We start from the raw sequence: 72,089 nt of genomic DNA, 5'->3' as shown, positions 1-72,089 counted from the left end.
AACCATTTTCAAACAATTTAGAATTGCTCCAGGATAAAAAGTATCGATACTTTTTGTCTACGTATCGATATTTTACAAGATATCGATACTCCTCTGATAATCGATACCAAATTGACATTCTATTTCTTTCAAACCCTGGTAGGTGTCGATCTGGTACCGATACTTTTCTTAAGGTATCAATATATTTCCTAAGGTTTCAATATTCATGCTCCAACGGTCACTGAAATCTACATTAATTACAAAAAATATCGATACCTTTTTAGTAGGTATCGATACTCGTTGCTGCAGGTGCAGTTAATGACCTGGTATTTCATCCCCAACAGCTACATTCACTTCTACAATAACCCCAATGGTTGAAAATCAATTAGAGGTTATTAATATCATCTTCCAAAGGTTTAGCAATAAGAAGAGCAATGTGTAAAGCTTAAAGATAAATCAAAACATCCTAGAGCTTAATTCTTTCATACCTTTTCTTGTAGACACTTGTGAGCTTTCATTATATTCATTTAGCTCAAGTGTTCTTCTTTGTTTTTGTGCTTAATTGGCAAACATCATGATCTTGTGGGGATTTTTTTCTTTGCTTGGTTATCTGTATCTCTTTTGAGAAAATGGTTTATTCTTAAGGTTTAGGTAGAAACCTTAAAAGAGTTGTATCTTAAGATTTTAGGGTATAAGCCTTAAGAGAAATTGTATGGTTAAATCTTGTCCTCAAAGGTTGCCAAATTAGTGAATTTGGGAAAATCCTTAGTTGTGGAAAGTTAAGGTAGTAAAGTAGGGAATTGGGGACGAACCACTATAAATCCTTGTGTTCTTTTTTGCACAATTTTTGTTGCTTCCACCACAACTTCTCAAAGGCTGATCCACCCTCCCTATCATTGATTTCAAGTTGATCCTTTCGAGCTAACACTTATATTAGCACCAGTTTAGTGGGTTCGAGTAGTTTCACGGTGGAGAAGTCTAAATTTGAGATAAATGTATTAAGTCCTCTAAGTCAACCCGTAATCGTGAATTAGGTGTGTTGTTGTTTCCCACTTGAAATCCATGGTAGAATTGTTTTGGCTAATCTTTTAATTATGTTGTTTAATAAATTTAATGTGATTCTAGGAATGGAATGGTTTTTAGAGCACGGTGTGATTTTGGATTACCGACAAAATAAATTTGAGATTCAGTGCCAAGAAGGTGATAAATTGTTGGTTTAAGGCATAAAATCGAGTAATGCTACTCATATTATCCCCGCGGTGCAAGCTAGCAAACTTTTAAATCGAGGTTGCAAGGCATTCCTAGCTTATGTTATTAACTTAACCTCTGAGAATCTGAAGTAGAATGAAATTCGAGTCATATGGGAATTTCTAGATGTGTTCCGAAAAAAGTTACCTGGGTTACCTCCTGATCGTGAGGTAGAGTTTGCAATTGAAGTTTACCCTAGTACAACTTTGGTATCTATTGCTCATCACCGCATGACACTGATTAAGTTACAAGAGCTGAAAGTGCAACTATAAGACTTGTTAAATTAAGGCTTTATACTGCCAAGTATATTGCTTTAGGGAGCATTGATTTTGTTTGTCAAAAATAAAGATGGCACAATATGACTTTGTAATTATTACCGGTAGTTGAATAAATTGACAATAAAAAAACAAGTATTTATTACCTCAAATTGATGACTTGTTTGATCAATTAAAAAAAATTTCAGTGTTCTCAAAGATTAATTTGAGATTTAGGTATTATCAATTGAAGGTTAAAGAGCGTGATGTGTCAAAAACAACTTTCCAAACGAGATACAGGCATTACGAGTTTTTGGTGATATCATCTAGGCTGACGAATGATCCTGCATTATTCATAGATTTCATGAACAATATTTTTCAAATGTGTTTAGAAATAGTTATATGAGAAGCTAAATAAATGCGAGTTTTAGACTTGTGATATCAGCTAAAGGAATTTGGGTAGATTCCAAAAAAAATTAAAGCTATTTTACAGTAGAAATGCCGAAGAATGTTACGAAGGTTCAGAGCTTTTTGAGTCTAATTGGCTATTATCAATGATTCGTTCAGGGATTTGAAATAGCTCTACTAATGACTCGATTATTACAAAAAAAATAGAATGTTTGAGTGGAGTGATAGATGTCAGAACAATTTTGAGAAGCTAAAACAGATGTTGATAGAGGCTCTAATGTTAACGTTACTGGAATTAGAAAAATACTTTTTAATTTTCAATGATGCTTTGTTGAGTGGTTTGGGTTGTGTGTTGCTGCAAGGCAAAAAGGTAATTGAGTACGCTTCGAGATAGTTGAAGATGCATTAGCGTAATTACCCGACGCATGACTTAGCGTTGGTTATTGTTGTATTTGCATTCAAAATCTGACAGCATTTTTTGTATGGTAAGAAGTGCCACATCTATATCGATCATAAAAGTGTTAAATATCTCTTCACCCAAAAGAAGTTGATTTTGAGACAGCTTAGATGAATTAAATTAATAAAAGAGTGACATACTCTGCTTGGCTAAGGGTAAAACAATCCAACTCTTTTGATTGTTTCCATGCAATTGACAGATCTCATGTGATAGTGGGTAAGTTGAAATATTATGCTTGGTAAGTGAGAGTTGGGAGACGATAAGTAACTATTCTTTGATGGAGAGGGTAAGTGTGAAAGCTACAGTCTTTCTTTTAAGCTTTGAACTATTGACTTAACCATACGTTTGTGTTTTGAAGATTTAAAGGAATTAGATTGTGTCCGGTCCCATAAATATGCCAGTCTAATTAGAATTAGATTTACTCTTGCCTCTGACTGGAGAACTCAAATTAGTTCTAAATTCTATTATTCTGACTCTATTAATTGATGGCAAATTAGCCAACTTGGGAGGAGGGCTGGGTGTTGCAGTAGAACCTGGATATGGTGGGTGCCTTAAATGGCTGATTACCAGCAAACCAAGAAGTTATTGGCAAAATAATCATGTATCCCTGAAAATTAGAAACAGCAACAAAAATAAAGAATGTTCACAAAATATGACCACTTTATTGCTGTCAAACCCTACATGATTTTCTATCCAAGCATATGATTTTTGCAGCATCACTTTCTGATCCTTCATTGTTTGTCTTTCTCTATGACTTTATCCTAGTAATCTTGTTCTGTACATTTTTTGCATGAAAGGAGGTTCAACCATCGACTATAATGACATGCATCTTCCTTTTTCCACCTCCATGAAATTAGTATTGGACATATTACTTGTATAATTTCCTTTTGTTAAGTTTATATACTTCATCCTGCAAATCAATCTAGTTATTTGGTACTCCAACTGTTACTGTTGTTTAGCAATGCCTCAACTTTGTTACTTTTATCCTTTCATTAAACTTTGTTTTTGGTACGAGATAGAAAATACAGTCTTTGGATTTTAGGTAAATATACTTTTTAGTATTTGAATTTGATTTTAATTTCAAATTAGTACTTATGTTTTTTGTTTTTTTTTCATATTGGCACTTGAATTTGACTTCCATTACAAATCAAAACTTATGGATTTTATTCCTCATTGTTGTTTTCTACTTTCCTTTTGTTGCATTTTGGTCTCAATAGTGTCAAAGACACAGTTGATAAGTTAAGAAGTTATGCCAGGCAAGAGTCTAAGACAAAATTACATATAGAGGATAGTAAGGTTCTCTGTAGAGGTAATTTATCTGTTGCATTTATTATCTATTTTCCTTTTCTTTTTCTCCTTTGTAACTCTTGCATGTTCTTTACATGTGTCGTTCATTAAGGGGCTTTTTTGATATTTTAAATTTATAGAAACGTTATTTAATTTTATGATCTAGAGAAGAAAAAGAAAGAGAGATCCAAAAGTTCATCATCAATATCAGAAGTTATGAATATAGATGAAGATGCTGTAAGTGCCCCATTTATACATTTTCTTCCATTCTCTTTCTAATATAAGAAATCTTGAAAGACCATTTCTTAATATCTTCATTCCAACGAAATATTACCATATTTTCTAAAATATTGGTTGCACTGTTCACTGTACACAACATTTATTGTCAAATAAAAGATTGGGTTTTGTTTGGGATTGTTTTAGGTTGCAAGAAGAACAAGGAGTAGGAAAGTATAAAGTGGAATCGGAAGGTGTAGTTATTGAGGAAAGAGCAAATGAAATGGAAATCGAAGACTTGAAAGGTAAGCTACAAGTGATGAAACATCTTGGACAATATGGTGCAGCTGTATAGAAGAAGATAGAAGAGATGAATAATGAGTTGCAAGAGAAGATTGATGATTTGCAAGATCTGGGGTCAACAAACAAAACTCTTATATACAAAGAACGTCAAAGTAATGATGAGCTACATGAAGCAAGGAAAGTGCTAATTCAGGTATTGCCTACTTTATCTTGGCCTAAGACTGAATTACGTTTGCCTAAGCCTTGGATTACTATGCAGAATCAAGCAACTGGTCATAAAATCAATGTTCTTTTCTTTTATGCGGGTTTGCCGTAATTGTTCGAATCGCACTAATATTGGATTAAAGAGAATGGGAGAGCTTGATCCAAAGACTTTTCATGACACTTGTAAGTCGCGATTTCCTCGATGAAGCGTAAATTGTGCCACTACTCTATGCTCATCATGGCGGAGAATTTGAAGAATCCAGATTGGCATCCAATTTTCAGAAGAAACTAACAAATCTAAATCTGGAATGGGGTGAAGAGATTTATAATGCAGTGGTAACAGCTTTGAAAGAACTCTTTTGTGGCAACTTATTGTAGTATGCTTGTAGTTGAAGTTTCTTATAGTAAACATCATGTCGTTTATTCGGCAGAAGTTTCAAAGATTTTAGTTCTAGAAGAAAGTCAAAGATTTTAGTTTTAGAAGAAAGTATGTACTGTAGTTGTTAGATTGGGTTTTCAAATATGATTATGTTAACATTTTGATCAAACATTATGAACAGTTCTCTTGTTAATGTTTTTGAACTCAAAAATAATTTAAAATGTGTCCATTGTTAGGTCATTTAAATTTTGTACAATCATTTAAGGTAAGAATGTAAATGAGATGATTAAAAAAGAAGGTGAATTTGATATGGTCTTTAGCAGTGTTTTTGGGGAAAGCGTCGCTAAAGGTTGTTCTTTAGCGGCATTTGTGGGGAAAGCACCACTAAAGGTAATGTCTATAGCGGCGTTATCTATAGAGGCATTTTTAGTGGCACTTATAGGCCCAAAAAAATACCGCTAAAAACTTGTTTTGTTGTAGTGTAACACTCTATACCCAACACAATTTATCAAACTCGAATATAAGATGTCATAATACTTACATACTTAACAAAATTTTACAATCTGGGAAAACCATATTGAATTTACCTCTTATTTACTTAAAATCCTTTCTAAGACAATGGTTGAACAAAACATTTATCATTCGTCCTAGACTTTCAAAGATAGTAAAAAACCTTACAACATAAATGTTTGATTAAATAGACATTTTCATAGCGTGTATTACTACTTTTATTTGATAACATGTTTCTGAAAGCGCCCCTCTATATGCATAACATTACCCTCGATCTGCCACTATGGCATATCCCTGGCTTGGTCCTCTTAGGTGAACTGGTGCAAACCTATTAACCTGCATGGAAAATAAACACCCATAAGTTCAATGGAACCTAATGAATCTCAACCAGTATTACCTTTTTAACATTACTACTGAAATCCTTGACTTTAATATTCTGGACTTCCTTTCAAATCTTGGCAAATACTTTTTTACTTCCTAGTTGGCGGATAACCAAATGCCAAATTCTACTTTTAACCATCTTTTACACATTTTACTCAATTGGCAGATCACAGACTACACACCATATCTCAAATCTCATTACACAATTTCTTTGCAAATAGTAGTTGGATACACTTCTCAGAATGATACTCAATGGATGCTACTTTTAATGTATTCTTTTACAGGATTTAGCAATTATCAAGACACCAGTTACATCGTATTTTCAAATCAGTCCAGACAACTAAACTTGCTTTGAAGAATATAACATTTTAATTCAAGCGATAGAATCTCAGATGACTTCAATACTGAATCTAATAAATTTCAAGTTTGGTGGACACTTGCACCACCAATATTCCAAATTACCCAAATTCCCTGTCATGGAGGAATCATTAAACGTGTTCACTATCGAGAACTCTTTCATATAATGCATCATAAGCATGCTCAGGTATTACCACAAGGGTGGAATTAACTCACCGTTTAGGCATTGCAAAATTCACAATACAAACCTTCCAGAAAACTTGCTACAAGTATTCCCTAGATTACTCCACCACTGAAGCTTTCTAAATAGTACGCCACGAAGGTTTTACAGTGAATGTACCACAAGGGTTTTCTAGAGAATTCGCCACAAAGGCTTTCTACATAATTCGTGTTTACTGTCCTGACGGACCATCTTTGTGGATGCCACGGGGCTTCCCCCACATAGTCTTATACCTTCACGCCCTCTTGGCATATTATCATATGATGCCATGGCCATGGACTTTTTACAACTTTATTCAGCAATCTTCCAATCCAATTAGTATTATAGTTGCCCTATTAAAGACTACACAATAAATCACCATTTTCATAGTGATCTACCTATCCGATCAACAATATATCTGCCCTACCAGAGGCTACACAAACGAATCTTTTTCTCACCTTTTTACATAACTCAGATTTTTCAGGTTTATATAGTAAGAAATTATTAGGCAACAAACACACACACGCCACCAACAACAACTTATATCACACAGCATCATATCTTGTCGCACATTGTTCACATCATTTACATATTTGTATATACCCCTCAGAAAACACACATAAAAATAATTACATGACATACAAGAGTCAAGTTTAAAGACTTGTTAGAGACCTACCTTTACTTAGACTTGGAGTTTCTATTTTGACTATCTTTCCCAATTCAATAGTAGCTACTGCTTAAAAGATCATAAGATTTCTATTAGAATCCTTTTTACAGATATTTTACTAACATTTCAACTACATGTGACCCCCATACAAGGCCTTTCTGAACACTCTTCCTTTCTATAATCGTAACGTGTAATGCTGTAAGACTTACCAGAAGGCAAAATCATCTGCTCATTAAACAATATCTTAGTCTGATCTTAACGAAAAAGAAGAAGAAAATGTTGAGGTTAGAAAGAAGAACCTGAACATTAAGTAGATAGAAAAACCATCTGAAATGTCCCCTTCCCATAAATATACTCTTGGTCACCCTAATTTCCGACCAAATCCAGGGTAGATAAAAGAAAATCCGACAAAGGTTTACCTTACTATTGACCAGTCATGGGGAGGGTCAAATCAATCTAATTGACTCTTATTGAGGAGTGGTGAACCATGTTGTTGTGATGTTTTGTTTAGTTGTCTTGTTTCAGTGTACAAGCAATCTTTCAAACATCTTTCTACTCTGTTTTTTACTGTAATCTCTACTTTTGTTGTTGCAGAATTCTAACAACTCTCAACTAAGCCCGATACAAGATCTACTTGAATAGTATTCATGCAAATCGAGTGTACTATGTATTGGCAGTGTTTCACGTTCGGCGTGGTCTTAAATATAATTAAGTTTTTTACAACTTCCTCAAACACTTGGCAGACTCTTAGTGGTCAAACAAAACTCTAGGCGTACTCTCCTTAGGTGTGCACTTTCTTGGGCGTTATCTTTCTTCACTTGGAAACATCCTGTAATTAATTCCTTAGATACCGCCAACGTGAAAATACTTTAAAGCTAGTATGCGCCAATAATCTATCTCACTAACCAACCAGCCGAGTAGCGGATCATGCTATCATAGTCTGCCAAAACAAAATTAGCATGCATATCTTACTTATATTTTCAAATTCGTCGAATTTAAGGTTGTGACAAATGTCATTTGGGTTATCATGGATCGTTGACAAAGTCAGCGTATTTTCTAGCTATGAGGAATGATTGGTCACTTCAAACACTAGTTGAGGTATACATTTACGAAATAGTTAGCTTGCACGGTGTTCTAGTGTCAATCATATCAGATAGAGATCCTCGTTTCACGTCGAGAATTTAGAAACAAGGGTACAAGATTACATTTTAGTACGGCCTTTTATCCACAATTGGATGACCAATCTAAATGTGTTATACAAGTTCCTGAAGATATGTTGCGAGCATGTATAATTGAGTTTAAAGGTTGTTGGGAGCACTACCTACCGTTGGCTGAGTTTGTATATAATAATAGCTTTTAAGCAAGCATCCAAATGGCCCCATATGAAACTCTATATGGTCGGAGGTTCCAAACGCCATTATGTTGGACCACATTGAGCGAGAAAAATATAGTTGAACCAAATCTGATTCAATAAGCTAAAAATAAGGTTCAATAATCCGAGGCAAATTGAGAGCGACGTTAAATTAAAAAAAATCGTATGCAGATTTGAAATGAAAAGATACTGAGTATTCAGTTAGGGATATGGTGTTTCTGAAAGTGTCGCCATGGAAAAAGGTTTTGTGCTTTGGTCGCAAAGAGAAGTTAAGCCTGAGGTATATCAGACTATATAAAATTGTCGAACGAGTCGGTTCGGTATCTTATTGTTAGGCATTACCTTTAAAACTAGAAAAATTCATGTGTTTCAAGTTTCTATGCTTTGGAGGTATTGGTCGAACCCATTGCATGTAATTTCAATCGAGTCTATTGAGATTCAACTCGATTTATTCTTCAAATAAAAGCTCGTGAGATCATAGCCCAAGAGATAAAGGAATTACGAAATAAGCATGTATTGCTAGTAAAGGTTCTATAGGGAAGCTATAGTGTTGAAAAAGCCACATGGGAACCCAAAGAAATGATGCAGTTATAATATCCCCACCTCTTCTCAAGTAAATTTCGAGGACAAAATTTCTTAATGTAGGGTGGAATTGTAACGACCCAAGTTTCAACGGTGTCGTAAAATTTGATTTCAAACTGAATTAACTAAGTCAAGTTAGTATATAATTATAATACAATAATTATGTGCCAAGTACAGATTAGAGAGATCAAATAACTAGGTGTTATAGAATTAAATCGGTTAATAAAAATAGTACAGAGACTAAATTGATTAGGGATTAAATGAAGAGAAATTGAGTTTTAAATTGACAAGTGCCTTAAATGGCAATGAAACTAAGGTTCTATTATCAATAAAACCATTTTTATAAAGTTATGTTAATGCTTTAATGAACCACTTATCATCATTTTCACTAACTTATATTAAGGTTAGTTAATAACTAGATTAATTAATATTAATTTGATTACTTTTTTTAACTAAGTTAATTATTTGCTAATTATTTTTATATATATGTACATAAGATAGTGAGTGAGAGAAAAAAAGTGGAGTTAAAAGCAACATATTTCCTTCATCCTCATCACTGGTTGTCTAAGGAAATAAAAGAAGAAAATTTTTCCTTTCATTTCCTCCATAGTCGAACATAGCTCAAGGAAAATTTGGTAAGTTCTCATCAAATTCTTATTGAATTTTGGTTAAATTATGATAGATGTTAAGAACCCATTAAGTGAATTACAACATGTTTGGTTGGAGGGAGTATGAATGGATTACAACCCAATTCGGTATGCCTACCACCAAACTAATATTTGGTTAACTGTAACAACCTATTACGGCCCGTGGTGAATATGGCCTTATTCTAGGAAGAGGCAACATAGGCATTCCCTTCCTTCACCACTGAACAGTGATTCAGCTTGGGTGGAATAAGATTATTTTTCCCATTTTTAGTTTTTTCCCCTCAACTTTCTGAAACCTTCCTCCCTCAACTTGACAATCGCTCTCACCCAGCCTCCCTTGCTTGCTTCGCCTTCGGCCACTTTCATTCCTCCACTCTTTCACGACATTCAATTCAAGCTATAAGTTCCTTCGCTCTTTCTTCTTTTTCTTTTCCCTTTCATTATTGAATCACGTCAATCGATATTACCTTGAAACCATCAATTCCTCCTAGATTTGAAACAAAGGTTAATTTTTTATCCAAGTTCTCATGGGATTTGTTATTTACATTTTTTTATTTTTGTTTTGTGTTTAATCTGAGATTAAAATGTAAATATTGTATTGCTATGTTTTTATAAACCCAAAAATTAGGGATTCAAATTGCATTATTCTCCCATTAAGTTGTTTTGTTTTTAAAAATTTCCCCTTAAGCTGAATTGGTTACTTAGCACCTTTATCTGTATGTAATCGTTGGTGCTTTGAATTCCAACTTAAAGCAAAGGCAAGGTCAACTTATTTTTTTTCTATTTTCAAAAATTGATAATTTTTCTACTTGGTTTGTGTTTAGATTTGTTTTATGTTCCAGGCATATATGACGTTTCATCTTATTTGACTATGTAATGTAATTGTTAATTATACTGCAATACATTTATGACAGGTTCTTACCCATAATCATGTTAGATATGTTATGGTTGTTTAAATCATGATCAATGAAAATGAGACGAATAATTGATGCCTTTCTTGATGTTCAAGTGAAGCAGTATAACTAGCATGATGTGGAGTCGGGGAAACTGATAGCTGTATTTAGTGCTCCAGACTACCCACAGTTCCAAGTTTCTTTATGATGTTCAATATTTTAATTGTTTTCCTTTAACATTTAAATGTCTTGTTTCTGTTTAATCTCGACAAAAAATGACAAATTATGTACATGTTTTGTCTTAAGTTTCATCCACAACATCATTTTGAAAATTTTATATCTATACCTGGACTTTATATTGTTGTTACACTTTTTATGGTTATGTAGATGTCTTTTGATATCATTGAAGTGTTTTAGGAGGTTTGAATGCCTATTAATGTATCTTTTGGCTTCTATATTGGAAGTAAAAATTTGTTTTATTTCTTGGACATGGTTAGAATGAAGTTATGTGATGTTATTAAAATGCATAAAACTCAGAAGGGTATACATATGTAACAGCCTACCCGACAAAGTCTCTGTATTTGGTTACTGTTTGGCGTAAATATGGTAAATTAAGGATGGATTTGAGAAAGTATTTGTTCTGACTAAGTATAGAATTATGTGTAATACGCCAATTGGCGAAATCCTAGTTTGGCGAGCTCTAAGGTTTGGCGGACTCTTTTGTTAAGTATCCGCCAAACCCAGATGATTTGGGTGAATTCGTTAAGTTCACGGTTGTTTAGATTTATATATTCTTTTAGTACAGTGATTTAGTTAGTCAAGTTGAGGTCTAGTTAGAATAGAACTAGACTACTATAGATGATAAAAACTAAATTTTGTTAAGTGCACTTAATCACTTGAATCAAGAGAGTTAGTGGAATTATCCGATTTTTCCACTAGTCCTTGCCTCCGTACTTAAGTATATAAGGATAACGATGGTCTTTCTAAACACATTTACATCTTCTTCTTCTTCGTTCTTGATTTCCTCTGAAAGTCTTTAAAAAATTTAAGTTTAGAGAACATTTTCAAAGTGAAGGTTCACAGTATCTAGTTAACATATACGTTAGTACCAGCTCACTGGTAATTACTGATGAACCCTTAAGTTAACATTAAAGTAATTTACGTGCTTTTCGTACTACATGCATAGATGTTAGAATGGAGTGTGAGGAAGGAAACTTCTTGATTCTAGATTAAATGTTGTTGATTCTTGCATGTATGTTCAGATTTGATAGATTGATGATCTAATATGTATAAATATCTATCTTTTAGCTCAAGAAGCTAACAAAGGTCCAAGTAATTAAGGCAAATGACCTGCTTTGTAGATTGTGCTAGAATTTCTGGTGAGTTCCTTCTTACTTCCATGTATTGTAAATTTATTGTTTATATAATTCGTGTAAGGTAAGTAATCCTCCTCTGTAATGGATAAAAAGTGTATATGTGGATAATGGTTATCCAAAGTCATCAGTATGAGTTCAGTTTGTCTGTGACATGAAGTAAACGCCATTCTTCATGCTCTACCACTACAATCTGCTTCTAATATGTATGATATGATCTTACTTATGGTGATGAAGAAGAGGAGATATGTTTATGTAGCCTTCGGTAGGGCAACTATATTGCAAACCAGATTGGTAGTAGGGGTGTAAATGAACAGAACGTTCGATGAACTTTTCGTGAACCATTCGTATAACGTTTGTTTATGTTCGTTTATTAAGCTAAATAAACGAGTATGAACAAAAATTTTATGTTCGTTTAATAAAAGAACAAACACGAACAAAGCTGTGTTCAGTTCGTTTGTGTTCACGAACAAGCTCGTTTATTTATTAATGATATTTTTTTATAAAAATTCCATTAGTATATATTAATAAAATTATCTTGGTTTGTATTTTTTTACTTTATAATATAATTATTAATATTTATATTTGACTATTTTATATCTAAACAATATATGTGTGTATATATTTAATTGTTTGTTTGTTTATTATTTATTAACATGGTTCGTGAACATGTTCAATTATATGTCCATGAACATGTTCATTTAATGTTCGTGAACATGTTCAATTAAGTTAAATGAACATGTTCATGAACACTAAACAAATTAATATGAACACACATAATTTTAAATAAACGAACATAAACAAAAATTTAATTTTTTTAACGAACACAAACTGAACACGAACAAACTTAAAAAATAAACAAACAAACATGAACAAAGGTTTGTTCATTCAAGATCAATTCATTTACAGCCCTAATTGGTAGGTCACGATAAAACATGTTATTCTGAATGAAAATGATATGAGGTGTTAAGGGGGTGAATGTATGAAAATGAGAATGTATGATATGCTTCTGATTTTGAACTCTGTGTATGTTGCTGGCATGAAAATGGGTGGTCTAAGCTATGTTAAGTTGGTGTATAGTATACGCCCATGTGTTAAGTAAGTTGGCATACTTACTCTGTCTGTGTTTTATATACGCCATTGGGTGTACTATGTTCATCGTGTGTAAGTGTCCCTAAGGTTGTGTTGTAAGTAATGATATGTATGGTTTCTTCTTGGAACTTACTAAGTTCATATGAACTTACTCCGTTACCTTTTCCTCCTCAGGGTTGCTGACTGAAGGAAGACTTTATTAGAAAGACTACGCTAGAGTGCTGCTGCTATTCTGAGCTGAATGTTTTGTTCTTTATCATGCACGACTCTTGGGGTGGCATTTAAATGTATTTTGGAAATGAATTGTATAAAGAACTCATATTTTGACAAAGCTCTGTTTTTACAAGAAATCTATTAAGTATCAATGTCTAGATTTGAATTATTGCATTCTATTTAATGAAGTTATTATATTTGAACTTAAACGCCAAATGGCTTGAACGTTATTTCAAATTGTTAATGATTTCATTCAAACTTTAGTAAACCACTATCATATCTTTATATGTATAACTTTATAATAAGTTTATAAAGCTTCCACCAAGTTGTTTTGCTACAAGCTAGTTCGATTTTAAGTAGTAACATATCAAACTCGGATCCAATAATAGGTTCGGGTTTGACGTGTTACAACATATCTTAAATTTACATATTTTTTATGTGTCAAGGTTGATTTGTGTTTCTTATACATGCAAGGGAGGTAATTGAATGTGATGGTATTAATACATGTTCAAGATCCGCGTCTAGCATATAACTATATCTATCGATTTTATGTTGGTGCCATATATAAAGAAACAATATATTTCCTATGGGGTGTCATTGTAACAGCCCGTTTTCAGTGAAATCGGAACAGTGGTTTTGGGATCACAAATTCGAGTTCAAAAGAAAATTTATTTTAATATTATTTTATGGTCTACCGTATGACAGGAATATCGTATAAAAATTTAGTTAACAAAATTTTACCGATTACATGTTTAATTGATGAAAGGATCAGACTACATAAAATGCAAAAGTTGAGTTCTAGTAGCTATAAGTATCACATGGCTATCAAATTCAAAGTTTGAGGTCCTTATAGGATAAACAAACCATTAAGAGGAGTTAGTAGATAAGTATGATGATTCATCCACGGAAAATTAAATAAAGAAAATGATGAAATTGGAAAGATAAAATAAATAAATATGATAAATGGATTAAATAATAAAAACATCATCATTTATCATCATCTTTCCCAAATAAAGACATGGAAACCCTAGCTAAGAGAATTGAGCTCAAGCAAGCTTATTTTTCCTAATTAGGTGACTATTCAAGTCATGTTTTTAATGATTTTTATGTTTTTGAGATCATAATAGCTTAATTTAGCTATCTCGTGGATTAATTTGTAAAGTTATCAAAGTATTAGGGTTTTTCCCATGGATAAATATACATGAATTATGAAGTTTTATGGTAGAAAATGAAAGGTTGTTGATAGATACGCAACTTTTATAAAGTGAATTTTTATGAATTTGTGATTTATGGACTAAATTGTAAATATGTAAAAATTCATGGAAAAATTCTGATTTTATGAAACACATGGGTGTTGATGTTATATGTAAAAATAGGCTAGGCTTGGAATAAGGATTAAATTGTATGAATTTTATTTTCGAGCCTAGGGATGAAATCATAATTAATTAAAAGTATAGGGAAAATAGTAATTTTTCCAAATATGTGAATTGAATTGAATTGAATTGAATATGAATTGATGTTATATTCATTCATATAGATCTAGATAGACCAAATACGGAATTGGATCGAGGAAAAGAAAAAGTGTCGGATTAGTATATTACAAATACATGAACACTTGTCGAGGTAAGTTCGTGTAACTAAATTGACAATTCATATATTTTAATTGAATTGTATGTATGTGATTGTAATGTTGCTATGTATTTGAAAATGATCTTATATCCGATAATACCTTACAAACATTAAGTCCCAATTAAATAAATGAAATTTGATGGATATAGAATTCCAGTATTGGTTGTGGTCCTGCATATGTTGCGGACACACCACAGCTCAAAAGAGCGTCTCGTTATTAGCCCTATCAAGCTTCCTATTATATGGTTCCTACGAGCTTCCTGTTAATAGCTCTTCGAAGCATCCTGATCGATTGTTATCCTGCATGTGTTGTGGACACACCGCAACTCTTATGAGCGTCTCGATATATGGCTCTTTGGAGCTTCCCGATTAAAGGCTCTTTGTGAGCTTCTTGATTAATGCTCTCCGGAGCTTCCTGATATGGCTCGCTTGAACTTCCCGATATATGGCTATCCAAAGCTTCCTGATTATTGGCTCTTCGGAGCTACCTGTTATTGGCTTGCATAAGCTTCCTAAATATGGCTCTTATGAGCTTCCCTTTATATAGCCCGGACAAGCTTCCCGATATACAGCTCACATGAGTTCTTGTTATATGGCTCAAGAGAGAGCTTCCCGTTTATGTGCTCGTATGGGCATTCCCGAATATGAATTGACGGATTATAGTTTTGTACACTTCAAGTGTACTACCTGTGTATTCATTGATATTTCAAATAAATTCAACAGGAAAAGTTCCGACATGGGATAATCTGAACTTAAGATGAATTATTATGGAAATGTATATGTTATATGAATATATGATGTGGAAAACATATGTATATGAAAATTGCTACATGATGAGCTCATCCTTGTTTCTTGATATTCACATGAAGTACATGACTAACATGTTTCTTGAGGTTATATGTGTTTAGGCAAATTTCCAAATTTCTTTGAATGAATTTTGCATGCTTACTTTAAATGTAAATGAGTGCTAAGTTAATTCCCCGTTATACGAACTTACTAAGCATAAAATGCTTACTTTGTTTTATTTTCCTCTGTTCTATAGTAATTCGAAAGCTCGTTGGGTTGGAAGCTTGGCGGAGATATGATCACACTATCCATCGGCTCATCTCGGTATATTTTTAGTAAATCAACTTTGGTTATAATGGCATGTATAGGTTAACTTGGCCAATGTTGGCATATAAATGTTTTGGTTGTAACTAGCCATTGGAATGGCTTATGATGGACATGTTTAGATGTGAATATAAGAGGCTATATCTTGTTTGATATGTGTTTGAAATGGTTGATTAATAGAATCTTATTGGTATATTAATAATTAAATTGAGTTAGCATATTTGGTACAATATGCATATATGTGAATTTGGTAAGTTAGGTAAGTTTGTATACTTGGTTATAAGGGGTCTTATATCATGTATAAGACTTTATTTTGAATGGATTTGAATGTCTTGTATTGGTTTGAGAATATGTTTAAGTGTTTATGTAGGTGGAAGGCAAATTTGGGTGAGAAATATGGCTTAGAAATGGTCTTATTTCGTCCACACGAGCAGAGACACGGGAGTGTGTCTCAGCCGTGTGTTTTGGCCGTATGTCCCCTGCATCATTAAAATTTAAAACAGAATGCTCAATATTTTTCACATGGCCTAGTACACGGGCGTGTGGCTTGGTCGTGTGACCCCTGCACCTACATACGGCCTAGCACACAGGCGTGTGACTTGGCCGTGTGACCCAAGTCAGAGAGTTAGACGGGTAGAGACACGGGCTGGGACACGGCCGTGTGCCCTATTACGAATGCCTACATGGCCTGAGACACGGGCGTTTCTCTTGGCCGTGTGGCTCAGACGGCCAGACCACACAGGCGTGTGTCCCCTACACCTTGGAAAAATTTTGAAATTTTGTGAAAACTTCTCTGAGTACCCGGTTTAGTCCCGACTTGTTTCTAATGTGTATTTTGGACCTCGAGGGTTCACATAAAGGACTTATTGATTGATTTCTGATATGAATATTGTATGAAGTGAAATATTTATTTAATTGATCTATAAATTTTGGTATTACTTCGTAACCCTGTTTCGACAACGGATACGGGTTAGTGGTGTTACAGTCATAGTCTCCATATCTTGTATTCTTTGGTATTATGACTTGTGAAGCCAAGTTCAACATTTTCCTAAGAAGTGTCACTGCACTTTATTTTTTATTTAACTAAAAAGATGTTCAACAAAGCAATTTTATCTTGCGTTTCATATTTCATCTCTTTCTTATGCATAGTAATTTGAAAATTGTTGCAAGTATTTGTATTTCTTTATTTTAAGCAATATCCTTAACAGATACTCCATTAAACATCCATGAAACTTGAAAAAGATTCCATGCTCATGGTTATGTCCTAATTTTGACATAAAGAAAAGTAGCCATACAACTAAAAATAATAATGATGTAATGAATCTAAATTTAGTAAAATAAATTTAATACTAAAAATAATGACTAAATTGCTAAAAATAAAATTATGGTGACTAAACAAGTGGCATGTATTAAGCTTTTCTAATACGTTTTAAATTGGTCAAATTATAATTTCAGTCCTATACTACCTCAAATTTGACAATATAGCCACTTTATTCTCTAAAAGTTATAACGAATCTAATAATACAAGTATTGAATTGAAAAGAATCCATACATGTAAATACAACATATAAATGGAACTAAACAATTAAAGAGCCTACAACCTAGTAAAATTTTAAAAGCAATACGTAAATACAACATGTAAATGCAATTTCATGCAATTTCCACAACATATTTATAAAAAAAAATTGCCCTTAGAGCACATTATATAATTTTGTGCAATATTGAAGACATTATTACTTGTAAAGATATGAATTTTGTTTAATGAGAAATTTTTCAAGACATTATTATTTGCTAAACAAATAGTTGATTTTGTTGAATGAAATTTGATAAAGATATGAATATCAAGTTTTTACTTGCAAAGATATTTGTAATTTCTAATTTTTGCTTTACAAAGATCCTTAATATGTATTGTTTATTTTTCTTTGGCATTGTTTCCTCTTCTTCTTTGGCTTGCTTGATTGTTTCCTCCACCCACAGCTGAGCCTCTTGTAATCATTCATTGAATCACTGTAACTTCTTTTGCAATTAAATTCTTTGATTTTATTTTACTGTTATCCAGATTAGTATTGAAGAAATGTGACCCTTTTTAGCTTTGCGTTGTGTGCTTTGAAGATATATGCACCGCATTATGTTTTGAGATTGATTTATACTATGGTTTGAAGATATGTAACACTTCAATATCTTACAGTAATGGCTCGTTTGCCTTTAATAGTACAATGTGAGAGGCATAAAAGAATTGGTCTTGCATTGACAGTATGGTTGCAAATGTGTTCAGTTGTGAGTTGGTTTGTAGTTATGTTGGATGTTGTCTCTAGCCTACAAACTTATAGACCAAAGATTAGATAATAAATTTTAGATTTTTATACTCAAAGAGATTATGTGAAGCAACTTGATTATGCTAGTGACGGGACCTGTATTGAACAAGTTAGGATAAATAGGTTTATTTTTTAAAAAATTATGTGAAATGTTACAAACTTTAGGAGGATTGAAGTCATCAAGGAACATGCTTGAAGATGAACAAGTACCAATGTTCTTACATATTATTGCTCATCACCATAAAATCGAGTTATCAAACATCACTTTAATAGGTCTAGAGAAACCATTAGTAGATCATTCACAATGTATTAAATGGTGTGGTACGCTTACAATATGTGTTATTTAAAAAGCCAGAGCTAGTTTCAGCTAATTCTACAGACACAATGTGGAAATGGTTCAAGGTATTGGAGTAGGTATATGTATTATTTAGAAATAACTCACTTGATTTCGATTTCAATAGAGTATCTTAACTTCACCTTTTAATTTATTCGTAGAATTACTTAGGTGCTTTAGATGGAACTTATATCAAGATTAGGGTTCCATCAGTTGATAAATCTAGTTATCAAACTCAAAAAGGTGACATAACAACAAATATGTTAGGTGTATGTACACCTGATATGCAATTTGTTTATGTTCTTCCTGGTTGGAAAGGTTCTGTCGCTGATGGATGAGTTTTCGAGATGCCATTACTAAGATACATGGACTAAAAGTTACTTATGGTAAAGTATATACATGGAGGAAATTTAATTATTTTTTTAGATCATACTATTATTGAAAACAAGAGATTGATAAATAGTGTTATCTTAATATAGGTTATTATCATCTAGTTGATGTTGGTTACACAAATTGTGAAAGATTTCTTGCTCCTTTTAAAGGACAAAGATATCACTTGAATGAATGGCGCCAAAGTCACCAATCAAGTACTCATGAAGAATTTTTCAATATGAAACATGCATCAGTAGGTAACATTATTGAAAGATGTTTTGGTTTATTAAAACTTAGATGGGGTATACTTAAGATTCCATCATTTTGTCCTGTGATGGTGTACAATTGAATCATTATTGCTTGTTGCTTACTTCATAATTTTATTCGAACTGAAATGAGTCTTGATCCTATTGAAGCAGCGTTGAGTGAAGGTTTAAATAGTAATGTGATAGAGGATGTTGAACCTAATATAATCAATATTCATCCAACTGATGCATGGGCAAATTAGAGGATGGAACTAGCAAATCAAATTTTCAATGAATGGCAAGCATCTAGAAATTAATGGGGCTGAAAGTGTTGTTTGAAAGACTTTATGTTATTTTATTTATCTTTGATTTTGTTTTTATTGTATTTTGTATTGTACTAGACTTGTATTAATTGGTTGTGTGAAATTTTATTTAAAAGTATGTCAAACTTTTCAAAATCAATTGCAACTTCTTCCCAAAATTCTAGAGGAACCAAAAGGAAATGAGTTCCTGAAGAAGATGTTGCTTTGATTTCATGTATGATAGACTTACACAATGTTGGAACTTTTAATGCAGATACGAGATTCAAGGCTAGTTATTTACTTGAATTGGAGAGAATGATGGAAAAAGTTTTACCTCATGTAATGCTCAATGTTAAACCTAATCTAGAATCAAGGTTTAGGACATTGAAAAATGGGCAATCATTTACGGTATGCTCAGAGGAAAAGATAATAGTGGCTTTAGTTAGGATGAGCATAAGCAGATGGTTTTTGCTGAAGGTGCAGTGTGATACTAATATATAGTGTAAGAATTTTTTTTTTTTTGTATTTATTTTCTTGTATCAACTTACTTATATCCACATAGTATATAATGGTTATGAAATCTTTTTTTATAGATCCATAAAGAAGCTGCACAATTTAGAACTCGAAGTTTCCCTTATTATGAGCAACTTACTTCCATATACGTAAAAGATTGAGCCACAGGGAAATATGCTCAAGTAGCTGCTAATATTTTTAAAGAATTATGTGCTGAAGATGGTACAAATAAAAGAAATCCTGAAGAAGGAAGAAATGACAATGAATACGAAAATGATGCTTCCTTAGATGAGATGAATGTCTTGGCTACACAATCGTAATCGTCTAATCCAAAAAAAGTTGATTATACATTTCCAAAGAAGAAGAAAAAGAGTTCTGAGGCTAGCGAACCAAATTCTTCTACTTCACTTATTCATTCTGCCACATTATTGGGGGATAATAAAAGGACAACTGGCCTTCAATTAAGTAGGAGCATTGCCTTTAAAGTGGTCATTCAAGAGAAGTCAGAAATGATCATTTAAAAAAAGGTACAAACTCTCCATTTGGCTTTGGGTGAAATAAAAGGTTTAACAGATGATGATTGAATTGATGCATTGATCAAAATTCCTAATCATCCAACGCAAATGGTTGTTTTCCTAAGTTTACCACCTTCTATGCGATTAGCATGGGTGAGAAAATTTATTTCTACCCATTAAAGATGTGATTGTGGTGGTGGATGAATATAACTTTTTGTATGTCATAGAGGGTTGTCACTTTGTCTATGTGTAAATGTATGTGGTGGTGAACTAATATAACTTTTTGTATGTAATTGTAGGTTGCTACTTTTTGAATGTTTAAATGGGTGTGGTGGTGGAGTATTATAACTTTTTGTATGCAATTTCAGGATGATATAATGACATGGAAGTATGTCATATTAATATTGTCACTTTTTGTACATGTGTAAATGAGTTTTCTACTGTAATTGGACTCTTGAAAGTCGACCATGGTTTGTTATGATATTTAGATGCTGAGATGATGGTTGGATTATGTTGGTGCTACTTCTTTAACAATATTTTTATTTTGATAGTAGCATGCTTTAACAATACTAATAAACAAAATAAACAAAAAAAAAGAGAGAGAAATTTTGATACGGAAGCTTTGTAGATCTAGGCTATTGTTGTACTAAGCTTTATTTGATAAATTATTTTGATATAACAAATAAAATATTTTGAATAAAGATGGCTTTTGAACAAATAATTGATGAAGTTCAAAGTAAAAAGTTGGAAAGGAGGATGAAGATGAATTTTGGGAGAGAGTGGGGACCAACGAAGATGAAGAAGATGGAGAAAATAAAAAAAAAATCTTTTAATATAAAATATTATTTCCACATTTCGAAAATATAAAATAAAATATTTTAAATATTTTAAAATAATTTAATATAAAAATAAAAAATAATATAATTTAATATAAATATTATTTAAATATTTTATATCAAATTATTATTCTTTTGATAGAAAATATTATTCTTTAATATTAAATTGATGTGAGAAATAAATTAAAATATTAAAGGGCATATTCGTCATTTAAGTTTTTTTTTTTTGCTATTACATATCTATTCCTCCCAACCAAACGCATGAATACTATTACAATACTCATTCTATTCCATCCAACCAAACCACTGTTACGCCTATTCAATTCCATTATAGCCTTATTTCATCCCCGCAGAATGGCTATTCCATAGCAGCCCTATTCCATTCCACTAAACCAAAAGTGTCATTAGTGAATATAGAATGAAGTTTCATTAATGGAAAACTTAAATAAGTTGGGTTTTGACGTTAAAATCATGCATTCTAACAATACTTAAGATTATGGTTATTCATTAGGTAATGTTATCAAGAATGTTGAATTAGCTTAGAATTAAGTATAGATTATATAGTTAAATTATGAAAAATTAATAACTGAATTGTAAGGGATAAAACTTTGAGGTTAGATAATAAATAATAGTTGCAAAAGGTCCTTGTACTATATTTATTAAATTGGATTTAAATTCTATTGAGTGATTTGTGAGATATGAGTGTTTTGAATAATAACGTTATTCAGGACTAAATCAAATAATGCACATACATGTTTAATTATCAGGTTTCTATGTTTGAATTACATATCTAATGGATTTTTCGTATCCAAATTAATCGTACATAGCTAAAGACAATCTCGGGACATCGAAAAGAAAAAGGAAAGGCAAAGCCATCAACAAATAGCTAATCTGGTTTGTATTCTCATAATTTGAGTTCGTTAGATAAGTATATGTATATGTTGATTTGTTAAATGTCTGGAAATGGTAATCTAACAATGTGAAATGTTTGAAAGGTACATATATAATTGATTATGTGATTTGTAATCATTTGGTTGGTTAAATACATGTATATATTCTTGTTCAAGAAATACAATTAATAGTTAGGATATTTGCCCATTAATGTTGTCGGATAGAATCACGAGTATAGTTGGCATGCTATAGGGTCCATTTTGATAGGTGGGACATTAAGTGCTATACGAATACATATCGTGATAGTGCTATACGAATACATATCGTGCTATTTGGTTGAGGCTTTAAATACTTAAAAGTACAGAATTTTAACCATTTGGTAACTGAGTCTCAAGATAGAAAGAACATGTTTCGAGACCATTAGAACAAATTCCACTTAATTTTTGCATTCAAAAGTTTGATGTCTCGAGACATATCTATATAGTCTCGAGATAATTGTTCCTAGGCCTAGAGACAAATGACTTTTGTCTCTAGACTTAAGTACATTGAAGCTAAATATATTTTGCCGTGCTTCAGATTTTGAGACAAGAATCCCTTATCTCTAAGCATTCAAACATTGAAGAAAAATAGGAAAACAGGGGAGGTTGGTTAGTCTCGAGACATAAAGGACACTGCCTCGAGACACAACATGTAGTGTCTTGAGACATGCTAACTTCAAAGCTAAAAATTCCAAAATAATTTATGACCTGTCTCGAGTCATGGAGACCCTTGTCTCTAGATATAAATTTAAAATTTGACATTTGAGTTTGGATTCAAGTCCTAACTTTGAAAGTAACTCGTGTAACCCCGTAAAGTGATGAAATGAAATTAATGAGTGTATAAATGCATGCATATGAATTATTTTGATGATTGAATAAAATGTATTTGTGTTATAGTAGCTTGAGTTGCTTTGGCGACGTAATGTGACACCGCACATTCGAATCCGGTGACCAGGTCGGGTGTGAGGTGCTGCACTGGTACTTGAAGGTTAGGAATGAGCCTGATGCCCCGTTGCTTAAGTCAAATTTTGGGGCATCGTTAAATTAAATTAAAAGTTTTGGTGACTAAAATGATAATTTTTAATGAATAACAATGACATGGATTTTACTTTAATTACGAAGAAAACCAAATTTTTTTTAAAAAAAATTCCATGTCAGATTTCCATTTGTGATTTTAGTAGGAGTGACCAAAATGATCAAACTACGTACGTAGGTGCCTAAATCACAAACTTTTTTTAAGTGCCTAAAATGAAAATTTTTATAATTGGGTGACCTTATGAATAGTTTACCCTAAAAATTATTTAATTTAAATCAAATATATAAATTATCTAATTGAATTTATGTTTAATTAAGTAAATTAATTATTTTAAACAAATATTATCTATTTATTTTTTTAAAATTCAATGGGAGTCAATAGATTATATGTGTAACTTGTCGCAATATTATAATGACACATTGATTTTTTTAAATGTCTATGTAAATTGTTATATATATATATATATGATTTTGTTATATTAGTAATTTGAAAAAAATTAATTACAAAATGGAGTAGAAATCATACTATTTACGAGGATGAATCATTTTAACGGTACAAGTTAGTGTCATCAACGTGTCAAGTGATACCACGAATAAAAATATCATTTTAATAAAAATAAATAAAATAATAATAAAATATTTTAATTATAATTTCACCTATCACCTTTTATTTTATATTTTTAAAGGCATAATGATATATTCGATATCCTAATTTTATAAAAAAATTATTTTAGCTATCTATTTAATTTGTTTCTTTTAACTCTTTAATTTGCAAATTTTGTTAAATCACCTTAAAATGAATGTAAAATTTAATGTTTGTTAACTTTGCTTTATGTGACATACATGTGAATTTTCATGACATGGAAAATTTAGTTTTTTTATTTTTAAAATTTTAAAAATTAATTAAATGTCGATATATCATCCATGTAGCAATCTACGATATGCCACATCATCAAAATTAAAAATATTAAATTTTCTATCTATTTTAGAGTGATTAGACAAAAGAAAAGAAAATTTTAAATAAAAGGATAAAATAATTTCTTTTATAAAATTGAAAGGTAAATAATGTTTTATGCCTTTAAAATATAAAAATAAGAAAACAAGTTAAAAGCCACGGGTGAAAAAGGGGTGCTACTCCCTTAGTTGGTGACATCCCTTATTTTTATATTATTTATTTATTTATATTAACACATTATTTTTATAGGTAGCGTAGTTTGACACGTTGACAACATTAATTTTTATTGTCAAAATAATCCATTCTTATAAATATCTTTTTTTATTTGTTTTCGTAATTAACTTTATATACTAAAACTCTAATTGAATTAATTTCATTTGAGTTTAACTCATAAGACTAAAGGTGGGTTTGGATGGGCGATTGGGTTCGGTGCATTTAATTTACTTTTTGTCTCACGTTACAGTATAGCTACAGTGTCTAATCTCACCGCCACCGCTGTTTTTACACTAACTGCAGATAAACGCACCACCCATCCAAACTCACCCTAAAAATACATTTTACAAAAAATTTATTACAAAATATTTCTATTTTTATATAAAAATCAATAAAAAAACAACGCAAGACAATGATTTTTAAGCTTCCATAAAAATATCATTAGATTATTATTAAATAAATTTTTATCTAAGTTATTCTCGCCAACCAGTGAGTGTGGTGGCATGATGTAAGAAGATTAGATAAGATGAGGATTTAGTTGACAAAAAAATTCTAAAATTGGATTAGAGGCTCCCAATTCAGCACGTGTGGATAAAGTATCGTGAGAGGGCAGTGAAAAGTCAATGCAGAAACGTGGTGGGCGTACTTTCTTCACTCTCAATTAATAACTCTGACAATTTGTTGAGAATATTTACTCGCCAACTTGAATGTTCCACCTGTCAAATAGTGAAACAGTTAGAAACGTGTTGTTATAAAATGAGCGAGTAGTTTATATTCAAACACACGAGAGCGTATTGTAATTATGGGAACTCAAGTAAAGTCATCAAAGATTTGAATAGTAACAATGACAGCCGTCAGATCTAGACTCTGACGGTCGATCAGAAATAATAATGCTACCCGTTGGATTACACCGACTGAATAGATCAAAGGCTAAGATGAGTTCAATAGCGGCGGGAAAAGAGGCCATTGGGCCTTTAAGTTGAGAGGCGAATAAGACCTTGGCCTATCAACGACTACATTCTCTCTTTCTTTCTCGGTCTCTTTTTGTTATTAACTTTTTTTTCTTTCTGATTTTGCTCGCGCTTCGAGGCCAAGATTTGTCGAGGAGTGAGAGGAAAGGGGGAGTTTCAACTTTCAATTTCTCTCTCTAGGGTTTCTAATCGGGAAAATCCATCCGTGGCTCTGTTGCGAGATCCAGGTTTTGAAATAAAAGAATTCATGTGGAGACAGATTTAGGGTTTGAGCTACATTTCAAATTTTCCATTTCAACCTCGATTCTAAAGTCATAAACGAGCTTAGCGTAGATTTTTCAATTTTTTCTCCCGTAAGTATTGATTCGTTCTTATTTTCTTCAATAATTCTTTCTTTAAACAAATCCTCATCATGCTGTGGATTCGTACCAATCATTATGTCGGAAATACGACGGAAAAATGACTGAATTTTGTTGTTGTTTTTTTCCTTTGAGCGACAAGGAAAGGAAAGATAAGTGTTATAGTTTTTCTTGAGGTGCCGTTGATTGGGAACTTAAGAGAAAAAAGTTCATAATTTTGGGTTTTGTTTTTTATACACCGATTGCGATTTCTTTAATTAGGGTTATAATTCAACATTTCATTCTTTGACGAATGTGAAGACCAATATTTGGGATTGGTGTATGAATTCTTTTGGAGGACTAATGAACTTCCCATTTTGGAACTTCTCAAGAAATTAGGATTAGTAGATACACTTAACATTTGTTGCAATTGGAGCTCATAACAAGCGAATAGAGTGTCATTACCCTATCGAATTTTACATTTTGATTCTGGGTTTCAATATGATCAACCATGGGAGATTATAGAACTTAGCGGAGTGGTTGTTATGTGCTGTCATTGGAAGTCAATCTTATGGCACCAGCTATTCCCATAGAGTACACAGGACAGAAGGAATCTGGAAAGTGTTCATTTTCGAGATTGATGGGGAAGTCTAGGAAGCATTCTAAGGGACGGAATTCTTCTAGTTTCAGCCATGATTACAAGCATGCTGTTGAGACTATGGGTGAATCAGAAGGCTTTGGGAGTTCTAGACGGATTTTTACAGAGATGACGGTGTCAGAGGATTCTTGTGCACGGAAAAGGAAATGCATCAGCTTGAATGCCGATGGTTATGATAATTTTGGTGTCCCCATGCAAGTATTGTCTCTGTCTAAGATGTCACGACGGGAAAGAAAGGATCTGGGATTGAGGCTAAAAATGGAGCTTGAACAGGTTCGGGTGCTGCAGAAGAAAGTTGGTTCTTTTGGTACAAGTGTTCTTTTATCACCGTCTACTGATAACAGGAGTTGCAGTGATGGGAAGAAGAGGCCTCCACTAGAGAGTGTGCATCAGTCAGTAGAAGAATTGAGTTTGCAGGGGAAGAAACGACCTTTTGGAGGACGTAATGGAGCCTTCACAAAAAAGAATCCATCTGGATGTTCTGAATCTCTGAAGCCTGCTGTGGCAGTGAGTAATTCAAATGCTCATTTGATGAAGGAATGTGAGGCTTTGCTTAACCGTTTGATGCAACATAATTTTGGTTGGGTTTTTAACAGCCCTGTTGACGTAGTGAAGTTGAACATTCCAGATTATTTTACTGTCATTAAGCACCCCATGGATTTGGGCACTGTGAAGAAGAGGATAACTTCAGGGCACTATTCAAATCCTTTGGACTTTGCTGCAGATGTTCGCCTTACATTTTCTAATGCAATGACATATAACCCACCTGGAAATGATGTCAACTTCATGGCCAAGACACTAAGTAAATATTTTGAAGTAAGATGGAAAGCTATAGAAAAGAAGCTTCCTGTAACGAAAAATGTTGATGCTGTGCCTTCAACAGCAGCTGCACCTATAGAAGGTGAAACGAATAGTAATGTTTTACCTTTGAAAAAGAAAATAATTAACCCAAAAGATGCTATGGTCAAGCCAGAGCCCATCAGACAGATCATGACCGATCAGGAGAAGCATAATTTGAGCACAGAATTAGAGTCTTTGTTGGTAGAATTGCCAGAAAACATTGTTGACTTTCTTAAAGAGCAGAGTTCTTGTGATGGTCAAATGGGTGAGGATGAGATTGAGATCGATATTGATGCTCTAAGTCATGAAACATTGTACAAATTGCGTAAACTTTTGGATGATTATTTGCTGGAGAAGCAGAAAAACCAGGCAAAAGCTGAATCCTGTGAAATGGAGGTATCCTTATGCATCTATCTCATCCTTTGGTGCCTTTCTTTTTCTTTTATCCAAAATGCAACATTGGCATTTATGATATTGCTTTGTCTTTTCCATTTTTGTAGCTTCTTAATGAGTCAGGGTTTAGCAATTCATCAATGCAGCCGTGTAAAGGTAATTTACCAACCTCTGTGCATTTTTGGATTTATTTACAGATAGCAAGGTAGTAGTAAACCAAATCATGGCAGAAACTAATATTTCTTCTCTTTCTTGTTAGGTAATGATCAAGTTGATGAGGTCGTAGATATAGTTGGTAGCAGTTACCCTCCAGTAGCAATAGAGAAGGGGTTAACCCGTAGAAATAGCAGATGCAGTAGTTCCAGTGGATCCAGTGGTGAATCAGGCTCTTCTTCTAGTGGTTTGTACAATTATACTGTAGTGAACTTTTCCTTTATTTATTTATTATGCTTAAGAGATCTTGCTTCGAGCAATTGTTGTGTGTTTGAGCACGCTGTTTCTGCTTTATTATTGAAGAAAACTTAAAGGAAATATATGTTTTGGATATGGGAAAATATATGTATGGAAAAAATTCAATGTGAAAGTTATCTCTACTAAGAGTTCTGATTTTTGTTCAGCTTATTCACAATTTAGTAGATCATAGTTTGTCTAAGTCAAGTTGTTTTCTAGCTTGAGATCATTCTTTGATGCTCTTCATTGTTGTTGAGTGGTTGATAAAATGTTTCCATGTTGTTGTTGTTGTGTTTTTTTTGGTGCTATTCCATGCTTTTGTTTGGTTTCTACTCGATTCTGTGTATTTTTTATATCTATCCTAACGTGTAGAGGACTCAGATTAGACCTTAATCTTTAGGTATTTGGCTTTTGGCTTTTTCCTTTTTGAGGATGACTCCCAAATATATCTCTGTGGAAAATGTTCATTGATGGAATTGAATCTATCAATCCTTTTTCAACAGTTAATTCTGCCCATTTGCAAACATATTCTATCATTGTAACATGCTTACCCATCTCTGCTGGCTGGCTTATTTTATCTCAGCTGTATTTAGATAACTTGATTCCCTTAAATTAGAATAGGGTGAAACTATGGAGATGAGTCCTGAAACTTGGGGATACAAGATGAAAGAAAGAAACGGGAATAGCTTTTGAGAAACGGGAATAGCTTTTGGGTAACAGGCCAGCTTTCTTTATCATAATTTGTTCACCGTGTGGAACTTTTGACTGAAACTCTTGCTATCAATTATGCAATTTGTTATCTTAGGTCTTCATGCGAATAATAATGGTCACCATTTTTCTGATTTTTAGAGTTTCTCTAGTTAGAACCATTTTTGTTAATTTTTTTGCTTGAGATTTGATGCCCGCTGCCTACTTTCTACTTCATGTTAGTGATGCAAGTTAAATTGGGGACCATCTAAAACAAGCTATAAAATCACATGTTATGAGGATTACGTGGGACATGCTTCACAGCAAATGTAAACTTGTGCCGTTTCTTAACATACTGTAATTTTCATTTTGTACTTTTCTTTTTCAGATTCAGATTCTGCTAAGGCTTCTGTTCCATTTAGTTCTACAAAGGTATCTCTTTTTATAATTTGGAAATTCCAAGTGTTTTTGTAAATTGAAAACGAATTTCTTGTCTGCTGTGAGTGTATTTGAGACACAGTGCATCACAATTCTAATATTTATCTTTACCATCCTTATGTGATAGGAAAATTTTGAATCAGGAACAAATATGGAGTCAAAGAACGGAAGTGTTGCTGTTCCTGATGCTGGAAATCGTAAGTTTTCCCATTCTTTTTATGCACATGTATGCCTCTGGAAAATCTATTTTGGGTCAATATATAATATGCCTATTCTTTTGTGCTCATACAGAGTCATTAAATGAGTTGGGTCAAGTTGAGCTAAACTCTCATGATAAGTCTAGTGCTATTGAGGTAGAATGCCACCAAGAGGGTAAGCATAATTATTAGAAAGGCTCTGTACTGTTACAGTTGGGGCATCATCTCACCCATAATGCTGTAATATTATAGAGGAGAGTGCTCCATCTGAGAGGCAAGTCTCCCCCGAAAAGCTCTATCGTGCAGCTTTATTGAGGAACCGTTTTGCTGACACCATATTAAAAGCTCGAGAAAAGGCACTTGAAAAGGTTAGTACAGAAGCTTGATTCAGTTATTCTTACATGCCTGTATGGGGAAGATGGTCAAAGCCCCATTGATTCATTTCTAACGTGATTGAGCACAGGGTGAGAAGGGTGATCCTGAGAAACTGAGGATGGAGAGGGAGGAACTTGAGAGGCGACAGAGAGAAGGTTAAACTTCATATTTTTGTTGAATGCTTCCTGCAAGTGTAGATTCTTTTTCCCCCTGAATATCTGAAGAACTATGATCCTTTTTCCTTTTACCTTATTAGAAAAAGCGCGATTACAAGCAGAGGCTAAGGCTGCTGAAGAGGCTAGGAGAAAAGCAGAAGCAGAAGCTGCTGCTGAAGCCAAAAGGAAGAGGGAGCTGGAGAGAGAAGCTGCACGTCAAGCACTTTTACAGGTAAATTGGATATGTCAGTTTCTCTTTGTAACCAATGTGGTGTGTCGTTGTCTTAATGCCACTGAGAAGTTAATCTGCTTTGCAGATGGAGAAGACGGTGGATATCAATGAGAACAGTCAATTTATACAAGATTTAGAAATGCGGTTTGCAGATGGAGAAGACTGTAGAAATAATCCCCTTGAACAGCTAGGATTATACATGAAGGAAGATGATGAGGATGAAGAAGATGAACCTCCCCAAAGTGCTCCAGAGCCAGCAAACGATATAGATGAAGGAAATCTCTGGGGAAGAAGTAATCCCCTCGAACAACTAGGATTATACATTAAGGTTGAAGATGACAAGGATGAAGAAGCAGAAGCAGCTCCTCAAACTGCTCAGGAGCCAGTAAATGATGTGGAGGATGGAGAAATTGATTGATGGTTATTCTCCCTTTGCTTGTTTACCATGGGGGTTCTGCAAAATTCTGATGATGGATCACTATATTTCGCTCCCTTTGACACCAAGAGCACAACCATGGGGAGAAATGAAGAACTGCAGAAGCAAACATTATCCTTCAGCTTTGAATGGTCATTTGGCATAATATGGATGGATTTGCCTACTGTTTCGCAGATCTTGTGATTGACTTTGCTTTTGGATTGTGCTTGAGGAAAGTCTTTTTTTTTTCTTTTTTTCTTTTTTGTTCATCTTCTTCCTTTTGAGGATAATCAAGTAGAAGAATCAACTTCCTGATCATCAGTTGGGATCAGCTGAGAAGTGTACTATAATAGTTGTTTAAAGGTTGTGGCCTTTTTGGTACTAAAGTGGGATTATAAAAATCTTTTTTGTAGATATTAAATTTATTCATCTCATGTTTAGCGCAGACTCTTTTTCCCCTTTCTGAATCAACGGATTAGATAGGGTCACAGACTTTAGGCATCCCTTCATTTATGCAATTAGATGCTTTCTTCTCTTGCCAAAAAAAGAAATTATAATTTATGATGGAAAAAAGAATTTTAGATATTAAAATTTGAATTTTAAAAATGGGCATGATGAAAAGTCGATTTGATGTTTATTCTTTTAGTTAAAAATAATTCGTAACTTTTGTTAAAATGTTGAATAAAATATTAAATTTTAAATATGTATTTCATGTTTGTTTTTAATTTTACACTCATATATATTAAATTTATTTTATAAATTTTTTATATATTTAAATTATTTATTGATGTGATATATAAAATAAATAATGTCAAACCACACGTGTTGCCACGCTAACATCATTAAAAAATTAAATTGATAAAAGATGTAAATATTGATAACTAAATTTATCATTATACCTTAAAATTACTTGTGATTATATAAATTATATATTTAATAGGTATTATATACTAATTTTCTTACCCATTCAACAAATAAATTTGATTGTAACTATCAATTAAAATATATTTAAGATATTTTATAATTTTGCATCTAACCTATATTATGTATTAGTTTTTAAAATCATTATAATATATATATGGTATATACAATTTTCTAGATAAAATATGAAATTTTTTATAAATTTATAAGATTTTTATTTATGAAATATATTTATAATAAATATTTAAAAATTTTGAAAAGCATTTTCTAAATTTCTTTTAATTTTTAAGAAACCTGTTTTAAAATTAACTTTACGTTTTGTAGAAATATACGTTATTGAAAAAAGATATAGGACACTTAATAAATGAGAATGAGATATATAGGTTCCTTTACACATGAAAATTATTACACGACATCTATTAAAAATAAATAAAATATCTAATACATAATTCAAAAATAAAAATTATAATATATACATTATATAAAATAAAATTACAAAAACAATATATAAAATATAAATATTCAAATATATATCAATCAAAAAATTATTAAATTAAAAAATTATAATATATAGAACAAAAATTATAAACACATGAATATATAAATTCAAAAACAAAAATAAAAAAATTTAAAATTTTATTAAATTAAAATAATTCCAACTTTATTATACATCAATTATATAAAATAAAAAATTATAAAATAAAAATAATTCAAAAATAAAAATTCTATTTTTTTACAATATATATTAAACCGGTCAACGATCAACACTCTCGTCATCTATCAATGGCCACATTATTGATGACATAGAAAAAAGTGCATCACATGGCGCATTCTCATCGATTGGGTTTATCATCTATTTCTTTAACCTTGTCAATTTTTTGAACCAAAAACTATGTGGAGGAATAATATATGTATTAAAATGGGTCAAAAATAATTTAAATACTAAAGTAGAAAATTTTATATAATTTAAGAACCAAATCGTAATTTAAGCCTCCTAGAAATAATATGCCAAAATACATATTCACAGTGGAAATAATAAAGGTGCCCTGGCACATACAAACTACAAACTTTTTAATCTCAGAGGTAGAGATTTGTTGGTTCAATCTGAGATTGGAAAACTTAAAAGGGAAAAGAGGTTGGCGGCCCTGACGCTGCAATTTCTTCGGCGAGGTATAACATTAATATATTGACCATATTCAACTTGTATATGTTTTATCATATCATGTAACTTAAACGAGTGTTAATTCAATCCACATTGCTATGTTTGTAACATCCTCTAGATTAGAGATTTGGGGGGATTATAGATGATTTAGATTTGTATAAACAAAATCATACCACATAAAAACAGATGTTGGGCATTTAACTCGGTTTTTCACCTCCCAACATTCTTAGTGGATCAGAAAAAATATATTTATATACGGCCTGCTGATTCTCTAACTTGTTTAATGCATTGGAAACCACTCGACATTAATCTTTTACATAGATCATGGTCCTGAATTAATGTACGGTAATGCAAAAAAAAAAGGTGTAAATGTTAACACAAATAAACCATTAAATGTCAGGTTCCTTGTTCAGCCAATCTCAATACTAATTAAACCATTAGTATATCGAGCAACGCTATTTTATTATAAAATCACAACAATCAATTGGCCAAAGTTAAACTAAAGGCAAGTAACAACGCTAATAAAAATTATCAGGTGAACCTACTATTATTGTCTTGGTACTGCTACATATCATACCGATGTGTTCCAGGATTATATATCATCTAATTTTTATTCTCAATAAAATATTATTATATTGACATGCAAATTTTTTTTTTTTTAAATTTTGAGATAATGAAAGTTAATTTAAAACATCAACATCTCATACCATACCAACCATATGGCCGGTACACCAGTTCAAACTGGTATTGGCCAAAACACAAACCGAACCACACCGGAGCAGCAAAAACACACGGACATTTTGACTGAAATAAAACTTAAATTTACATATTGGTTTAGAATGGGAATGATATGTATCAGCTAGTACGATCAGTACCAATATAGTACTGACTACCATGAGGCCAACCCCTTTTAAAATATTTCACAGATTATAGGAAAACCAGTATTTTCTCAACATAATGATGCTGTAAATCCTATTTTGTAGCTTTTCTACTGCAGAATATGGGTACGGAAAGAAACTTTAAAAGATATGTTTGTGTCAAACGCTCGAACTAGAATCTGAATAGCATAGAGTAAAAATGGTGAACTCCTATAAAACGGGAACTTGTAAACAACTTGCTAAGAAGCCTCTCAGCCTAGTAAAAACAGTTCTGAAACAGCCTATTTTCATAGTTCTTTGGAACTGTTTAATGTGACTAAATACTTCATAGGTCAATGACGCGTGACAACTTCTGGATCCGGTTTAGTAAGAAGTCACCTTGTTTAATGGTGGCTTGGTAAAGAGCATTCTTCGCATCAGGGCGGTTAGTTTCGAGAACACCAGCAACCTTGTCAATCTTGCAATGAAGCTTCCCCGCTGCAATGAAACGGGATAGCTCCCTGGGATCATGGAAGATAAAACACAATTACGTCAGGGTAGGAAAAAAAATACAGCCAAACTCAACCAGTTTTAACAGCAATGCTAAAAGTAGGGAAAAGGGTATTTGTCAATGAACCCTAATCCCTAACCTAAAGAGAGATCACTGGCTTTAATTACTCACATATCAATGAACTCCACTGTCACTCCAAAAGCCTTTGCCATGGCTTCAATCGTAACACTTTTGTAGGATTCCAGAAATTGAGAGTAAACAACAGTTCTGACTTCCCTCATGTAAAACCGGAAATGAGGATGCAAATATCGGTCCAGTTTTATCTGCTCCGTCAGGCCAGCTAATATATAATTCAAACAAATTGAATGAATAGAACAGTGAAAAAAAATAGCTTTTATCAAACATGAGATAATAAAATGTTAATGGCAGTAGAATTTAGACCAATACATACCGAAGGCTAAGAAGAATGATTTGTACTGGCAATCATATAGAGAGTTTAAAAATTCCGAAAGATGTGGAATTTTTCCAATCACAGTCAGGATTTCAGGAGCATCAGCCACCTACAAGATTTAGAGATTAAGAGACTGGCCCAGGTAAAAGATAATACAGGTCATAGGATCAGAATGCTGAGGCAAACTCCAAAATACCTTTTGTTTCAGGGAAACTCTATCCAATGATATGATGCTAGTAAGCACGGTGTAAAATATGAATGTGTCATAAGGGAAAAGTTCATAAGTTGTGAAGGTTGAAATAGAATCCAAAAATAGATTGGCAGCTTTCTTAAAATTTCGAGTGGACATGCAATACAAGCCTTCATACACCTTTAAACGGTTCTTCCTCTCCCAGTCACCCCCTCCTTCAAACAAGCTGGCATCAAAATAGTAGCAGAGTAAGTAAAAGGCATACATCAGAAGTTATGCAAAAGCCAGAAGTAACAGAAACTGTTGATACATATTGTTGTTATGTACTTTTTTGCTTTATCAATGCTCTTGGAAATAAGATCAAAATCCATATAGAACAAGCCAATTTGCAAAGTATAGAAAACCAAGTCCATCTTTTGGCCAACAGCAACTGTCTTGCTTTCTGTCACCTTCAGTTGCTCCAATGCTTTCTCCTAGATTGAGAGGGCACACAAGTCAAGATAAGAAATACAGCACTCAAACATGAATAGATGAGCTGACATCAGCTTCAAGAGTAATAAACTACAATTATAAATACCTTTTCACCTATCCGAATGTAATATAAGGATTTTGCTAAATGTGCTTCTCGAACTTCACTTTCACCTAAGTTTTCTTCAGCATCAGCAATCCTACAATGCCAAAAGGCAGACATGAGTTAAAACATAATTCAATAAGAAAAGAGTAATTACTCTCATATGTTAAGATTGTTTCTTTCCTTTGTTAAAGAGGCAGACTGGTGGTTGAAAGATATTGCGACATAGTTTAGATGCGAGAGTTTTAGAAGAAAATTAATGTCATTCCATCATTCTTATATTAAAGCATTCATCGTTGACAAAAAATTATTACCTCTTTAATTGATAACATCATTCTTATATTAAAGCATTCATCATTGACAAAAAATTATTACCTCTTTAATTGATAACATCATTTAGTTCTAAATCCTAATAATATTACCATGCAAACTCTCAAGCAATTGAATGAGTTATGATCTTGACTGGGCGTACATTCTTATATAGATAGAAAAATGCTATCAATTCCCCTCTAACTATTTTGTGAATGCTGTGGAGAAAGAGATTGACTGTCAGGCAACTGACAAGGAGTTATTATCTTGGAAGTGTACATTCTTGTATAGATAGAAAAACAAAATGCTACAGATTCAAATCCATCTAAATATTTTTTGTATATAGTGTTAAAAGTAAATAATGCTATAGAATTTGTTGATCTATTGTTTTATAAAATCCGCATTGTACTTGGGTTGGTACTGCCTTGGGGCTTTTAGTGTGTGTATTTAATTCACCAAAAATAGGAACATTAGCAATGATTACTTCATCCCACTTCGTTTTTATTACAGACCCCGAGAGTTGAGATAATTCAGCTACTACAATGAATTATACCAACTTTGGTCTTGGCGGTAAAAGAAGAACATTCAACTCATTATCTATCTAGCTCAGCTGTATTTGATTAACAGCAGTTCATGGGCATACCTCTTGTAAATGTTACAACTCCAAACAGGTAACCATAATAAAGCAAATCTCATAATAACAGCTGCTAATAAAAAATGACCAAGAAAAGTTGCAAGGCATAAAGATACCAAAGCGACAGAAAGGAATTTAAAATTCAAACACTCAAAACACTCGATTAAAGTTTCAATTCTTGAAACCCCTTAGTGGTTCATAATCTGTCTGTTTCTCCAAAAACTCAATCCACTACAAGTTCCCAATCACCAAGCAAATGATACAGTCAATACACGTTAGGCTAAAAGTTCCACATTATATTCTCATCAATTGAGAATTAAACAAACCCTAACCAACAATGTGAACCAAAAACCTTAAATATATACTTCCCATCAACAATTAAGGCCAGAAAACCTAAATCTACGGTAAAGTAACTTTTTATTAACTAGCAACCACACAGGAAACGAAAATTAAAGGGGGCAAAAAGAAATACTCACTTCTCGTCAAGCTTCTTAATCTCCTCCTCATTCTTGGCACGCATCGATTCCAAAAGGCTCTGGTCCAGCTCCAACACTTTATCAGTAACGAGGGTTTCATAATATGAAGTCATATCTAAAACCACCACAACAACGAAAAAAAAAGCAACGCATATCGTGTAAAATTAGAACCGAAATAATTAACTCGCAAGGAGAAGATTTGAATCTGGGAAGTTACCATTGGATTGGACCGAGTTGAGGACCTCATCGCTGAGGCGGACCTTCTCGATGTCAGAGACGTCTGGATGCTTGAGGAGGAAGACGTTGTGAGCAAGGATGAGTTGCTGTGACTGCTGAGTTCCATCTTGTGTGTCCATGGCTGAGTCGATGTAGTGAACACTGAGTTGGAGCGAAAGGAGCCCTGCTTCTCTTTTGAGATAGCTCGGGAACTGAGAAATAGGAAAATAAATCTGGTTTGGGATAGTATATTAGAGGTGATCATAGGTCGGGCCCGGCTAAAAAGTTTAGGCCCACATCCTAGGCTTAGGTCCGGCCCGGCCTATTTTTTTAATAAATACTAAAAATTTATTTTAAAAATAAAAATAAAATTTTAAAAATAAAAAAAAATTTTGCCTAAACTCATATTTCGAACCTATATTTTTATCCGAATCCTGCCATATTTTAGATGGGCCATTGGGCCGGGCCAGGCCGCCTGGCCCATGATCACATCTATTTCTTACTTCCTACTTCCTAGCCCAACCAATTTTTTTTATTACTAGATACTTAACTATGTTTTTTTTTAATTCAATTATTTATTTTTATTTATTTTTATTTTTATTTTTATTTTTTAGTGATAAAAAAATAATTAAATAATTGAATCACTATTTTGTAAATTTTTAATACGAGATAACCAGTAAAAAAACTATATTCGGGTCACCTCTACTTTACCTTCTTTTTTTTTTTTTTCTAAAGCTCATAGTAACAAAATTAGGCAAAAGACAAAGGAGTGTAAAAGGTATAACCAATTGAGCATTTATGGAAAAAAAAACTCAATTACCCCTTTTGTTAACAGCATTAATGTAGCTGACGAAGCTCCCACATGACATGTTATGTGGGCAAATTGTTGCCCTTACATACTAGCATATATTTAAAGATAAAAAATCTTAAAAATATGAATATTGTAAAATTAATTATTAAAAATAGTAAATGATTATAAAAATATTAAAAATTATAACATACTAAAAAATTATAAAATTGACTGTTTTTACATGTCTAAAATAAATTTCAGCAATCATTTATTTCGATTCATTTTGAATATAAATTTTAAATGTTATAAAAATATTTAAAATAATCAAACATAAATAACTATTAAAAATATAAAATATATCGAATAAAATTTAAAATTTAAAATTTAATCTTAATATTTTATTATTTAAAGATTTGAATTTATTATTTTTTGTAAAAATGGACATTAATACATTTATACAATCATATTTAAAAGTAAATTGTTATAAACTTAGTTCACGTACATTATTAAAAGTAAATTGTTAATAACTTTTAAGTATAAAATTAAAATTTTAAAATTGCATCAAAATATAAATACACCACATACAATTTATAAATTTATGAGGGCACCATATTTTCAGAAAATTAGCTTCTAGGAGTTTGTATCTGAAACTCATAACATGTTAGATTTAGGGCTATGATTTTAATACTTTTTATGTGCTACTTTTAATTAGTCATTTTCCTTTTCTAAAATTTTAGATTTTTAATAATTATTTATAATCTTTTTTACCATTTTATTATTTATTTCTAATTTTTAAAATATTTTTATATTGAGAATTTATGACCAAAATAAACCTAAACATGTAAAAACAGTAATCTTTATAACTTTTAGAACTTTTATAAACTTTTTATTTTTTATTTAATAATCGTCTTGATAATTGTTATTTCCTTATTGAACATGTTTGTTATTGAACATATTTTTTTAGCTCTAGTTTTTCAAGTATTTTGATATAACAAAAGTATATTAAAAATTCTCTACTTAAATTTGTAAAAATTGTTTATAAATCCTTAAAATTATTTTCAAAGTGTTTGATAAAATAACCTTTTAAAAAGCCTTAATTTAACTTAATTTTTAACGAGTTTTTAAAGTTTGAAGAACTTCTACTGATACTTAGGTGGACAAATATCGGTAGAACTCAAGATGGAAAGACCTTGAAAAGGCTACAGAATTCTACCAGTAGAACTAGGAGTTCTACCGATACAAGTCCACTCCTATCGATACAACAAAGTTTCAGACTACATTTAATGCTAGTTTTTTATGGCTGCAACGACTCTATTTTGTTTCTAACGGCTATAAACATCCACAAGGTTGTTAGAAGACTTAAATACAAGGTCAAGAGTCCTTATTAATATATAGAAACAAGTGCCTATATTCCAAAAACTCAAATTTTCAATCTTTTACTAAATATTTCTTGTACACACTTATGGGTTAAGTCTTTTATCATTCTTTCAAGTGTTATAACTTTGTGTGAGAGTACTTAATTGTTGATTATCTACCTTTTAGAGGTATCATCTCATTCATCATTATTTTCTCTCATTTGTGAGGTGTTACTTAAGGTTTTCTAATCTTAAGGGAAAGTGGTTCTATCTTACTTTTGAAAAAATATGATTTTGTAAGGTTAAACTAAAAAGATAAGTTCTTTACTTTTATCACTTAGGAGCCGTGCAAGATGAAAGTCTCATGCACGGTTTTGAATGAGAGAAAGAAGTGAGGAATCCTCTTTTCGACTCTGACTCTCCCACTCTAGTCAATGATTTTCTTTCGGTTACTTCGAAAGTAGCTGCTTCGGCTTCAGCCACTCGAATTTTTGATATTCCTTTTTATTTCTCATCAAACGAATGACATCTTCTTCTGGAAATCCTAGCTATTCTTAGCATGATATTGAGGAATCTCATTGCTATTACTCAAACAAGCATGAAATGTATGCAAGGTTCAAATCTAGTGGATTTGGGAAATCCTTAATTGGGGAAAGCTAAGGTAGTGGAAGTAGGCAATTGTGACCGAACCACTATAAATACTTAAGCCGTTTTATTTTTGTCATTTCCCAAAAACATTTTAATACACCAATTCACCCCTCTCATGGTGTATTTCGATCTCAATAATTGGTATCAAAGCTAGAATTCTAGAGACGATTTTACCACCAAGAGAGAAGATCCTCAAGATATCCAAGACGGAAGCCATAAGTCAAGAAATTTGCATCATGGCATTAAAACAAAATTCCACCATATTGGGAGAAGGGCATTTCACTATGAGGTCTCCTTTATTCAATGACACCAACTACTCATATTGGAGAATAAGAATGAAGCTATTCATCCAAACTAACGACTATGAAGTTTGGAAGATAATTACAAATGGGTCATACCTTCCAATAAAGAGGGTCGAAGATGTTATTGTCCCAAAGAAATAGAGTGAATGGGATGATAATGATATCAAGAAGGTGCAATTAAATGCAAAAGCTATGCATACTCTATTTTGTGCTATTGGTCCAAATGAGTATAATAGAGTCTTATTGTGTGACAATGCAAAAGAAATATGAGACAAGATTGTAGTCACCCAACAAGGGACAAGTGGAGTTAAAGGTACGTTTGAATAAGTTGAGGGCAAACAACTGTATTAACCCTAAAGAATTTAAGGGTTAATTTTGGTCAACAATGTAAAAACAATGGATGGCTTGCCCATCTTTCGGGCCAAACCTTTGCTCAATTTATTTCTGGGCTAATCCATTCAGGCCCTTGAGGCAATTGCTTTCCAGTCCTTAGACTTTTTCTGCTCTTCAATTTCGTTGATGCGTTAAAATCATCGTAACACACTTCACTTTATTTCATGTTAATTTATCTACTTTCAATTGCTTTTGGTCAATAACTCAATATACCACTCAAGAAAGGATTCCTAAATTTTATTCGATTTATACTTTCCTATAAATATCACGATTTTAATGATTGATTTCAGAGTACACGATTTTCATTTTTTTTAAAAATAATTTTCTAAAGTCTCTTGATGCTGCAGATTAGTCAAAAAAATTTATAAAAATTTAATTGTATTTCTAAATATTTTTTAAAAGTTTTCAAGGTGCCATGGATTGAAATATAAATTCTATTTTGTTCTCAAAGGATTTTCTAAGTCTTCAGTGAATTAAATATTTTTCAAAAGTATAAATTTCATTTCTTTCTAAAAGATTTTCTCAAAGATTTTGGGTGCAAAATATAATATTCTTTTGAATTTGAAATTTTCCAAAAAGAAAACCATGTGATCATTATTGATTAAAATAGATTTTGATAAAGTTTATTAATAAATTCAAGGGATAAATATCATATTTACATACAAACTTTAGTCCAATGTATAATTTGATATATGAACTTTGATTTTGTATAATTATATACATGAAATTTGAATTACGGTTTATATGTATACATGAAATTTCGATTTTGATTCAACTATACATATTTTAAAAAAATGAATACATACATTTATTTTATATTAGATTAATATAATTGTTTGTGTATGCAATATATCAACGTAAAATGGTGCTAATTCGATAATGTTGTCAATAACTTGTGAAAATTGGATCAAATCAAAATTTTATATAAAAAGTTGCATAAAATCAAATCAAAATTTAAGTATGACATTACACATTGGATCAAAATTCATATATAATTATAATATTTATCCCTAAATTTAATCTAAAATTCAAACCTAACTAACCCTAGAACTCCAGTTTTAGTGAAGAGGAAAAAATAATCCAGTGTTGTGAAAAAGAAAGGTCTATAAAGGAAGTTTATTAATAAACTCACTAAAAAAAATTCCCCATTTATGTTGCCAAGCTATTTTATTTTAAACAAATCAGATTTTCAATCTTTTAACCTAACGGTTCTTGTTCCTTTGAGCTCATGGGAAGCTTTTTATTATTTTTTTGATAGTTTCTCCTTGTTTTAGAAAAGTAAAATTTGGTTAAAATTTGAATGTTTAGTGTTTTTTTAAATGTGTTTTGAGAAATAAAATGTTCATTTTAAATATGATGTTATGAAGTAAAATATACATTTAAATAATGTTCAAATTTGTTAATATTATGATATCTTATAAAAATAATTTATTATAACTCATTATTAATATTTGATATATTAAATATAAATTTTAAATATTTTAAGTAATTAATATTAATTATTTGTAAAATTTAATTTGAATGTATAAATTATATTTTTAATATTGAAATATAACAAATACAAATTTATATATACTGTTATATATTTGAAATTTTAATAGGAAAAAAAATTATATACTCGCTAATACTTAGATTAGAGATGATAGTGGTATTGGATAGTTCGCCTTACTTGTGGGTAAGGCGAAGAGCTGCTACGTGTGGTGGTCGGAGAATAAGGGTCGTTAGATGTTAGATGTAGTAGGATATGTATATGGAGAGAGAGAGAGAGTCGGGGTTCCCTTTCATGGACGAGTTGTGAGGCTATGTATCATTAGCCCTGATCTAGAGGTATCATGGGTTATTTTTTTATTGGTGGGTTTGAAGCAAGTTGGTCAAGGGGTCTATCACCCTAAACTTAGGTAGGGTGGCGATTGAATGTGTTGTCAATCACTTCAAATGAGATGTGGTTTATTGGTGCCAGAGGTGACGGTTAAAACATGCAAGACCCACATGATGTTGTGGTTGATGAGTGGTTGCAAGGACTTATCCTCAAGAACCTTTCAGAAGAGTAGCTCCTAGTGTCATGGGGCCTTAGGCGATCCGTTCGTCCAAACTCGCCTAAGTCAGCCTTTACTTAAGTGAGGATTCCTTAAGAACTCCTCCAAGGCACCAAATTGAAGAGCGGAAGCGATTTATGCCAAAAGAACAACAACAAAAAGAGCTCACTCAAAGTGTTTGAGTAAATGCTCTCAATTCTCTTATTCACAAAGAATAATGAAACAATGAATGGAGTGGGTACAAATGAGGGGAAGGCTCTCTATTTATAGTTGAGCTCCCCCAAAACCGATAGTCAAGATACATTTACATCGACGGACGAGATTAACCATATCCCTTTATTTTAGAGATTTAAAAGATATGCCATATCAAATCAAATCTAATCTTTACAAGATATGATTCTCTTAATCTTCTAAGATTAGTTACCAAATTAGCCTAAGTTTCCATATCTTCATTATTGGGCCAACCAGGCTTCAATCTGACAGGTTTCTCCAACAGCTATTTGAATCGGGCCAATTTTCGTGGGCTAAATGATCCCCATCTAAACAATAGAGCTCCATTGGATGCATTTGGCATGATGGTTACGGGCTTTGAACTATGGCCTGTGACATTCTCCCCCACCTATTCCCGCAGCATCCTCGTTGCGACTTCTGAATGGCGCTGAATTGATTCGCCTCGGTCTCGTCTCGACGCCTTAACTTTTCCTTTCCTTCGGGACTTTTGCTTCGGCTTACGTTGCTTCTTAACTCGAATCGTCCTACTCGTTTGTACATCTCGACGACAAGAAGATATGTCACTCTTTTGCCCACATTTTAACTTGACTCGAATAGAATCCTCTTGATTCACAACACTTGGCTTCGCTTTGCCCACAGTCTCTTGGACTGTTTGCTCAAGAACTTCGAAAGGGGCTCTACGTTCTTGCCAAGTCAACAAGTTAGAATGCAACACACTATCAAAGTGTTCGGAATGTACCTTTGCATTCACTCTGGTCAACTGTCCCACATGCATCACTTCTTTTCTTTGAAGTCTGATGCACTACCCACCTCTCCCATAGGTGGAAGCCTTGTCGATGAATCGACCAACTCTGACGCTTCACTCAATTCGAGCCTCATTAGTCTCAGCTTCACTGTTTTCATCGTAACATTTCCCTTTAAGTTCGATGGCAAAATCACCTCTTCCTTGGGTGGAAGCCCCTCCAATGACTCACCAAGCTCAGACGTTGCCTTTCCTTTGACTCTGGCTTGCTTTGGACAGTTTCGCAACTCATGCGGACCATAGCACAAGAAGCACTTTACTCGCTTCTTTTTGCTCCTCTTTGCCCTCTTGGCTTCGGCTTTTCTCTTGCTCGAACCAAGCTTCTTGGGCTCCTTGTATGATCCATCATTCCCACTGATGACAGACTTTCTCGGACACTTCTGCAACCTATATGGACCATGACAAAAAAAGTACTCCATTGGCTTCTTCTTACTTTTGGCCTCATTGGCTTTGACACCCCTTGCACTCGAACCAAGTATCAAGGCCTTACCCACTAGCTTTTCCTTAAGCTCGAATTTTTTTAGAGATTTCTTCAACATGTGTGAACCGTCGCAGAGAAAGCATTTCAGCTTGTCCCTTTTCCTCTTGGGTTTCTTCTTCTCAACTCATGGTTTCCCATTACCACCATCGTCACCATTGCCATTGCCATCAACAATATCTTCATTGTGATCCATTTCACATACGCTCATTTCCTCGAACTTGGAAGACCCAAGCTTGTCTTTCCTTAGACCAAGCTTGACCACGGGCTCAACTACCGTCATGGCTTCCGACAGCTTTTGGACACCTCTTTGTTCCACCTCCTATTTGACCCACGGCTTCAATCCATTCTGAAAAGCAAGCAATGATTCTTTCTCGGTCACATCTGAAACTTGGAGCATGAGTTCCTTGAACTCTCGAACATACTCCCCCACTATGCCCCGTTGCGTTATCCCTTGCAACTTTGTCCGAGCTTCTTCCTCGACAAATTCTAGGTAAAACTGTCCCTTCAATTCGCGTTGGAACTCTTGCCATGTCCCAATCTCACATTGCCTTTTATCTGTGGTTCTGCCTCGCCACCATAAAAGTGTAATATCAGTAAGAAACATTGAAGCAGTGTTTACCTTAACCGCATCATCACGATGCCTTTGGCACAGAAGTAGTTTTTCATCCTCCACAAGAAATTATCCACATTGTATGCAGACATTGTCCCCACAAAGTCTTTTGGCTTCGGGACATCCTCGTTACTGAGTGCTGCATTTGTCACTCATTTCCCCACTGCTGTTCGGCACAAGGCCAGCTCTTCCTCGAGCTCCTCTATCATTGTGCTCAAAGCCCTCGTCGTGGCCATTGTTTCCTCCTTCAAAGCCATCATCATGGCCTCGAGAGCATTGTTTCTCTCCGTCAGCTTCTTCTTTTGGGAATCTAGCAACTCTTGCACGCTATCCCTTTGGGAAGTGAGACACAAGGTACCAAATTGAAGAGCAGAAGCGATTTATGCCAAAAGAAGAACAACAGAAACAGCGAACGCAAAGTGTTTGAGTAAATGCTCTCAATTCTCTTATTCACAAAGAATAATGAAACAATGAATGGAGTGAGTATAAATGAGGGGGAGGCTCTCTATTTATAGTTGAGCTCCCCCAAAACTGACAGTCAAGATACATTTATATCGACGGACGAGATTAATCATATCCCTTTATTTTAGGGATTTACAAAATATGTCATATCAAATCTAATCTAATCTTTACAAGATATGATTCCCTCAATCTTCTGAGATTAGTTACCAAATTAGCCTAAGTTGCCATATCTTCATTATCGGGCCAATCAAGCTTCAATCTGACAGGCTTCTCCAACAGCTCTCAGAATCGGGCTAGTTCTCGTGGGCTAAATGATTCCCATTTAAACAATAGACCTCCATTGGATGCATTTGGCACAATGGTCACAGGCTTTGAACTGCGGCCCGTGACACTAGGAGTGAGCTCCTGAAAAGTGTGTCTAAGGGGTAATAGTATAACAATATCCAACATAAATATTATATAAAATACATCGGATTATAAATAAGGGTTAAACATGTCATTTGACTCCAAAAATATTTTTCTTAAATGCAAAATTTTAAAAATACTTCTACATGTGAATTCAAAAGCACTTTTCAAAAAAAATATTTATTTAGTATTGTTTATGATTACAAAATCACTTTTAACTCTAAAACAATAAACAATGAAAAGCAAAGCTTTGTAGAATTTTCTATTTAGTTCTATAGAGATTTAAATACATACATGTGAAATGCTTTTTTGCAAGATAAAATCACAAAACTTTATGTCAAAATAAACATCACTGTGATCAATCTCAAATATAACAATCCTAATATCATGGGTGAATGTATTTGGTGCTAGCCTTTATTATAAGGATTTAATTAAATTAGTACATTTATTATTAAATGAAATAATTTAGTTATTGTATTATTAAAATAATCTAAAAAGTTAAATTTTAAAAGAGTCAATATTTATCGTTTAAAAATGTCATTTATTGTTTAATAAAACTATATTTTGAACGTTTTTTTATTATTTTGCAGATAAAATATTTTGTTTGGAGCTGAACTGTAAATGATAAAAACAATATTCATGTCATTTTTTATGTTAATTTTATTCTATTTTGACTTTATTTGTTATTTTTAATAGTACGATAATAGAGGAGCTAATTTGATCCAACATCTATAACAAAAGGACTTCTTAGATACTTTCACCTAATATATAATGTTACAAACTTTATGCACGCGATGTTTTTAGGGTTGCTCTTTCTGGTGGCAAAAACTTCCTTATTCCACATAAAAAAAATTCAATATTCGATAATTACATTATATCTCAATTAAATTTAAAATCAAACTAGGTCAGACCATTAAATAAGTAGCAAAGCTTACACAACTCGTATTTTCTTCATTCAAAGTAACTCAAACCCGTAATCTTACTTAGGAGGCATGAATCTTCTTACTACTTGATTATATTTATCAAATAATCACATATTTATGGACCATAAACTAGACATAATAATTAGTATAAATTTTATTTTAAATATAAACATTATTCACTTATGATAATTATAAAATTGTTAAAATAAAAGCATTGCTAGTATAAAGTAACTGTATCTTTTCCGAAAGAAAATTTAAAACTACTTGTATATAATTTTTCATGTTCGTTAGTTATCCTTTTAATAATTGTTGTGACCAAAATTTTAATCTATTTTCTCTCCTAAAGAATGAAATGTACCTGCACTTATTGGTATAACATATTTATTATTACGAAATTTACTCCATTGATAAGAAATGAAATAACGAATAATCTCCTCATGAGTTTTGGAAGAAATGAGGGAGGGGAAGCATGAACAAAGTTGTAAGTAAGCCTCAAAAGAAGAGCCCATTTGTTGGAGGTGGACAGTGGGTGGCACTGCCATTCCCTTCTTTTCACAACCCTTTTCTTAAGTTTCAGTAACCCCAATATCTAAAATTATTCCAACTCTTCTTTTCCCATTTTCAGTTTTGTTTTCTTTCCAGTATTTGATAATGTTGTTATTACTTTTTAGGGTTTTAGCTATCCTTTGAGTCTCTTAAAAGAAGAACCCACTGCACTTCTAAACACAATATTATACATACACTCCTCACGCATGCAGCATTTAAACTTTTCATGATCTCTATATCCTTCTTTTCTTTTAACTTATCATACTAGAAATGATAATGGAATGTTTAAGGTTTTATTTCTTATTTTATTCCATTTTTTCCTCTTCGTTATTCTCATTATACTTGTATTAATTCAACATTAATTCAATTGAAAATTTACTAAAATATTTCTTTATACATAAAATCGATTATGAATTTGTAAATATTTCAATCAATGTATTATTTAGTATTTATATGAAACACACTGTAGATATACTGAAATATTATATAATATATTATATCCAAATCAGTTTGAGTAAACTAAATGCATATTGAGATAGTGTATGAATAATAAACAAATTTAGAAAATGAATAAATTAAATGAATTGAGGTTGATATTAATGTTAGAACTTAGAATCGTAAAACTCTTATGTAAATTTAAAACTATAAATCATGATCTGTCATGTCAAAACATTAAGAACAAAATTATGTGTGGAAGCCTACCTGAATCCATTATTGAAAATTGCCCAAAAAGTTTTGATCTTCTAAAAAAATAGTTTTTCTCTTTGTATAACTCTCTGATGAGGATGTAAAAGAAATACGAGAGATATTGGGACCACTGCCTCTTTTAAATAACTGATTATTAAATCAGTTTTGGGCATTTATAATATGGCCTCTCATCAGATTATAAATACTACTTATGGTATCTACACATTATTTCCATGACACTTGAATACCTATGATATCGATAACATAATTGATCACTTAATTTTATATCACACCTTATAATAACATTATACATACAATAATTGAGGATTTTAATCCAACTATTAATATTTAAAAATATGGGATCTTGCACCAATAAGCATTATCAAATGTAAAAGGAAAGGAGTCTCTTATAATTGAAGTGGGATTAATATAAAATTGGCATATATTTTGTAGGTTCCTAGCCAATCAATTCTCTTATTTTTCAACGAATCTTTTTGGTATAAGGATGAAGAATATCAAAGTTACAATAAAGAATTATTATTGGTATTATTACTACCTCAATTTTATCTTTAATCATTACCACTCTGAATATTATTACACATATAACCTAACAAATAACACAATTTCATTTCACATCTCAATATTTTCTCTTATAATCTATACCATGAGGCACTAAGATATTATCAAATAATCAAACTTTTAAAACAAAAACCATGTCTTAAAAATTATATAGGTAACTTAATTTATTTATAAATAAAAAATTCATTTCCTAGAGGTTTGAGCTTAGGTTCATAAAATTCTAAAATCTCAATCTTTCCTCCACACAACCAAAATCTAATTAACAATTTTTTCCATTTTATTACTTTTATCAGCAATTTAAAAACAAAACCATTGCTTCACTATTTTCATATTATTTTATTGTATCTATACTCTTATTTAAGTCAAAATAGAGTTGCAATAAGTCAATCAGATATTAATTTAGTCATAAAATTATAAAATAACTAATTTTTTATATCATATATTAAAAGGGTTATATAAGTAATTTAATTTATTCTAAAAATAAAAATAAAAATAAATCACTTTTTAATCATTTGAACTTGGGTACATAAAGATATAATATGTAATTAATATTTTTACATATTTATTATTTTCAAATAAAATAAAATCATTGCTTAAATACTTTTTATATTTTTTGGGTGCATTAAATACTTTTTATTATTCATTATTATATATTATAATAAAATTATTTGCTGAATTTGGTATTACAAGTTAAGTTGGCACAAATTCAATTAGAGAAATTACTTAAGTCTACTTTATAAGGCTTTAACTACCACTCCATAAAAATTAAGACATTAAATTACTTTTATGTTTTATTATTTTAATTTTTATATTTTCTTAACTGAATTTAATTTATAATACTAACTTAATTAATGTTTTTTAAATAATATTATTAATGTAAAATATTTAGGACAATTTATTAGTGAAGTTTTTAGACTCTACAAGTAGGATTAATAAGTGAAAAGTGTCATATAAAAGTATAGTAAAATATTAAAAAAAAGACACATGGCAATTGGTTAAAATTGCTTGTGAAATAAAATAAAAAGTACATCATCAATATACCAAATACTAACTTTATTATTAATAGGAATCTGAGCAGTAATAATTCAAAGACATGGCATATAATTAAATGATAAATAAATCACTAAAAACTAATGCACAAATATCATGTCTACATAATAACCTTAAAAAGAGAAGAACAAACTAACAGTAACTATAACACCGGAATAATTCAGAAACAAATCATAGATGCATCAACTTGATCAAATTGCTGAAATTTACATCCTAACCTTGCTATTATTAAATCAAACTGACGATGAACACCAATCAATAAAGAAAAAACTATCAAAAGCCCCAAGAGACCCATCGCATCAATGATGCACAAAAGGCCATGTTAGCTACTATGTAAAAATGTGTATGAACAGAAAGATAAACTATAGTGTGATTCTTTAATCAATATTTCTTTATTTCTTGAATGAACATATTGATGAAGTTTATATATTCATATGAGAATAACTGCTCCTAACCAACTACTTAACAGATTTGATAACAGACTAACAATTTTAACAATCTTTATACTATTGTTTAACATTCACCTAGCTTCTCAATGGGTAGGACCCGAAGTAAGCTTCGAAAGCGAGTAAACAAAGAGACAAATAATGGTTTAGTAAGAATATCGACAATTTGATCACAGGCTGGCACTTCACCGACAACGAGAGACCTATTAGCCACCTTTTCACGGACAAAGAACAAGTCAAGTTCAACATGTTTGAATTTGGAGTGTAAGACTAAATTAGCTGTAATAGCGACCGCACTTGAATTATCACACCAAACTATAGGAGGATCAGCAGAACTGATTTGTAACTCTGTTAACAGAGAGACTAACCACGCAATATCACTAGAAGCTGCAGCTGGACTTCTATACTCAGCCTCTGCAGTGGACCGAGACACAACTTGTTGTTTCTTAGAACACCACGAAACAGGTGTATGACTAAAGTAGACACAAAATCTTATAGTAGACTGACGATCATCAAAATCAAGACCCCAGTTAGCATCAGCATATCCAACCAAAGATAGTCTGTCGGATCGTCAAAAAACCAGCCCATGAGTGATAGTACCATGTAAATATCTTAAAATACATTTTAAGGCTATCAAATGAACCATAGTAAAGGCATGCATGAATTGACAGATACGATTTACAGCATAGTCAATATCTGGTCGAGTTAGAACCACATATTGAAGAGAACCAGTTAGACTTCTGTATTCAGTAGGATCAACAAGCCGATCATCGTCATCTTTAGACAAAGTCGATGAATTAACCATTGGCGTATGAACACTCTTTGCATTAGCCAGAGAAATCTTGTCAAGAAGGTCTTAAATGTATTTGCGCTGGCATAAATGAAGACTACCAGCGGAGGACTTACTGACCTCAATCCCTAAAAAATAATGAAGCTCACCCATATCCTTTAGAGAGAACTTGTCATGTAGTTGCTAAAAAAATAGTTTACTTCATCAGTCGAACTGCCAATAATAACAATATCATCCACATATACCAAGATACAAACAGTGGATGTGGTTGAAACTTTAACAAACAAGGAGGCATCAGCTTTAGATAAAACAAAACTAGTAGAGATAATAAATTGTTTCAATGTTTCAAACCAGGCATGGGGAGCTTGCCGTAATCCGTACAAAGCCTTCATTAGAAAACACACCAATGGCTTACCATTTGGTCCATATTGAACATATCCTGGAGGCTGTTGCATGAACACTTCATCAGTCAGGTCTCTATTTAAAAAGGTATTATTTACATCGACTTGACGAAGTTTCCAACCATTAGACACAACAACAGATAAAATGATCCGGATAGTAGCAGGTTTGACCACTGGGCTAAATGTTTCTTTGAAGTCACACCCAAGAACCTAAGAACACCCCTTTGTTACCAATCGTGCTTTTTGACGACTAATCGACCCATTGGATTCTTCTTGATTTTGAAAAGTCATTTGCACCCAATTACTTTCCGACCAGGAGGTAGAGAAACTAGCTCCCAGGTAGATTTGGCCATTAAAGCATCAAATTCAGCTTGAACTGCGAATTTCTATTCAGTATGAGCAAGAGCTTCCTCAACAGATCGAGGCTTAAAATCTACAACGTCGACTGATAAAACTTTAGGCTTAAAAATTCCTGCCTTAGACCGAGTAACCATAGCATGAGTATTTATTGCAAGAAGAGAATGAATAATTAGAGACACACTGGATTGACTGACCTGACTAGCTTTTGCAGACGAACTGGAAAGACAATGCTCCATTATATTATTCCCACATTCAGTCGGTAAATCAACTGAAATGGACTCACTAGGATGACACATATTTGGTAACTCAACAGATCAGTCAGAATTACAACTTGGATCAGGAGGTAAAAGTACAACTGGTGATGGGACAGTGGTGCTGTTGGGTTTTACAGTAGACTGAATAGAAGAGGTCCGAACAATAATAACATATGTGGGAGAACAGGAAGAGGACTGAACAGTGGCCAGGGCAAATGAATGAAACAGAAATCGATATTCATCAAACACAACATGACGAGAAACAGCAACCTTACCCTCTGGTGTGAGACAATGATAACCTTTATATTAAGAGCTATACCCCAGAAACGTACATGGCTGTGAGTGAAAATCCAGTTTGTGTGATACAAAAATACGTAAATACGGAAAGCAACAATAACCAAACACCCTTAAATGATCATACGTAGGCTCACGACCATAAAGATTCTGATACGGAGACTGACCTTTCAAAACTGAAGTGGGCAATCGATTAATAAGATGCACAGTACTGTAGAATGCATAACCCCAATAATTTATAGATAGGTTAGCCTGGGCCAAAAGTGTAAGATCAGTCCCCACAATGTGTTTGTGTTTGCGTTCAGCAACACCATTTTGTTCTGAAGTATGAGGGCAGGAAAGACGATGAAAAATCCCATGGCTAGTTAGAACGGAAGCAACAGCAGGAAACTCACCGCCCCAATCACTTTGAAATTTCTTAATAGTCTTCCCAAATTGAGTGCTGACCATATTCTGAAACTAAAGAAAACATTCAATTGCTTGAGATTTACGTTTAATCAGATAAACCCAAGTAAATTGACTACACATATCAATACACGAAACATAATACAGATTACCCCTACAGTCAACAGAAGCTGGTCCCCACAAATCGGAGACAACCAATTCAAACAATTCCATATATTCAGTAGTAGAGTGTGAAAAGGGCAATTTATGTGATTTTCTTTTCTGACAGACAACACAAACATTATCAAGATAATTCTTATTTGAAACAATCTGACACTTGTTAAGTACAAGTTTAACAATCGCAGAAGAAGGATGACCAAGTCTTTTATGCCACAGTGAAAATACATCATCATTATCCAAACGGTAATCTTGAACTCTAGTGTTATTAATAGAACGTATTGGATAAAAAAAGACAGACGAACCAGCCGAAAATTGATAAAAACCATCATGAATTTGGCCCCGCAGTAAAATTTCCAGTGTTTGGATGTCTTTTACAACACAATAAGAAGGGTGAAATTCAAAAAAAAAAATATTGTTGTCAATAGCAAATTGAGAAAAAGACATAAGATTTTTCCAGATACTTGGCACGCACAAAACATTAAAAATATGTAATAACTTCTTCTTTGTCGGTAGAACAGTATTCCCAATAGACGAAATTTTAGTGGGAGCTCCATTTCCCATTAAAAGGGAAGAAGTACCTATATATGGAGTGGAGGCTTTTAAATCAAACGCATTCTGACATACATGACGAGTGTCCCCTAAATTTGGATACCATGATAAGGTTCCTATCGGTACAGGAACATATGAGTTAGTATTATCAAAGTTGGAATCATACTATGTGGCATCCGAAAAATTAGACGTATGAAAATTAGGGATTCGGGGTAGCCCAACACACTGTGAGAAATCAAAATCAAATACACGGGCTCGTGGTTTAGACCACCACGAAACTTCAAGAGCATTATTTTGCATAGAGCCTTTAAGATCAATATAATTAGCATTAGGCCCAAGTGAACTGAGTCTAATTTTTTTACTGGCATTGACCTGTCCACTATTCGGCCCATTATTCTGCCCACTAACAAACCCAAGAGACTGACCTGCATTCGGCCCAAAATGCTGCCCATTATTCTGCCCACTAACAGGCCCAAGAGACTGGCCTGTATTCGGCCCAAAATGTTGCCTATTATTCTGCCCAAGAAACTGGCCTGCATGACTCGGCCTGTACGCCACAACAGAAGGCCCAACACGTTGTGCACATCACTGGCCCAAAACATGCCCCACATCACTCTACATATCATGCCTACCATAAAATTCAGATGGGCCACCAGTAGACCCAAACCAAGCACCATTTGATCCACCAGCAAACCCAATTCCATAACCAGTTTCATTAGGGTAAAAATCCCTAGCTTGTGGCGGATAAAAATCCTGATTTTGAAAGTGTGGCCAGCCTCCCCAAAAATTACCACCAGATCCAGAATCATCAAACAAACTAGAACGACCAGAGAAGCCATCACCTTGAAGCCCCTGTCTATTATGCGCAGAAGAAGAAAATTACGCCATGGTGGAAGCATTCTGGCCATCATAGGTGCGATTGAAACAATAGAAGCAACGCTGCTTCAAATAACCTAATCTGTTACAGATTTGACACTGCATTCATGACCGAAATCTATGCCCTCGCGAACCTACTGTAGCACACCCTCCATGCACATCGCATGAAACTGAGTCAACCACCGCAGCAACCACAGACGTTTAAACTAGATGGGCATACATCGGAACCTCACACGCCACTCGCATCTGTCGACTTTCAAACTCCATGAAAACGTCGACTAACCGCTGAAAGCAAAGAGGCTCCGTTGAGAACGAGGCCAAGTTTAACACTGCGTCAAAATTCAATGAGAGTCTAGCCAAAATAGCTTCCACCTTTTTGGCTTCTGACACCATTGATCCAGAAGCTGCAAGTAATGCACAAATATTTTCTATTTTCGCAGTATACTGTTTTACAGTTAAATCACCATTCTTTGTAGAGTGAAGATCATGTTTAATACGGGAAACTTTCACACTAGTTGAAGCAGTGAAAAGACGATTGGCATTGCTCCATATTTCACATGCAAATTTAGCAGATGTAAAGCATGATAAAATAGATGAACTAATTGTAGAAAGGAGCCAAGAGGCTAACAACTTATCCTGTTGATTAAACACAGACGCATCTGGATTTGGAGTGAGTGCACCTTCTGGAGACTCGACGAACTTAGGTGGAGCAGGCAACGTGCCCTCCAAGAATTCTTGCTGCTCATATCCCTTTATTATCAATTGGATATGTGGCTGCCATTAGAAAAAATTTCCTTCCTCTAGCTTCACCGTGTCATGGTGAGGGAAGGATTGAACCAGGTGTGCGCTGGAAAATGATGGACTCATATGATCAGTAGAGGTAGAATCGACTGATGGTGCCATAATGCGAAAGCGGAAGCACGTACCAGGACTAGGCGACTGATACCATGTTAGATACTATGTAAAAATGTGTATGAACAGAAAGATAAACTATAGTGTAATTCTTTAATCAATATTTCCTTATTTCTTGAATGAACATATTGATGAAGTTTATATACTCATATGAGAATAACTGCTCCTAACCAACTACTTAACAGATTTGATAACAGGCTAACAATCTTAGCAATCTTTATACTATTGTTTAACAGGCCAAGTCTCAGATAACCTATTCTCCTCATCACCATTTCGAATCTACCACCATACTATGACCTATCATGATAGAGCCATTCGAAAACAATTCCTAATAAATTTGATGACACCCTTATATTAACAAATCTCACACATATATTATTGCATGACCATAAATTAAAATTAAATAAAACCACATCTAATTTCAAAAAAATTGACGCGACAAAACAAAAAACCACAAAACTACAAAAACGCGAACAAAATCACATACGGACTGAAATTAAGAATAAAATAAAACTACGAAGAAAAAGATACTGAAAAAATCACGACCAGCAAACAGCCCGCAATTCCACGTGGCCACCAATGAAACAAAAAATTAGTTTTTTTCAATGAAAAATATACTTAGTTAAGATTTAAATATTATAAATATAAATTTAACAACATTATAACATAAAAAATAATATGACATGCATGTTATCAAATTTTAATTTTTCTTTGAAAGGCTAAATTTTTAATTGTTTTTAAATAATGAAAATCCGATAGCGCGATGAATAATGCAAAAAACAGGAAGTAGCTTGCTCAACATTCCATATAAAGCTACCCCCACCATTTTCATTAAAATACTACCCCCAAAAAAAGGTTCATGTAACGCTCATGAATGGACAACTCTGGTTTCCTGTAATGAATGACAAATGCCTTATAAAATCCAACAGGGATTCCTTTCCATTATTTTCTCATTAAACTACTCTTCAAAATCCAAGTAAACCAACAGGGAGAAATACAGACATCAATGGGGTTTGGGTTAATGGGAAGACTGGCAAGTTCATGGCGGAAGATGGAAATGGCTGTCAATGATGCAGTTTCTAAGAGCATCGTCGGAAAGTATTTCAGGCTTGAAGCAAGGAAAACGTGTTTCACAACGGAACTACGAGCTGGAACTGCTACCTTTATGACCATGGCTTATATCATTGCTGTTAACGCCACCATCCTAGCGGATTCCGGTGGCACCTGCTCGCGGGCCGATTGCTCGGTTCCGGCGAACCAAACTGCCGCTTCACCAGATTGCATGTTCAAGCCTAATGCAGGTTATGAAAACTGTGTCTCGAAAACCAAGAGTGACCTTGTGGTGGCCACTGTTTTATCAGCCATGATCGGGTCGTTTGCAATGGGGATGTTGGCCAACTTACCTCTGGGTTTGGCTCCTGGTATGGGTCCTAACGCTTACTTGGCTTATAACTTAGTAGGGTACCATGGATCAGGATCCATGTCATATCAAACTGCATTAGCTGTAGTTTTAGTCGAAGCTTGTGCTTTCCTCGTAATTTCTAGTTTAGGGCTTCGATCGAAACTAGCCAGGCTCATACCTGACTCAGTCAGGCTCGCTTGTGCGGCCGGAATCGGCCTTTTCATTGCATTCGTGGGATTACAGATCCACCAGGGTGTAGGCCTGATCGGGCCTGATCCCTCGACCTTGGTCACTATCACCGCCTGCACCACCACAGACCCTCTTACAGGCGCTTGCATTGGGGGCAAGATGAAGAGCCCCACGTTTTGGTTAGCCATGGCGGGGTTTTTAATAACTTGTTATGGGTTAATGAAGGAAGTTAAAGGAAGTATGATCTATGGGATTCTGTTTACTACGTTAATTTCATGGATTAGAGGCACTGTTTTTACATATTTCCCTGAAACCCCACTTGGCGACTCTAATTACAATTATTTCAAGAAAGTTGTTGATTTCCATAAGATCGAGTCCACCGCCGGGGTCATCAGTTTCAGCCACTTCAATTCCAGGGCGGTTTGGGTGGCTTTGGCAACGTTGTTATACGTTGATTTGCTTGCCACAACTGGTGTTCTATATACAATGGCCGAAATTGGTGGATTTGTGAATGATAATGGGGGATTTGAAGGAGAATATTTAGCATACATAGTTGATTCAAGCTCCACTATAGTCGGATCGGCGTTGGGAGTCTCTCCTGTCGCCACCTACGTAGAGTCATCAGCGGGGATGAAAGAAGGCGGTCGGACGGGATTAACGGCAGTAGTCATCGCAGCGTATTTCTTCTTTTCGTTGTTTTTCACACCGTTGTTGACCAGTGTTCCACCATGGGCGGTTGGGCCTTCACTGATAATGGTTGGGGTGATGATGATGAAAGTGGTGAAAGACATAAAATGGGAAGACGTGAAAGAAGCAGTGCCAGCGTTTGTGACAATGGTGTTAATGCCATTAACTTACTCAATATCCAATGGGATTATTGGTGGAGTTGGGGTTCATGTTGCTCTTAGTTTATATGATTTAGGGTTGAGGTTGATTAAATGGTTGAACCAGATGAGAAAAATAGTGCGCAATGGACAAAATCAAGTCTCGGCTGGGGCAGAATCCATGGTTGAAATCATTTGAAGTGTTTTTTTTTTCAATTATATATGGGGCAGAACTTTTCTTGTAAAAAATGGATGGGGAAACTTTCAGTGATCCTATCATTTTTTCCAGGAAAATTGTTGTCACCGTATTTAAAATACTAGCCAGTGATTTAATGTAATATATTTTATCCATGGGAAAATTATGATATTCAGTTTCAGATGAGAAAAATATGGGCAATGGACAAAACCAAGTGTTGAATACATGAAATTAGAGAGTGATATTGAACCAAGAAAATGATACATCTATTGGGAAGTACTGATAGCATAAAATCTTGAAAGTATAAGGTTTAATATACAAATTAGGGGCATAGTACCAGAAAACGCCAATTTCTTAAATTATTTATGGAAATGGGTCACTAAAAAAATTATTTATTGGAATGGTCCAAAATCAATAAAACGCTCTAACGTTGACTTATTTTCAGGGGAAAACGTAGAAAAGCGTGTTGACGAGGACGCGCTTTACCCCGTGTCAGTAAAAGAGCGCTGATGTGGGCGTGCTTTACCCTGTGTCAACAAAAGCGCGCTGACGTGGACGCGCTTTACCCCGTGTTTTCCACCAACGGTCACCTCCAACGGCCAATTAAAAATTTGACCGTTGGGCCCAACGGTCAGGAAAAAAAATTATAAAACTCCCACCTATTTTTTTCATACAAAATTTCTTCCAAGTTATAATTCTTGCAAATTTCTCTCTAAATTTCTCAAAAAAACTCTCAAAGCTCTTTAAATATTTAATTTTTGTCAAAATTAGTATTTTTTTTTATAATTTCTAAGAAATTTGATCGTGTTAGCAATGGTCCGGTAATTAATTCGTATCGATGATAAACATATCTCTGTCGACCAAATGAAAATGGTAAGGGTTAATTTCAATTTTTTAATATTTTATTTTATTTTTGTAATTTAATTAATATTTTTTTATAATTTTTTTATAATAGTCAGTAGATCGAGTGTTACAATGTTTTATTCGTAATATACCTGATTCTCCATCACCGTTGATTGAAATTTACTTGAGGGAAGCGAGTTTTTGGCACGTGGCCAATATAGGTCGGGGATGCAAGTTGGACCCGAAACTCATCAGCTCGTTTGTAGAGAGGTGGAGACCTGAGACGCACACATTTCATCTTTTATATGGGGAGTATACCATCACTTTGGAGGACGTGCAATTACAATTGGGGTTATCCATGGATAGGTCCGTACTCACCGGGTCCGCTCAATCTGTTGATTGGGAAACCATATGCTATGATCGTTTGGGTGCGATTCTGGATATTATTTACTGAGGTCAGATCGATATGGGTTGGTTATGAGACATTCCCGGAGCCGGGGGATGATTCGACTAAAGTAGAAAGAGTACGATACGCTCGGGCATACATCCTTTAGATACTCGAAGGTTATCTGATGTCGGGCAAGTCACGAAACCTCGTACATCTGATGTGGCTGCTGAAATTCATCGATTTTAGAGCAGCTAGCAAACTCAGTTGGGGGTCTGTCGTGTTGTCGATATTATACTAGGAGATGTGTCTGGCGACGCAACCAAATAAAATCAAAATCGGAGGTTGCCTCTCACTGCTACAATCATGGGCTCGTTTTTGTTTTCCATTTTTATATCCTCGAGTGAACCACTTGTATACATTCCCACTCTTAACAAGGTAAAAGCTATATTAGATTTTACAATTATTACATAGATTTAAAATATAATTTTATGCTAAAATTTTATTTAAATAGGTGGAACCATTCGGTGAGTGGGGTAATACCTATCGCTCTTGAAGATATACAACTTCTATTAGACTAATGGTTGGATGTACATATAAGTATTTATTTCATTTTGAACTATATATACATAACATAGTCAATTTCGTATTTAGTATTTAGTATTATGTATATAACTAATATTTTTATCACGTTCATATAGTTTCAATAGACATCATATGAGGATTCGACAATTCGGCCAGTAATTCCGGATGAATTCTTACAGAATTCGAACATCTGGCACGCTAAGGTCCCACTGGTCAACTACGCTACCGTCGAGATGCACTAGACAGATAGAGTGTTGCGGCAATTTAGATTCTGACAACCAATTTCCGTGGCACCTGAGGTGCTCGATGATGAGCACAAAATCGACTTACGATGACTTAATATGCATTGGCCGGTCTTCTACTCGGAATATATCGAAATATGGAAAAACTAGTACGATAATATACCTACTTACAAAGCGATTATCGTTTCGGAGTTAGCATGCGATCCGAATTACATGTCATGGTTTAGGATCTATGGCAAGCCATATTTTCTCTCGGAGTAGAGGTGTCGGTAATTCTGTGTCGAAGGGGAACGACGGGGCCCTATAAATCCAATGACAATAGCTGGCCGGGCAGGCCCATCAACAGTGTCCACGCAATCACCAGCCCCAACAGAGCAAACGATGATGCCCACACCACAATATTTTCAGATTATGTCAGGTGCGTATCCTAACCCTTATATATTTCCTTTTTCCACTCCTATGCAAGGTTGGAAAGCATGGTCCGGTGAATCTTATTTCCCGATGACTCCAACTCAACAGACGATATATAGGCCATCATCGTAGGAGGGATCGCACGAGGCACTATCGGGGAGCACATCTCATTTCCAATCCTCATCGCCTCATGATATTCAAACACCTCCACTGTGGGTGATGCAAACTCCTCTGCAATCTTTGTTCTATCAATGTGGGTCATTCTTCCATCACCCACAACCAGAAGCTAATCCCGAACAACCACAACCCTGACTGAAAGTTGAACCAAGAAGGAATACAATGCGTAACCGTCGACCACCCCCATGTGGAACTAATTCTAACTGGTGCATGCATTGATTTATTTTTGAATATATTTGTACAAATTATTTTTATATTGTTTCATTTAATAAAATAGAAGTTCTTTTGAATATTTTTGTACAAATTATTTTTATATTGTTTCATTCAATAAAATAGAAGTTCTTTAGAATATGTTTGTGCAAATTATTTTTTCATTGTTTCATTTAATAAATTAGGAATTATTTCGATTTGGACATGTTGACATTGCATGACCCGGGTTTCTACACCACCCACATAACTTCTATTAGTTCGTTCTTTCCTGGATATACATATCATCACGTATTCTAGTCGAGTACGGTCGACCTTTTGGTTTGTGTAATTCTCTATTCGGTAACAACTTAAATAGAGCAAGCGATATAGACGACCACTTATGTTCATCTAGGACTAGTGGGAATACGTGTCTCCACACGTTGTACATGTATTCTAATTTATACACTTCGTCGACATAGCTCATGGGATCCAAACGGAGATTCTGACAAGCTGCAATTACATAATCGCATGGATAATGTAGTGCGTCAAACCTCCCACAGTTACAAGTCCTATTTCTTCTGTGTACACGATATTGTCCGCTGAGAATACCTTAGTTCAGTCCGTTGAACCCTGTCACACGAAACCATAGGTTGTCGTGATCGTGACACACTGCGTGCATGGAGTTGACCCCCTGTCATGTTCCTTTTAAAAAAGAATTAATGCATTCAGCCAGATTTGAGGTCATCTGACCATATCGTAGGCCGTCGTCGTATGATTGTGTCTACTGATCGAAAGGTATGTTACAAAGGTAGTTTACACCTTGATCGTTAATTGATCACAAAATCACCAACATCTCATGAAAATGATCCTTATTGATCTCATACTCTGTCAATATAAGTGATATCAGTAATTACGTACCACTCTTCCATTCAGAACAAATTGAATATTACAAACCAAATAATATTGTTGGCGATTAAATACCCATGTTGGTCACTTGTCGTCATTTAGTGGTAGACCGATATTACCTGTAGTGGTTGGACACAACGTGCCTTAAATAATACCGATGGTGTATGTGATCTCAGAGGCTTCCCTATCGCTCAATTGTAGCTAGTATTCCAGTGCCCTGATCTGATATAACATAGATATCAGGTTGAGGGCAAACATGCCTCCTCAACCTAGAAAGAAAGAAATCCCAATCGTCACCTAACTCCCCTGGTGTTAATGCAAATACAATTGGAATGATCTTTTCATTACCATCCTATGTCACAACTAGCAATAGTCGATGAATATATCTACCATATATAAAGATACTATCAATTTGTACCAATAAATTATAGTATTGAAATGCATCCTGACATTGCTTAAACCTCAAAAATAGATACTTGAACGCTTGACATCCACGGAGCAAGCGACCGTTATAGTACGCAGGAACCGTTTCAAGGTCTATTACTCAACCTAGGACGTACCTCTCTGGCACTTGACACCACTACCACACCTCATTGTATGAAGCGTCCCACCCACTGTGTATCTTCTCCAACGTCTTATGCTTATCTATCCAGGCCTTGCGATAAGAAAACGTGTACTTGAACTGGCTACAAATATTGGAAAATTAAGACCGACACAGAAGTCTTGGGATCCGCTTTCACCATCGGTAGTATTAAGCCTACTATTATCTCTGAATCCAACTTGGAATAATCTTGTGAAACACCTGTCAAATAACGAGTACGTTAAATAATGCAACATTAAATAATAATAGTAATATTCAAAAACCCTAAACACCTAGTGATACTGTACCAAAGGTAACACACGTATGCGGACATTTGAACTTCTTTACCTTCCACAACCCTATCTTCTTAACTAAAGCTATGATTTTCCATGAACATGTATCGTATCGCACTGCATACTTGGCCTCGAACTTCTCAGATTTAGATTTAACCACGTCTAGTTAACCTCGTTCATGATGCTATATTGTTTCAATGCACCGAGAAAACCATCCTTACTAGAAAACGCCTTACCAACTTCCAATTCACTTGAATCCAATGACGAACTTGTGTGGCATTGCCTCTTGTGTGGTAGATTTGGAAACTCCAACATATCATCTGTCGATAGATCAACATTATGCATGTGGATTGGAGGCAAGTACGCCGTGAATCGCGGATCTTCTTTTCCTTTATCTGAAACCTCTTCACTATTTTTAGATTCGGTTGGAACAGACTCTAGTTCAAAAAATAATGTAACTTTTGCACTATCGAGATCAGGCTCTTAGGGTGGATCCACATCAGACTCATCATCTGACACATCAACATCTACAATGTAGGAGGTCCCCTTACCGGTGGACATCGTAGGGAGTACATCATCCCTTCTCATGTACATTTCATAACGTCCCTAATCAGATGTGGATTGTCAACCACTAGAAGTTGATGCCATTCCCCAGTAAGTATTTTCAGCATTGAACATCGACCCACCGAGGTACATGTCCCATCCACCAGCTGAGTGTCATGTAGGGGTCATGTATTTTGTCTTACCACTAAAAATGGACGGTTTCGGGTTCTGCCTCCTACTAATAGACTGTTTAGTAGAGGTCGTGTATTCTTCTGGAACATTAGTAGATGTTGAATTCGCAATTGCTTTATTTGGCGTTGGAAGTTCCACATATAACTTAAGATAGGGTGATCCACTAGCGAGGTGAGTCTGCACCATTGCCTCCAAGCCACGAGCACCTTTGACATCAAATGGATTATATGTCACGGGATCAGTCGAAGCACAAAATCGATACTTAATAGAAGAAACTCTCATTGACGTTGTTCCAAAGAATTTGCGCCTAATTCTTTTACGAAGTTCTATCAATTCTATGTTCTAGTTAAAAACCAGTCGAGCTGTGTTCTTCGATAAAAAAGTAATGCCGTTTTCGGTATCATGGACCTCACCATTGTAGTAAATAACAACACTAATACGTTCACTCATTTTCAACCAAATTATGTGTCGAAAGAAATTCAAAACAAAAAAATATTATACAAAAATATAATGATTCGTATAAATATTAATACGACAAATCAACTTATACCTTCTCAACTTCTTCATTTCTATTCTTCTGAGCTTCTTCAATTTCTCTTGTTGTAACTTATGCAACAAGAGAATGAAATTTGGCTCATTTATAGCCTAAGAGATAGTGGGATGCACTGTCACCAACACTACTAAAAAGAGCGTCCAACTGGGAACTTTTTCAGTACTTTTGCTGACAGTGCATCCTACTTGAGGCGTTTTTCAACCCCAACTATCAGATTTCCCATGAATCCCGGGATTTTTTTTGAGAACCATCTTCTAAAAATTATTTTTTCAGAACCAATAGTACAGAAAAAGTATCTAGCTGGGAGCTTTTTTAGTACTTTTGCTAACAGTGCATCCTACTTGAAGCATTTTTCAACCCCAACTATTAGATTTCCCAAGAATCTCGGGATAATTTTTCAAAACCCGCTTCTCAAAATTATTTTTCAGAATCAATAGTACAAAAAAACCATCCAACTGGAAGCTTTTTCTATACAATTACTGACTGTATAAAAATAAAATAAAATTCATCTCATCAAAATAATTTTTTCAGAACACATCACATCAAATTTATTTTTTTCATATCTCATCTTGTCAAATTTATTTCTTCTAGAACAATACTTACCAATTTAAAAAATTAAACCTTAAAACCCTAGACTCTAAACCCTAATTTATTTTTTTTCCAAAACCTTAAGCCCTAATATGCAAATAAACCTAAAACCCTAATCAAACACGGGAAAAAGCGAGTCCCCGTCAGCGCGTTTTACTAAAGCGCATCCACGTCAGCGCACTTTTGCTGACACGGGGTAAAGGGCGTCCCCGCCAACGCGTTTTTCTGCGTTTTCCTCTGAAAACGCATCCACGTCGGAGCATTTTACTGATTTTGTACCATTCCAGTAAATAATTTTTTTAGTGGCCCATTTTCGTAAATAATTTAAGAAATTACCCTTTTCTGGTACTATTCCCCAAATTAGGTTCCCTAACTTTTTTTTAAGTTGGTAGATGATTTTTTTTGTTACAACATAGGAAGTTGAGATTTAATGCTCAATAACATTGTTGACTTCAATTTTTTTACCCTTTGCTTCTAGCCATAATATCGAGAATCACTTGGGGTGGATTGTCAAAAACATGAAATCCAATCGCGCAATATCTAACCCATTTAGTCATCGCATCGACAGTCATATTCGTCATTCTTGAAACTTGTCTTAATTCTACCTTCCATTTCCGGATTTCTAGGCTCAGTTTCTATAACCCCGCCCTCTTCGACCCAAGTATTAAATCCACCATTGATTTACAATCACACTTGATCAATAGCCACCACACCCCTTTATTCTAAGCCATTTTTAGACCATTAGCAATCGCTGGAAGCTCAGTGTTTAAGATTGAACTCACACCTATATTTCGCCCATAACCAACTACCCACTCTCATTTCGATCATTTCACTAAACCCCCTACTGTTGCATTCCCAAAATTAACATCAACTCCACCATCCATATTTAGTTTAAACTATCCATTTTAAAGGCTTTCCCAACGTGTAGAATTATGTTGTTGCACATCAGTGACCAAATTCATTATCACCTGAGCCCAATACTAACTAGTCATAACTACATCATCCATACTTAGATGTTGATAGTAAAAATAGTCAAATTTATGTCTTTCCACAATATCCGTACAACATTCACAAACACAATTTCCCATCTAAGCTTTGATATCACTTTGATATCTAAGCTTGGTAATCATTACATTAGTTATATTTATGTTAATCCCATTATCTTTTGAAAAGGCTTAATTTTTCATTTAAAAAAATAGTACTTAAATATTTTTGGATATAAGTGGTATTTAATTTTTTTCTAAGTTTGGTACTTTTAATAGTTAAATTGTTAAGTTTATTTAAAAAACTTCACCCACAAATTGGTATTTAAATTATGTATTTTTTCTATTTTGGTATCTAACCATTTTTGGTCACAAGTGGTACCTAAACTATTTTTTCCCCAAGTTGGTGCCTCTCTTAGTTCAATTATTAATTAAATCACTATGTCTATTTTAAAAATAACCAATTAAAATTGACATGTGACAAAAAAGAAAATTTAATATTTTCACTTATATATATTTTCTTTTTCTTTCTTTGAAGCGATACTTATGGTCAAACTAGTTAGACCACCAATTTGTCCGATTTGATCAAAATTATATATTAAAAAATTCTTAATAATAAAAAAATTATTTTAAAAAATAGAGAAAATCAGTTCAACTTTTTTAGCTTGGTTCAACCGATTTGTATATTTCTGGACCAATACCTCAACCGATTCCCAGTTCAACCGATTCGACCGATTGGTTCTGAAAACACTAATTTGATTGATGAAATAACTTTTTCGATCCCATCATGTCGATCAAGCAGGCGGTGAAGCTCGAAAACAAAATTAATCGACATGTCTCAACCTTAGGAGGGCAAATTTCAAGCATTGCTAATATTGTCATACATTATAAAAACAAAAAAAAACAAAACAAAACAAAAAGAGAAAAATAATGTAAATGAAAAAAGAATATAAAATAATTAAAAAATAACTTTTAAGTTAACATGATGTGGCGATTTATTATTGGTTGAAAATTTTTTAAATGGATATAACATTTGTAAAATGGGTAATAAAAAAATATATAAGGTACCGATTGTAATAAAAAAAAATTTAGGCACCAACTTGAAAAAAATGATATAGCTTAGGTACTAATTTGTGAATTAAGCCCTTTCAAAATAGATTTAAGGGTAAACTACATTGCAGGTCACCTTAAAATAGCGTTGTTCCAATTTTGGTCACTCAAATTTTTTAGTCAATTTAGTCACTCTAATTAAGATAATTGTTCAAATTGGTCACTGTCATTAAAAAATTTGTTAAACCACTAACGGGTTTCTCACATGATATTTTTTTTTAACTTTTGACTAAAGCTAGGGACCTCTATATAATTAGTCCAGAAATTTTTTTTATTTGCAACGTGGAGATTCGGGTTTCTTTTTTCATATAATATATATATATCAATTACCAAAAAAGATATTTAATGAATTAGATTAAAGGTATTATTTAGCAAAAGTAAAAGATTACGGGATGAGGGATGTTTTATGTAAAAGGCATTACGGAAATGATATTTTGGCATAAATTTGATTCATACGGTGTTTTTGGCCCAATTTTGATGCATTGAACTTTATCAAATTATAAATGAGATAATCCGATAATGGGCCTTCCAGGTTTATCAAATGTAAATGTAATCTTTTCACTTTTAATTTTATTTAAAAACAAATTATTTTAAAATATTAAATTAGTTACCTTAAAATGAAAAATATTATAAAATGTCAACTTATGTCGAAACAATTTTCTCTCTTGTTAGTTGATTCTTTTTTATCTATTTTAGTTGCTAAATCTAATTCATTAAATACTTCATCTAAACTATAAATAGATAAAAAACGAATTTAAATGTTAAATAAATTAATTAAATAATCAAATTCATTATGTTCAATATTTAGAGTGCCATCACTAATTCCATTCCAATCCAAACTCAACAGAAGTTGGCCTCATGTTGCAAATAAAATAAAAAAATATTTTGGTCACCAAAAAAGAAATAATTAGGTGACAAAAAAAAAACATCCTATTATAGTAACACACATGTGACAATGTCATTGAACTAAAACTTCTAATAAGTAGCTTTCGTAATTGAAAATAATGAAAAGTTCAATCATGGTACTTTTAGTAGATTCACCCCATGAATAAATAACTTTATAGTTAATTGACGAAAAATCAAAACTTAATTATAAATTATTTTAGTCCTAACTGTATATGTAACACCCCTAACCCAATTTCGTCGTCAGATAAGGGTTACAGAGCATTACAATGCAAAACAGAACCTTAATCATCGAAACATGGATCAACATGCAATTCACATATTTATTTTCAATAACGTAATTTAAATATGATAAAAATACTTTTACGGGCCTTAAATCAAGCTTGATTGGTCCTTAAAAAAATTTGGAAACAACCAGGGACTTATTTGAAGCAAATCAGAAATTTCAGCCAAAAGATGAAAATTTTGTGAAACAGGGGTCACACAACCATGTGTAATAGCCCAGACCGTGTGGACATTCAAAATAGGGCTACACAGCCGTGTCGTGGGCCGTGTGCCAAACCGTGTAACTAACTATTTTGGGAGACACAGCCGTGTCGCAGACCATGTGAAACCTGCATTTAAAAACAATAAAGACACACGACCATGCGAACGGCCCGTGTGTGACACATGGCCGTGTGTACCAAAATATGCCTTGAAAAACAAGTTTACCAAAAATGCTTTCTTAAGCCACAAACATACCATTTGCTAACATTTTTAACCTAATTAAAGCACACTTAAATGAGACCAAATCATGCTAAAATTATCATATATGCAACATCTTTCCATCATTCAACCAATGTACCCTCATTGGCACCACAAAATATACATCCAAGTAAATTCATCTAATTTACATGGACTAAGCTTAAAGTCTACACCATATACCTATCATTCATCCATTTCAGCTTCAAATAAACACAAATCAAGTCAAGAATCATTCAACATATAGCTACCAATAAGCTAATCAAAGGCAACACATTTCACACACCAAATTTAGACCCATTACACATCTCAAAGTTCTAGTTTGAACCTATGTCAACCATGCCAAATAGCCATTCCAAGACATGCCATTAAACCTTATAATACCTAATATCTATAAAGCATGCATAAAGTTCATCCACACATACTTGTACCTATTATTCACATACCATCATTTAATATCATTAACCACAACAAACATAGCACAACCTAAACAAGCCAAATCACTAGAATAACCTTTTTAACCATATTACATGTCATTTATAACCATTAACCAAGACAACCATAACTACCAATATGACGAATGGATAGTGTGACGATGCTCCGACCAGGTTCCAACGGATCGATCCTTCCGATGATCTACAAAACAAGGAAAACAACTAAATAAGCAACTAGTCCTTAGTAAGCTCGTATATAGGAAACTTAAAACTTACAGAACATTTTAAATTAAACAACCAAACCTACTTTCATCATGCCATATGCCAAACTTCCATTCCTATACACACCACCTTATAAGGTTAGTAAGTAAAACATTACATGTAAATTCCAAGTAAATCATGATATATACAGAATAAGAATTTAGACTTTCTATGTCATCCATTACATGTTTATATATCCAATACACATTCTTCTCATTTGAATCGATATAGTTAGTAGATGACAAGCAAACATAACATCTATGGAACATATCATATATTAAAAAATAATTTCCATGCATATTTCATCTATTACATGATAAATTCTCATCATTTTCATTTCATATATGCATATTCATCTTTCCATTTCATATGAACATTAGTAACATTAAGTTTTTATACATGCCTTTCCATTAACCTTTACTTACCCGTTGAACCATCGTCCATTTAGGACCTCCTATTACTCATTTCCACCACAAAATTTTCAATTCATGCATTTGAGTCCCTATTAAACAAAACTATAAATTAACTTCACAATTTAGTCCTTTTTCTCTATTAAAATCTATCAATTTAACACCTAAAATTTCAATAACTCATCAATGACAATTTTCTTAAACTTTAACAATTTCTAAAAATAACACATGGGTCAGTTAGAAGCTCCTAGGATTTCGAAAACATAAAAATTACAAAAAAAAAAAACTAAATTGCACAAACCAATTTGTTACCAAAACTTCAAGACCCTAAAGGTCGTTCCCCCTTCTTTTAAACTATGGAGTTTCGACTCTTTGATGAAGATGGAGGGAAAAATGTTTCTCTTTCTCTCCACTTACCCTATTTTAATTTATGTTATATTTATTTATTTATCATTATATAACATATACATACACATATATTATGGTCATTGACCATCCACTAATATTTCAATGTGGTATAATTACCACATTAGTCCTTAATCTAAGCTTCCAATTAAAAATCTATGGTAATTTAACTTTTATAACTTTTACGATTTAGTCCTTATACCTTAATTAACCACCCAAATGACAAAATTAGTAGACAAAATTTTAATCAACCTATATACTTGTCTCGTAAATATTTAATAATATTTAGAGGCTCGATTTATGGAAACAAGGTCCCGAAACTGTATTTTCCAATAGCACTGACTTTAGAATCATTAAACTTGTACCCTAATTAATTATCAATTAAATAAAATTACTAAACCAAACTTTAACATATTTCTACACTAGCCCTATAAATATTAAATATTACTATTTACAAACATGGTTTACGAAAAACACATTTTGGAACCATAATTTTTGACACCACTGACTTTCTGGTCATTACAATAAGGTCCCTAATGAAAATTCATGAAATTGGATTTTAACCCGAAGTTAGGAATCGCAAGTTATGCTTATTCTGAGTTTAGGGACTAAATTGAATAAAATGTAAATTTTGGGGAATTGAAAAGTAAATTTCTATAGGATCATGCATATCATAGCATATTTATATAGATCAAGAATTGGATCGAATTGAAGTCAATCGGGAAAAAGCTAAAATTGCATATTTGATCATAAAGTATCCTCTCTTTTCATATTTTGAACAAGTAAGTTCATATGGAACTTACTAGTTTATTTAACGTTGTGTTTTGATTCATATATATATATATATATATATATTTAGATAGAATTAGAATTCTAGTAAATTTGGCATGTTTGGGTAATTGTGGACTAAATTGAAATTCCATGTGTTCATTGGTTATTATGTAATAGTACAGGGTACAAATATGAAAATTTAATGATTACAAGACATGTAATTTTTTTCCACGATCAAATACAAGGATTTTTAATGATGTGTATATAGAAATAATGCCCGTGTGAACTTAGTAAAAAGTTATATAACACCCTATACCCGACCCTGTTGCCAGGTTCGGGTACCGAATGTCGCAATCAATCCAAATATCTTAACAAGCTTCTAACTGAATTTACTATGTACTTGGACCACCTAACCTTCCAACCATTAACTACTGCTAAGACTCATTTTATACTAAAAATAAATTCTTACAACTTTGGTTCATTGAATAACCATAATAGTTATTTACGAGTTTTAATTTGATAAGTGAATTTGTAACACCCCTAACCCATATCCGTCACCAAAATAGGGTTTCGAAGCATTACCGAAGTTTATCGATCAAACAGGCAAAATTCTTAAGCATTTCATATCATCAAAACAAGTCATCAAAGCATCATTTTAATCCAAATTATAAACATACAAAATCCAAATCAATTTGCCTAGTTCATGAGCACTTAAACATAGAATTAAATTCACGTGCACCTATCTAGATTTAGTTCAATTTACCATGCCATAATATGGCTTCAAAAACAAACACATATTTATATGTATAAAACCAACCAATATTAAACTTATAATCTCATTTACATTCAATCCACAAAATAACTATTATTTAGATACCCTAAGACATGCCGACACAAAAAAAGTAATCATCACTACGTTTGAGTTCGGGAGCATTGTTGGATGCTGAATCGGCGATCAAAATTGAAGTACCTAATCTGCTCACGAAAAAAAACCGTACACTGAGTAAAACTCAGTGGTATTTCTATAATCCGAATATTTAAAGACAAGATAATATAATATGCATATTTTAATTATAAGCACATTTGAATATTAAGACCACATTTATTCATGCAATGGCATTAGCCATTCAATAATCAATTCATAAATACATCATTTCATACCATTCTCAAATCTTACCACTTGTTATATTGCTATATAATAGCTTTTCACAATTTAATATATATATCATTTAAAACATAATATTATTCAATCTATATCCAATTCATGAATATGTAATTCATGTGTCTCATTTTCATGTTTCAATTCACTATCCCATTTTCATTCACATACAATATCATCCAATATCAATCATAGTACTATTTTATTTAATTACCCCTATTAACACAACTCGAACTCAGACGAATACACGGATCCAACCAACACACCAGTTTGGCACCTAGTGCCTCATCGGATAAATTCGAAGTAATAACTGTGCCCACGCTATATAAATTGGACACCCAATGTATCATCGATTAAACCAAAGTAAATTGGCACTTAGTGCCTCATCAACTCGAAGTCGAAAAAAATCCCTGAACTCTTCCTATCCTATGGCATGCCATTTATATCCGACTCATCCCGATACAGTTAATAGGGTTTCAATTCACTTTCCAAATACAACAAATATCCAATATCTAAATTTCACATTAACACATATATGCATTTCAATTCAATAATCAATACATTCAATATGTATCTACCAATTCAATCCATTTCAATCAATTATCAAATATCAGTTACTCACCTCAACACTTACCATATGCATTAAATAAAAAATACAACAATTAATAACTAGTTTCGGATTATAGAAATACAAACCAGAAAATCCTAGTTATTCCACGTCAACTTTATCTTCCCCTTTTTAGTTGAGGATTCGGGTACGACGTTAGCAATTGAACTTGGAACTTTGAAACCCCTAAGCCGTAGGTTCTTCTTTCTTTCTCTTTTTCTTTTTCTTTCTTTTTGTTTTGTTTTGCTTTTGTCTTTCTTTATTTCTTTTATTACTATAATATATGTTTACTTAAATATTAAGTAAAACATATTATAATATATATTTTAAATTTAATTTATTAATAATATATATAATAATTTTACACCTTATGCCGCCTCATTAAAGAACAATGACATAATTGCTTATCTAGTCCATTTAATTATTCTTTAATCTATAATTCAACTTTCACCCTATATGCAATTTAGTCCTTATACCTAATTACTCTTAATTCATGCAAATTCACTTAACCAAAACCTAATTAACTACACAACTAACTTCTTTACAAGTCCAATTTACGAAAACAGAGTCCCGAAAATACACTTTTCGACACCCTTAACCATCGGGTCTTTACAGAATTACAGATGAAATTGTTCAAGACCCTGAGGTGTGGCCTCTAAGGGTGCCTCACTGTATACATGAAATAGCTAC

At 33.2% G+C, this 72,089-nt stretch overlaps 3 protein-coding genes across 3 annotated transcripts; 2 read left to right on the top strand and 1 right to left on the bottom strand.

Moving 5' to 3' along the window:
- The first annotated feature begins 25,329 nt into the window (after window positions 1–25,329).
- On the top strand, window positions 25,330–30,918 carry LOC105788550 (transcription factor GTE10). Its single transcript, XM_012615495.2, has 10 exons — window positions 25,330–27,527; window positions 27,632–27,680; window positions 27,784–27,924; window positions 29,050–29,093; window positions 29,227–29,296; window positions 29,391–29,471; window positions 29,549–29,664; window positions 29,760–29,826; window positions 29,928–30,058; window positions 30,144–30,918. Exons 1-10 carry the CDS (start codon window positions 26,205–26,207, stop codon window positions 30,474–30,476), a joined length of 2,355 nt encoding a protein of 784 aa, XP_012470949.1. The 5' UTR covers window positions 25,330–26,204; the 3' UTR covers window positions 30,477–30,918.
- A 2,418-nt stretch (window positions 30,919–33,336) lies between these two features.
- LOC105788549 (26S proteasome non-ATPase regulatory subunit 6 homolog) lies at window positions 33,337–37,002 on the bottom strand. The gene is made up of 8 exons (XM_012615494.2): window positions 36,773–37,002; window positions 36,556–36,670; window positions 35,143–35,233; window positions 34,893–35,038; window positions 34,572–34,791; window positions 34,376–34,484; window positions 34,096–34,264; window positions 33,337–33,934 (listed from the first exon to the last, which is right to left on the bottom strand). The coding sequence occupies exons 1-8, from the start codon at window positions 36,909–36,911 to the stop codon at window positions 33,760–33,762; spliced, it is 1,164 nt and encodes a 387-aa protein (XP_012470948.1). The 5' UTR covers window positions 36,912–37,002; the 3' UTR covers window positions 33,337–33,759.
- An 18,369-nt stretch (window positions 37,003–55,371) lies between these two features.
- Window positions 55,372–57,351, top strand: LOC105788548 (adenine/guanine permease AZG2). Its single transcript, XM_012615493.2, has one exon. The coding sequence runs from the start codon at window positions 55,524–55,526 to the stop codon at window positions 57,129–57,131; it is 1,608 nt and encodes a 535-aa protein (XP_012470947.1). The 5' UTR covers window positions 55,372–55,523; the 3' UTR covers window positions 57,132–57,351.
- Window positions 57,352–72,089: the final 14,738 nt, after the last annotated feature.

The sequence above is a fragment of the Gossypium raimondii genome, chromosome 2 (genome assembly GCF_025698545.1).
Source record: "Gossypium raimondii isolate GPD5lz chromosome 2, ASM2569854v1, whole genome shotgun sequence".
Lineage (NCBI taxonomy): Eukaryota > Viridiplantae > Streptophyta > Magnoliopsida > Malvales > Malvaceae > Gossypium > Gossypium raimondii.
The sequence above is the reverse complement of the archived record's forward strand: the minus strand, read 5'-3'. Positions and strand labels throughout refer to the sequence as shown.

What these genes read in the sequence shown, in the direction of transcription:
- LOC105788550 (XM_012615495.2), top strand. Translation starts at nt 26,205, where the DNA reads ATGGCACCAGCTATTCCCATAGAGTACACAGGACAGAAGGAATCTGGA. An exon ending in CTGAATCCTGTGAAATGGAG is followed by an intron (nt 27,528 to 27,631) that starts GTATCCTTATGC and finishes CCATTTTTGTAG; the next exon opens with CTTCTTAATGAGTCAGGGTT. An exon ending in GAGAAAAGGCACTTGAAAAG is followed by an intron (nt 29,665 to 29,759) that starts GTTAGTACAGAA and finishes GATTGAGCACAG; the next exon opens with GGTGAGAAGGGTGATCCTGA.
- LOC105788549 (XM_012615494.2), bottom strand. Translation starts at nt 36,911, where the DNA reads ATGGACACACAAGATGGAACTCAGCAGTCACAGCAACTCATCCTTGCT. An exon ending in ACATTCGGATAGGTGAAAAG is followed by an intron (nt 35,039 to 35,142) that starts GTATTTATAATT and finishes CTCTCAATCTAG; the next exon opens with GAGAAAGCATTGGAGCAACT. An exon ending in GAGTTTCCCTGAAACAAAAG is followed by an intron (nt 34,485 to 34,571) that starts GTATTTTGGAGT and finishes TAAATCTTGTAG; the next exon opens with GTGGCTGATGCTCCTGAAAT.
- LOC105788548 (XM_012615493.2), top strand. Translation starts at nt 55,524, where the DNA reads ATGGGGTTTGGGTTAATGGGAAGACTGGCAAGTTCATGGCGGAAGATG.